At 51.7% G+C, this 61,532-nt stretch overlaps 2 protein-coding genes and 1 long non-coding RNA gene across 13 annotated transcripts; 1 reads left to right on the top strand and 2 right to left on the bottom strand.

Moving 5' to 3' along the window:
• Window positions 1-9,236: 9,236 nt before the first annotated feature.
• Window positions 9,237-37,251, bottom strand: CRYBG2 (crystallin beta-gamma domain containing 2). Of its 11 annotated transcripts, none has more exons than XM_060140969.1 (22): window positions 32,621-33,304; window positions 26,708-26,769; window positions 26,080-26,179; window positions 23,590-23,689; window positions 23,130-23,177; window positions 22,930-23,042; window positions 22,630-22,759; window positions 20,605-20,744; window positions 19,654-19,780; window positions 19,378-19,413; window positions 18,888-19,024; window positions 18,601-18,727; window positions 18,182-18,321; window positions 17,962-18,088; window positions 17,682-17,714; window positions 17,442-17,554; window positions 14,258-14,387; window positions 12,847-12,986; window positions 12,359-12,482; window positions 10,670-10,828; window positions 9,511-9,670; window positions 9,237-9,416 (listed from the first exon to the last, which is right to left on the bottom strand). In XM_060140969.1, the coding sequence occupies exons 1-22, from the start codon at window positions 32,641-32,643 to the stop codon at window positions 9,328-9,330; spliced, it is 2,358 nt and encodes a 785-aa protein (XP_059996952.1). In that variant the 5' UTR covers window positions 32,644-33,304; the 3' UTR covers window positions 9,237-9,327. The 11 variants fall into 11 exon arrangements, with proteins under 11 accessions (XP_059996952.1, XP_059996954.1, XP_059996948.1 ...); XM_060140971.1 differs by having other exon boundaries at window positions 26,708-26,847; window positions 32,621-33,301; XM_060140965.1 differs by lacking the exon at window positions 26,708-26,769 and adding an exon at window positions 37,118-37,251 and having other exon boundaries at window positions 23,590-26,424; window positions 32,621-33,345.
• Window positions 37,252-38,829: 1,578 nt separating this feature from the next.
• ZNF683 (zinc finger protein 683) lies at window positions 38,830-45,353 on the bottom strand. The gene is given in 8 exon segments (XM_060140978.1): window positions 38,830-38,906; window positions 38,909-39,165; window positions 39,167-39,201; window positions 40,218-40,346; window positions 41,453-42,147; window positions 43,536-43,740; window positions 44,381-44,508; window positions 45,280-45,353. Coding segments are annotated over 7 exon segments (1,512 nt in total). The 5' UTR covers window positions 44,495-44,508; window positions 45,280-45,353.
• Window positions 40,913-46,609, top strand: LOC132515078 (uncharacterized). Its single transcript, XR_009539033.1, has 3 exons — window positions 40,913-41,028; window positions 44,728-44,843; window positions 46,361-46,609. It is a non-coding gene; the product is annotated as an uncharacterized LOC132515078 (long non-coding RNA).
• Window positions 46,610-61,532: the final 14,923 nt, after the last annotated feature.

Below are 61,532 nucleotides of genomic sequence, written 5' to 3'. Positions count from 1 at the left end.
CTTCGGCAGTTGCAGCACGCAGGCTCAGTAGTTGCGGCACACGGATCCCAGAGCACACGGGCTTTGTTAGTTGCGGCACGTGGGCTCAATAGTTGTGGCGCATGGGCTTAGTTGCTCCACGGCATGTGGGATCTTCCCGGACCAGGGATCGAACCTGTGTCCCCTGCATTGGCAGGCACATTCTTAACCACTGCACTACCAGGGAAGTCCCCAGTTTATTATTTTTTAAAAAACATTTATTGGGGGAAGTCAGGGCCTTATTATAAAAGTATACATTTTCATCATAGAAACTTGGAAAATAGTGATGGCCATCATTTATTGAGGAAATATTATGGGCCACCAATACTTAACAAGTCTGTGGGGCTGGTCTCTGTCACTTACTAGCTGGCTGTTTCTGCTCCAGCTACTCCACTGAGCCTCAGTTTCCATATCTGGAAAATAGAGATTCTAATAGAACCCACCTTGCATGATAACCCTTATCATGCAAATTAAATTTCTCATAATATTGTCATATTGTCCCATCTTAGATGGTTCTGGAAATCTTTCCAAGGTCTCCAGACTTACATAAGATTTGAGTGTTAGGGACTTCCCTGGCCGTCCAGTGGTTAAGACTGCGCTTGTACTAGAGGGGGCAAAGGTTTGATCCCTGGTCAGGGAACTAAGATCCCACGTGCTGCCCAGTGCAGCCAAAAAAAAAAAAAACATTTAAGTGTTAGAAGGACATTGGAGGAAAATTTGTCCAGCTTCCAAGCTCACCCAGGACTCCCTCTGGACTTCTGGGGTGGGGGCCACTTGGCCTCTTCTTGATTCCATCCTGGGGTGGATGCTTATTGCCTGACAATGGTGCAAAGGCCCTGGAATGGGAGGAGGGAGGCTCTTTCTGGGTCTGCTCCTCACCTGTGGGATGAGGAAGTAGAGGGTTACAGGGTTAGAGTGTTAGAGGGTTTTGGAGGCCTCTGTTCTTGAGAATAGAGTCCACTTTGCTTCTAGATCATTTCCTGAAAAACCCTTATCAGTTATGACCCCTTTGGGGCTAAAGAGTTTATCAACTCCTAGCAGCTCAGGAGGGAGAGGTAAATAATAATGGAGAAAGAGGTCCTCTCAGTCCAAGCATTCCTTCAGAATAAAAACCTGGCTATCTCTCCCACCTTCCCCCTCTTCTCCACCCACATCACAGGCGCCTTGGGTCAAGCCCTCCCTATATCCTGTTGACATTTAGGACCTTCATATTATGTGTCCTGCCCTTCACCCTTCTCAGTGTTCCAGAAACTATCATGTTCTCTCCTATGTTGAGGCCTCTCCTTCCAATGGGAACATCCTCCTTTGCCTTTTCCCCCTGGGAAAATCCCCCTCCATCCTTCAAGAACTAGTTCAAATGTCCCCTCCTCCATGAATACCCCCACTCCCCCCAAATGGAATTACACTCTACATTCTAGTAGGCCTGCTGCCATTATAACATTCCTTATCCTTTTTGTGATTTTTTTCTGTATGTGTCTCCTTCTTGGACTATGAACTCCTCAAGGGAATTCATCTTACCTGATACACAGTAGGTGTCAATAAATTGTCTGAAATGAATGGATGGATGGCTGGATGGATGAACAAACAGATGAAGATTTCCCTTGGAATGTTCTGTGGCGCTGTTGGATCACAGCCCTCTCTCAGTGGGGGTGAAAGCTGCAGGGCAGATCATACTGTAATATGTGCTGCAACCCCCTTCCTTTCTTCCCATCCTTGCTGTGTTCCGTTCTGTCACTGAGCTCAAGTACATATTGAGCACTTGCCCAGTGTGAGACTGTGCAAGGCCCTGGGAACAGTCATTAAAGAACACTGTGAAACTGGGACAGGGAGTGGCCTGAGGTGTTTTGCTCACCCAGGTCCCTCTCGTTCTGCACAAACATTCCCTTTGAGTGGTCTTCCCTGAACACTAACCTATGATATGTCCTCTTCCCATTTCTCTTTTCTCACACCACCCTTTTGACTTCCTCACAGCATTTACTGAAATCTTAAATTACCATAATTTTTAATGTTTTCCCCCATTCAAATGTCAGTTCCATAATAACAGGGACTATGTCCTTTTTTTTCACTTCTGTAGCCCCAGTGTGTGCAGTACCTGGCACACAGCAGATACTTAACAACTATATTATGCTGTAATATTTTAGTATCATTTTCTACTTCTCTAATTCTCTCTTCATTTGTGTCTAATCTGATGTTAAAACTATCCACTGAGTTCTTAATTTCTATTATTGTATCTTTTAAAATTTATTAATTTATTTTTGGCTGTGTTGGGTCTTCGTTTCTGTGCGAGGGCTTTCTCTAGTTGTGGCAAGCGGGGGCCACTCTTCATCGCGGTGCGCAGGCCTCTCACTATCGCAGCCTCTCTTGTTGCGGAGCACAGGCTCCAGATGCGCAGGCTCAGTAGTTGTGGCTCACGGGCCCAGCCGCTCCGTGGCATGTGGGATCCTCTCAGACTAGGGCTCGAACCCGTTTCCCCTGCATTAGCAGGCAGATTCTCAACCACTGCGCCACCAGGGAAGCCCTCTATTATTGTATTTTTAAGTTCTAGAATTCCCATTTGGTTCTTTTTTTTTTTAATAAATTTATTTTATTTATTTTTGGCTGTATTGGGTCTTCATTGCTGCGTGTGGGCTTTCTCTAGTTGCGGTGAGTGGGGGCTACTCTTCGTTGCAGTGCACAGGCTTCTCATTGCTGTGGCTTCTCATTGTGGAGCACGGGGTCTAGGTGTGTGGGCTTCAGTAGTTGTGGCACGCGGGCTCAGTAGTTGTGGCTCACGGGCTCTAGAGCACAGGCTCAATAGTTGAGGCGCACGGGCTTAGTTGCTCCGTGGCATGTGGGATCTTCCCAGACCAGGGATTGAACCTGTGTCCCCTGCATTGGCAGGCGGATTCTCAACCACTGCGCCACCAGGGAAGCCCCTCCATTTGGTTCTTTTCTATAATTTCTAGTTTGTGGTCTTGTCTTATATGTCTTTGAATACACTAAGCATTGTTATTTAAAAGTTTGGTTGATAATGCCATTATCTGGATCTTCTGTGTAATTGTTTCTATTATCTGTTGTTCCTCTTTGTTTTTTTCGGGGTGTTTTTTGTTTTTTGATCACGTTGTCTTCAGTTTCTATGACGGGCTGGGCTGTTGTTTCCTGTTTACTCTTACTCCTCAGGTGTAACCTTTCATGGTCCCAACCCAAAGCCTAGTGGAGGGTGGGGGAGTTTACCAGCGCCCCCATTTCTTAGTAGGTCTTGAACTACAGTTTTTCTCCCCCAGCCCCATAAATCTGTAGAAAGCTCTGCTCAGTTTCTCAGCTGTCTCTTCTGGAAGTGGCAAATACTTTTAGGGGAAAAGCAGCCCCAAAGGGCTCACCTCTTTGTTCCCCTTAATTCTTTTCTTCGTTGGTAACTCCCCAGTACTTAGTCTGCTATTGGCCCATAATAAGCATTTATTGCATGAATACAGGTATGCACGGCTTGGAGGTGGGAGTGATCACCTTATATTCACCCATTCATTCAGCTAGCCTAACTGCCATATTCTGTTTTTTTGTTTTGTTTTATTCATTTATTTATCTATTTTTGGCTGTGTTGGACTTTCTTTAGTTGCAGTGAGTGGGGGCTACTCTTCGTTGAGGTGCGTGGGCTTCTCATTGTGGTGGCTTCTCTTTCTTGCCAAGCATGGGCTCTAGCCGCACGGGCTTCAGTAGCTGTGCCATGCGGGTTCAGTAGTTGTGGCTTGTGGGCTCTAGAGTGCAGGCTCAGTAGTTGTGGCGCACGGGCTTAGTCGCTCGGCGGCATGTGGGATCTTCCCAGACCAGGGCTCGAACCCGTGTTCCCTGCGTTGGCAGGCGGTTCCTTAACCACCGCGCCACCAGGGAAGTCCCATATTCTGTTTTCTGCTGAGTTAAAGAGGTGATGAGACCTAGAGGGACCTGGTGTTGGGTCAAACTACCAGACCATATTCTTAGCAGGCACAACCTTTAGTGCAGTGACCAAGAGAAGGAGCTCTTGGAACACTGAGGAACTCCCTCTCTTTGAAGGCGTTGTAGGGGGTGTGGATTGAGATTTCCCATCAAGTCAGGTTTGGAGAAGGTGTACAGTAGGACAGGGAAGTCAAGAAATAGACTAAGTTCTATCTCCAGCTCTGCCATTAACCTGCCCTTCTTGGGCCCTCAACTTTCCCATCTGTAAAATGGGGGTCTCTCTAAGCTCTTTAAGCTTTGCGACCAGGGTTCTGTCTATCCAGATGGTGTCAAGACAGAATCAAACTGCTCAGAGGGCAGGAGAGGAAAAGGTTTGAAGCCCCACTTCTCTCAGGTACTGACAGACTCCAGATATCCCTTCATGCCCCAAGTCCTTATGACCCTAAAAACCCTTCCAGCACCCAGATCCCCCCACCACTAGCAGCTCAAGCTCAAATGACAGCAGAGACCCAGGACGTGGAAAAGAAATTTCTCAGGTTTCTAAGAATATTTTTGCAAATATGAGCTTGGCATTTAAGTATCCTCACAAGAATCCACAGCATGGAGAAAGGGCATCCTGGCTGGCCCCAGGGTTTAGCCCACCTTAGCTGCCTCTTTGTCAGAAGGCAGAAGACTGCCCAGTATGATGGCGTCAATTTTCAGCAGAGCAATCTTGGACTTTAACATGGGCCTCTTGTCTCCTGGGCCAGTGCCCTTCTGGTATCCCTGCCTCACAGACTCTCATGAACCCCCAGAATCACCCACCCCAACAGGTGCACCAAAGGCAGCTGAGACTTGAACAGAGGGTCAGGAAAGGCATCTGGTGAAGGAGCTGATGGGGGTGGGCAGTGACAGGTAGTTGAGGGCTCCACCCACTTCCTTCCCTACCCACCTCCCCGGGGGCGAGATTCCTACCCCTCTCTCGCCACTTCCTGGCTTTCTCTCTCCAGCCTTGACTTTCAGTTCTTTTCTGTTTCTTTTCAGCCAGGGCTGGAGGCCCTAAAGGCCCACTCAGGTTTTTCTGAGGCTTGATACATGAGACACAAAAGCATAGAAGGGAAGTGAAAGGTTTTATTTTTTTCCACTATCTGGCATGCAAATGAGACATAGAATAGACTTAGGAAGGGAGAGTAAGTGGGGCTGGAGCTGGGCTGTAGAGCCAATCCCTGGGTCCTCCAGGAGGGAGCCAGTCAGGAAACCAAGATTTAATTGGTGACTTCTAGGAAAGCCCCAGAGGTTACATACATGACTGCAGCTTCAGACATACCTGGATTCAATTACACATGAAACTGGCTCCACCTTTTATTACCTTGGACAAGTCACTTAATATCCAAGCCTCAGTTTCTTCATCAGGAGAATGGGGATAATTATGAAACCTACTGCAGAACCCCACTGAGAGAATAAAATGTATAAAGAATGGAGCACTGTCCAGGCACCTTTGTGATTCACCTCATCCCCCACCCCTGGCTAGAACTTCACAGCCACCCCACCCCAAACCCCTTCCCCAGCAGTTTATTAACTTCTCGACCCTCCACTAGCCCTCCTCCTATCCATCTGAGATTGACATACACAATCTGTTATTTTCTTCATCCAAATCACAAGATGCTAGGTCTTAATAAACTTCAGAAATAATCCGCTTCAGTCTTCTCACTTGAAATGAGAAACCTGAGGCCCAGGGGGAATGGGCTTACCTAGAAGCTAGGTTTCTGGATTCCTAACACAGTGCTCCTTTGTTTTCACAGGAATCTCCTCCCCCACCACCCCAAATTTTCATGCTCCCCAAGCCTTCATTCTGAACCTGTGGAACAGTCTACAACCTTATCCTGAAACCTAAATTTATCCCAGCCTTTTCTCTTTCAGCGCCTATCCCCGGCCCCAATCTCCTTTTAATTATACTGTATTTAATTCTCTGGCAGCTCTTTCGTTAAAGGCTCAGAGACGGACAGTTTCTGGCCCAGGGTCTCGGAGTTGATATGTGATTAAACTAAGATTCAATCCCCGCTATGCATGACTCCAAGCCCAGGGCTCTATTTACTGCCGCACAGGTGCCTCGTGGATGCCTACCTCCCATCCCCTGGGATGTGCCTCAGTCCCTCTCCAGAACCCACCATCTGCCAGGGCTGTAGAACCTAGGGCCTGGCACGCTCCACCCCAAGGTCTGTAGAAAAGCAGTAGCACCCCACCCCACCCTGTAGGCCCTCCTTCCTCTCCCTCCACCCCGCCTCCCTGCCTCCTTCTCGTTCAAAAGCAGCCAAGCCAGAAGAGGCCTGCAGACAGCCCTGCGTTCATCTCCAAAAGCTGCTACAAAGAGGGCCATTGAGAGACTCCCAAGATGAAAGGCTTCCTCTTCCTCCTATTCACCGTCAGCCTCTTGATTATGATTCAGGTAAGAGCAGCACCCCAGAGCCCCCGGCACCATCACCCAGGACTCCCCAGATCTGCCCGGCATGGGGGAGAAGGCATGCAGGCTCCTGGGCACCCAGCCTTCTTCCACGGGAGCAGAGGCTCCAGCAGGGGAACCATGGGCTCAGGGGGCCTGACTCCCAGCCTTCCAGTCCTTCTGGTTGGGAGCAGCCCGTTTGAGGGCTGCCCCTGAGCAGGACTGTCTTCTGTACCCGAGGCTGGGGAGCACTTACAGGGTGCCAGGCATACTGAGGCACCCAAGGGGTGCTATGGAATAACAGGGGATTAAGAGGCTTGGCCCTGAGAGAGGATGGCATCAACCCACAGGGAACCTGGGGAAATGGTCCTATGGGAGGGGGCCGGGAAATGTTCAAATGGAGCCTGATCCGGTTCTGGAGGTGGCAGGAAACCCCCCGGGAGAGGAGCCCGCGCGTTCGGCAATGCTAAGATAGAAATCTCCCACTCTGGAAACAGGTAGAGGCTCGAGACCAACTGCTATTCCAAGAGGCAGCTTGGCGGCATCTCACACGTTAGTCGGTGCGGGGCATGGGAACCATCCAGTTTTCGATCAGGAACAGCCTGATCAAGCGTCGAGAACAGCTTAATCTCCATGAGGGGCAGTTCTGGTTGCAGCCTGATCAAGCATTGAGAACAGCTTGATCACCATCTGCTACCTCCTCAGGGGAGAAGCCACACCCTCCCCACCCACCTACACTTTGCCAGGTGCCTTCTCGCCAGCCCTGTCTCATGTGACCCCCATGACTGTGACGGGCTCTTCTCCCCATTCACAAGATGAAGAAACTGAGGTTCAGGGAGGCTCAGGCCCTGGACGGTCAAGCGCTGGGGGCACAGGCTCCCCTATCTCCTACATGCTGGAGGAGCTGGTGGTCTGGTGGACGTGAAAGGAAGGTTCTGTGGGACGTGGACCAGTAACCGCCTCTGACCCTGCCTGTGTTGAGGCAGGAAGCAGCCAACCATCCTCACAGGACCTTGTGGTAGAAGTTGTGGTCACTGGGGCAGGGAACTGAGAACTACTTGGGGTGGGGGCACTGTCTCTAAACAACGAACACGAACTTCAACCCCCCATGAGCTTGCCACACTTCTCTTGCAGATACAAACTGGAGTCTTGGGAAACCAGACCACCACCCAGAAACCCAGTAATGGGGCCCCAGCCCTCGGCAGCCTGGGCGGCGGCAGCACCCTTGTCTTCTTGACTAACATCGTCATCCAGCTCTTCCACCTCAGATGAGGTGACACGCCCCAGCCCAGCCCTAGCCCCGTGCCCCCAGGACAGCTGCCACCATCACTAGCAAGAGAAGCCCCTCCCTGCCCCATCCTTGGGAGGCACTGATGCTAGAGATGAGCAGGTTGTGGGAACTGACACGTAGAGCCTGGGGGGCCATGGCCGACACAGCGAGATACTGACATGGAGGGGCAAGCACCACCCAGCCGGGGCTCAATAAAGTTGTCATGTACTTGGAGTGGGGTCCCGTGTGTGGTCACTGGACGTCACCAGGCCCAAAGATCCAGGTCTGCAGCAGCACCAAGGGGCCACCTATAGCCCCATCAGCAGGCGAGGTGGCACCAGCGAGCTCGCACCTCACCTGCCTTGCGCCAAAGTCCAAATGCGGAGGCCCTTCCCCTTCGAATCCCCTTGCAGGGACACGACGCAGAACCTGCCATCTTCACCCTCCCTTTAGTTGCATTTGCTTACCTGTCCCTGCGAGTTTGGGAATGATGGTCCCAGAGGACCCCACCCCCACCCCTTCCCAGACCCTGGACATCCCCAGTTGCGGAGGCTCAGAGAGCCCCCCACTCCACTGCCTCAGTGTCCTCAGAATGACAGATTCAGAGAGAAGCCCCCCCACCACCAGCCTATAGGGGTTCCCAGCCTCACAGCCATCCTCCTGTCTTCAAGTCCCCAACCACTGGGGACTGAAAAAGACGAAGAGGCCACTGTCCATTTCTTCCCTGCCTACCCATGGGCTGGGAAGGCAGGAAGGACAACCCTCCTGGGTGCGGGCTGGTGGAACTGGGAGCTGAAAAGTAGGAAGGGAACTCTGGAGAAGCCCCCAAGGGCCTCGACCATCTGCCTCTTCCTGGAGGGCGTTGGCCAAGGGGACAAGTGTCTACCAGATTGAAAGACTATGTCCTGCCCTCTCTGAGCTGGGTTAGGGACCAAGACCCCCTGTTCTAGCTTCTTGGGGGCCAAACCTTTAGGACTTGAGACCAGAGTTGGGGGAAATTGAGAGGAGCCCGGGTGGGCAAAGCCATTTGAGGTGTGGCTCCCACTTGCCTTTCCCACCCCGCCCACTGAGTCCCCACCGCACTGCACTTCCCAGTTTCCGCCGCTGGACTTGTCTGCATCCCTCTGCCACCCTCTAGCCTGGCTGACTCCTTCTCATCCTCCACATCTTAGCTGAGGGTTCCCTCCTTTGAGCAGTGTTCCCTGCCCTGTGCCCCTAAAAGGTTTAGGTTCCTCCCCTGTGCATCCCTCCACTTCCATTCTCACCCAGTCACTGAGTGTATCACCATTCCCATCGGGATCCTCCACTGGACTCTGAGTGGCTTGAGGGTGGGGACCAAGGGGCTTGGTTCATATTTGTGTCCCCACAGCCCAGTGCCAAACCTGGCTCAGAGCAGGACCTGAGAACACATCATTTGGGGTGACTGCATACAAGACCACACTCAGCGGTTAGCCTGGTCCCACTGTTCCCTCTGTGGCAGACGGGGGCCTTACCTGGGCCCCAGAACTGGAGCTGGGAGGGAAGAAGCCCACCTGAGTGCAGGCAAGTAAGAAGGCAGGTGAACAAATCCTCACTCCCACCCCCAAATACCAAGGCGCACAGAGATGAGGGTACCTGGGAGCATATTATAAAAGTTTATGTTACAACAAAAAACCCTATAAAAACATTCCATCCCAGGGAGCGCCTCCAGGGCTGGGGGGTGGGGGGAGGTTCAAAGCACACGGACAGTCCAGATCTGGGATGCCCTGTCCTTGGCCAGCTCCCACAGCACTGCGTGGTCCCGGTCGTAGCCCTGGCCACCTGGGGGAGGGGGTAAGAGATGGGGAGAGGGTCAGAGAGAGCTGGGGACTCTGCTGCCTGCAGGGGCCTTCTCCCACACACATGCTCAACTTACCCTTCACATCTAGGATCCGGCCTTCAAACATCTGGCTGCAGATATGGCCTGATTCACTGATGCTCCACGTCTGGCGGGGAAGGCGGCTCTCAGCCCACAGCACTACCTTGGAGCCGGTGCTGGGGGTGCCAATCACCTGCAGGCTCATAGTGGGGGCCACCTGAGGCCCCAGGAGGTCGTCAGGCACTGGCCTTCCCCACAGAGACTCCACCAAACCCAAGACACCATTGACACACCCAGCTTTGAACCCTGGCTTGTATGGACTGTGACTCTGGGCAAATCTCCTAATCCTTCTGAGCTCTGGTTTCCTTGGGGACGGCTGTTGTGAGGGTTTAATGTGAGAAACCATAAAAGGGCTGGAAAAATATGAGCTCCTCCAGGAAGCCTTCCATGACTGACTCCTGAAGCACAGGCTTTAGCAGCAGACAAGCTTCCACATACTTACTGGCTATGTGACTTTCAGCCAGTTACTTAACTTCTCTGTGCTCGTTTCCTCACCTATAAAATGGGAAGTATAATAGAACTTGCTCCCTAGTGCCCTCTAGGGATTACATGAGGCATTCACATGAAGAAACCTGCAAGGTGCCTCCCTCCAATGCCACCTTCTCGGGAAGGGCTTCCCTTGTCAGAGCTACTGATACTTCCTATTTTCCTTTCTTATTGTATTTTTCCTCTATTGCATTTTTTAACACCTAAGGTACTAAGATATTTTACTCATTTGTTTCTTTCTCTCCCCACTAGGATGCAAGCTGCAGGAGGGCAGGAGTTGTTTCTGTCTTCTCACTGTTATATTCCCAGCACCTAGAACAGGGCCTGGCACGTAGCAGGTGCTCAGGAAATGTTTGTGGAGTAGATCTATCATTATTAATAGGATCCAAATCTGTCACAGGATATCAGAGCTGAGTGGTCCCTTAGAAGCATCTGGTTCAACGCTCTTGTTTTGCAGACGGGAGACAGGCCCAGAGAAGAGCCCAAAGTGCCCAGGGGTACACAGCCTGCATTCTCCACCTCCACCAGGGTCCTGGTGTTTGTGTATCTCTCTGTCTCTCTGGCCAAAGGCCGGGTCCTGTTCCTGACTGGGAACAGGCTGGGAGTCCCAAAGGTAGGCTTGTGAGGGTCTGGGGCCCTGGTGACCCTGTCCCAGTCCCTAAACTGGTACCTGGTTCTTCAGCAGCCCATCCTCGTAGTACCAGATACAGCTGCCTCCAGCTTGGGGCTCAGAGACCACCACGCGGCCCGCCTTCATGTCCTCCACGTGGTCCGGCACTGCCAGGAATCCCCCCAGGGCCGCATTCCAGAGGTGGAAATAAGCCCGGCGCTGGTGAGTGGGGGGAGCTGAGAGTCAGGGGTCTCTGGGCAGGGATGCTCCCGCTTGGGCCCCCAATGCCCTCAACTCTGGACCCTCCAGTATCCCAAGCTCCCAAGCTCTCCCTCCTGCCCCAAACCATCCTCGACCCTGCTTCTAAGTCACCCCTTCTTTCTCACACATATGCCGGGGGCACATACACAGTGCACACGCACACAGTTCCACATCTGTAGAGATACACACAGAAACACTGGCAGATACACCCAAGATCCACATGGTTGTACAGGAGTGCCGCAGATACAAACACATGGATACACATCGAAATGTACGCTCACACTATTTGCTCCCCCAGCCAACTCCGCGCCAGGTGCTTATGTTTGCCAAAAGTTTGGATGTGTATAGGAATACAGATGTGCACACACACTTACAGAGAGAAATGCACGCACTACCCATGCTGAAGAGGTACCACAGCAGGGCGGACACTGGGCTGTCAGACATCAGACCTGGCTCGGCCCCAAATCACCTGGGGGTCTCGGATGGTGGTGACAGTAATAATAGTAATAATAATAATCACGGCTAACGTTTGTTGAGTGCCTAACCATTCAAGCACTGTTCTAAGGGCTTTACATCATTATTATCTTCAATCCTCTAAACACCTCTATCATACACAGCACCCGCATTTTAAAGATGAGGAAACTGAGGCCCATGGAGGTAAAATACTTGTGAAGATTGCAGAGCAAATTCTTGTCCACTTCTCTGGGCCTTTATTTCCCCATCTGTAAAATGTGAAGGTTGGAGATAATCTCCAAGATTCCTTCTAGCAATGATGTTATAAGAGTCTGAAATAGGGACCACACAAGTTTCCTCACACAAAGACACACACTTTCAACGGTGTCACAAGTACAGGCCCGTGCAGTCATAAATATACTCTCACAGATGTACAGGGTGAGGGGATGACAAACATCCCCCCACAGATCACCTCCAGAGGACACACGCATACAAGTGATACCACAGACACAGAAACGCCCTCAGATGGGCACGCGTGTGCGCGCGCACACACACACACACCTCTCTGTGGCCATGCCTCCACATAAATGCACATGCACATAAATGAGACACATGTCCAGACATGCACTCACAGACATACGGAAACACAAGTACAGACACCGTGTTTCAAAGTGAAGTGTGCTTACCACTGGTGGGTGGTACAGGAGATAATTTTCAGGCTTATGTGGATAAGCCTTATTGTTAAAAATTTAATGGTAATGAATTTATCACAATGTCTATTAAGGAAAAATCATACATACACATCAAACCCATGATCTTATAGACATGACTCCTTAGGGTAGGATAAAGTAAAAAAAAAAGGGAGTTGGTTTAGAGGAAAATATTAAGGAGACAATGGTTCAAAAGGAATGATGGTGTGACAAAAATTGTGACCAAAGTACACAAAGGCCGAGTCTGGGAAACATGGGAAACGCACAGACAGACAAACAGCCAGACAGACTGGCCCAGACGTGCTCAACCCGACATGCTACCTACCTGCTTGATGGGGTAGAGGGAGCCCACCCTCTGGGTCCCACTGTACGTCAGCCAGTTGGTGATCTCGCAGCTGCCCACCAGCCACTGGCGGCCCCGGAAGTCGCTGTGCTGACACAGCACCCAGCTGGGCCCCGTAAGTGCCGCAGACACAGCGAGGAAGACAGACAGACAGACGGGCAGGCAGAAGAGGAGGAGCAGCCGTCAGAACATTCTCCACCTCCTCCTCTCTCATGCCCGGACTCCTCTGCCTGGGGTTCAGGTCCCGGAAGCGGGTAGAGAGGGAGGCTGGGAGGGAGCTCTGGGGTTTGCAGGGCAGAGGAGGGTCCTGGAGAGCACCTCGGGCTGGGGTCCAAGCCCTGAGGGCCAGTGACCCTTCCCCCCTCTCCCTCCTGGCGTGGAGGGGAGTACAGTAGAAGTGGGGGGAAGACCTGGAGGCCCCCGACCTCCCTCCCTCCCTCGCAGCCCCCGCATCCCCGCGGCACACTCACAAGCCCCCCTTGATCCGTACAGACAGCACGTGGTTGTTGAAGCCCTCGGCTTGCAGGCTCCGCAGCTCCCCACTGAGCTCGATCTCCTTCCCCTCGAAGCACTCCAGGCCATACAGGAAAATGGATGGCTCTGAAAAGTGCTGCGGCCGGGGGCACAGAGAAGGGGTGAGGCCACGAGAGTCCCCAACTCAGTCCCTCTAGTTCCAGACACCCCGACTCCCAGAATGGTCTTTCAGGTTCTCTTCCCTCCTGAGCTCCACCCCACAGGGCCCCTGACTCCTGGACGCCGCCAGCTGGGTGGCCCCCGGGTTCTCAGATGTAGCAGGTGCCAGATAGAACCCCCATTGCCCCTCAAACCTCCTCCCCAGCAAATGGCGCTTCTAAGATGAGTGACAAGAATAACACTGGTCATTATAGCAGTTCTCATGTATTCAGGGTTTACTACACGCCAGGTTCTGTGCCAAGTGCTTTACCTGATCTTATTATAACTTCTCAACTGCCCTATAAACAGGTGCTATTATTATCCCCACTTAGAGGGAAACTGAGGCTAGAGAAGGCAAATCACTTGCTCAAGGCCCTAAGGCCAGGCTTCAGAACCAGGTCTGTTTGTCTTCAGAGCCCAGCATGTAGTTGTACAGAACCTGGCTCTGTCTATTATCAGCTGCGTGACCTGAAGCAGGTCACGTGACCTCTCTGTGCCTCAGTTTCACGTCAGAAAAAGGGAGAAGATAATAGTTATATGGCTCATAGGGCTGTGGTGAGGATTAAATGCCTTAGTGCATGGGAAGCCTTTTACACACTGCCCGGAGCATGGTACAGTGAACACCAGCTGTTCTGCTTGTGCCACTCCCACTGGCCACCCAGTCCATAACCAAGTCCTACAGACTCCAGGTCCTTCATCAGCCCATGTCACTTCTCTCCACATCTTCCTAGTCCAGGACATCATCATTTGTCCTGGATCACTGTAGCAGCAGCCCCACTGCCTTCCTCTCGCCCACCGTTCCCCCCACGCAGCAAAGCCACCTTGCTGTTCCACTCCTCCCTGCCCAGAATCACCACCTCAGCGGTCGCCCCTGCTCCCAGCCCACCCCTGAGTGCTAGTCCCTCCTGGCCCTGTCCCACCTCAGTTTCAGGACACAGCACTCTGAGCTGTAATCTTTCTGGGTTCCTTGAAGGCAGGGCTATGTTTGATATATTGCAGGGCTCCAGGACCTATCTCAGCAGGGGCTCAATAAATCCCTAGTAAGCTGACCTGGCTTTGAAGCCCTGGGGTCAAGGGGACCTGGGGTGGTTCTGAAGACTGGGTTTAAGCCCCAAAGCCCACTCAGCAGGGAGAAGAGGCTCTGTGTGTGGGCTCCCCCAGCAGCAACCCCTGCCTCAGGGGTGCCTGGAACTGGAGCAGGGCACTTACCAGGGGCACCTTCTGGAGAGAGCCCAGGACCGTGGAGGCCAGGCAGCCCATGGCTGTGAGAGTGGGGAACTCGCCCTCAGAGAGAATGTGCTGCTCACCCTCAAAGTTCTTCTCATCAAACAGGATCCAGCTGGGGAAGGAAGGGGAAGAGTGGGGGGATGTGAGTAGATATTTGAGCCCACCCTCTCCTTGGCCTGCCCAGGCCCCCCTGAGATACAGCAGAGTGGATGCAGACTTGACGGGGATCCCCCGGTCCAGGGGAGGCCAAGGATAAATGGGCATTGCAGCAGCAGGGACTAAGGTCAGACTTAAGAAAGGACTGAATGAAATCATACCGCCCTTCGGGGGAAATTTGGCAACATCAAGCAAAACTCCATGCACAATTACTCAGCAATCCCATTTCTCAGAATCTATCCCAAGGACACCCTTCAAAAACATGAAATGACACATACATAAGGCTATTGATTACACACTGTCTGCAGTGGCAGAGTGGGAGCAGCCACATGTCCATCAATTGGGGATTAGTTGAATAAACTAAGAATCTGGAGTGTAACATAGCAGTCAAAAAGAATGAGGAAGAGTTCTTAAAGGGATATAAAGTGATATCCAAACTGTTAAGTAAAAAAATCAAGGTGGGGCTTCCCTGGTGGTGCAGTGGGTGAGGGTCCGCCTGCCAGTGTGGGGGACGCGGGTTCATGCCCCGGTCCGGGAGGATCCCACGTGCCGCGGAGCGGCTGGGCCTGTGGGTCGTGGCCGCTGAGCTTGCGCATCCGGAGCCTGTGCTCCGCAGCGGGAGGGGCCACAGTGGTGAGAGGCCCGCATACCGCAAAAAAAAAAAAAAAACCAAGGTGCATAACAGTGTTTACAGTATGCTTCCTTTTAAAAAAATTGAGATATAATTCACAAACCATAAAATTCACTCTTTTAAAGTGTACAATTCAGTGGTCTTTAGTATATTTACCAGGTTGTAGTATGCTTTTTTGTGTAAGAAAATGGAGGAGGAGGAAAACCAAACATATTTGGTTTCTATAATTATATGTAAATTTATGAGTGCATATTTGCTCATATCTTCAAAAAGAAACAATGGATGAATAAACTAAACACACACACACACACACACACACACGCACAAAAGATTACCTATAGGGGGAGGGAGTGGAAAAGGTAGCAGGGACAGAGATGAAAGCTATTGTTTTTTTAAGTCTTGACTTTGGAAATATTATGGACTGAATGTTTGTATCTCCCCAGAATTCCAATGTTGAAGTCCTAACCTCCAATGTGATGGTCTTTGGGAGGTAATTAGGTTTAGATGAGATCAAAAGGTTAGAGACCCCATGATGGGATTAGTGTCCTTATAGGAAGAGGAAGAGATAGGAGCTCTCTTTCTCAGCCATGTGAGGACACAGCAAGGAGGCAGCCATCTGCCAGCCAGGAAGAGAGCCCTCACCAGGGAACCAAATCAACCAACACCTTGATCTTGGACTTCCAGCCTCCAGATCTGTGAGAAAATAAATTCCTGTTGTTTAAGCCACCCAATGTATGGTATTTTGTTACAGTAGCTCAAGCTGACTAAGACAGGAACACTACAAATATTTTATGTAATTAGAAAACAGAATTAAGTAAAAATGAGAAGTATTCATAAAAATTAAAATAAACAAAATAAATGAACCTAACTGTGTATCAGGTTGGTGGCATAACTGCACAGAAAAAAGTATTATTTCAAATGTCTTAAAAACACAATAGTTTGAACTGTACATACCTAATGGGATGTAGGTGAATGTTCTGAGGACAAAAAGAACAACAGAGAGACCTCAAACAGCATTCACTGGTTTTTACTGTTAGTAGTAATATCAGTATGATAATTTTGAAACACCTAGCGTGCAGATTTTGGTCTCCAAAGAGCATTATGCATTAAAAGCAACCAGGATTCTTTGGGAAATGATTCCCGGTTTGAGGCAAAAAATGTACAAAATGATCCTGGAACATCTTACTGTACCAGAAAAACAAGGAAGTTATAAAAAAAACTATTGGGGTCATATAAAAAATACCCAGGAAGCAATTTGGAGGTGCTCCCATTTGCCAAAGATGAAACAATTTGAGTACACAAAAGAACAAGTGACTCCAAGGGCCTGGAGCATTTCATATACATAAAAAACCCGTGAGTTCATAACAATACTTTAAAAAATCTTCATTGGTCAGCTCTGGAGGTTGCTAGGGCACCAATTCAGAAATTATTCTGAAAATCGATAGAAAGGAGCAAACACTGATTCTTGGGAAAAGATCAAACTGCCTTTTTTGTATAAACTATTTCAGGTAAACAAATAGTTGAAAAGGGAAAGTTCTTCTTTATATTCCAGCCAATATATGTATAGGGAATAACAAAACTTAGAAAATAATTTTGTAACCTCTAAAGAAATAATGGGTCTAGGCAATTATCATCAATGGATGCTAAAAATCTTTAGGTGAAAGGTCAGAGAGGAATCTTATAATGTAGGGATCTTCATATCATTAAAAATGGGACAGCTAGACATGCGCCTCCTGATGTGATGCAGTGGGAAGTATACATACCACCTCTAATAGTCTTCTTGCCAGCAAAACAAAACAAAAAACCCTGGATCTCATCAAGCCTCTAGATCTAACTAGCAGTTTACAGGAAGTATGGGGCACAGAGGAACAAAATTAAAACACCACCAGGAAGCAATCGGGTAAATACAGAAGATGGGAAACTTACAGGGCAAATTATTGGGTTCTTTAAACGAGTAAATGGTATAAAATAAAAAGAAGGGAAAGGTACTGTTATACATTATAGATCAAATGGACCACATGCAATGTGTGGACCTTGTCTGGATCCTGAGAAAAACAAACCAATTTCACAAAGGCATTTTTTGAGATAACGGGAGGAATTCGAACATGGACTGGGTATTAAGTAATAATAAATTATTGTTAATTTACACTATACTGTCTACAGTTTTTACATTTTCTACTAAAACTTTATTTTGCTTTGTTTGCTTTAAGATTGAATGATTTGGGATAGAATAGCTAATCTTAAGGAAGCCAAAGGAAAGAAATCATTTGCAACAAAGACCTCTAATTACAGCCTCGATTTCCAAGCTGAGCTAAGTGCTTCTGTGCAGGTGCCCCCCGCCCCCCTCCCGCCCCCGTCTCCCCTTCCCCACTTCCTCACCTGCCGCCGTGGACCCGGCAAGATTGGGGCTGGAAGGAAGGGGGAAGAGAGGTCTGGTCATCCTCAAAGGAGATGTGGTCGCCCAGGAAGTCCGGACCGGAGAAAAGCTGAATCTGGCGGCAGACACGGGAAGAGATGAGAGTGAAGGAGGGTGATGGAGTGGGACAGAGAGAATGGGGAAGTGGGGGAGAGATTTGAAATGAAGGAAGAGGAGACATAGGCCCCCCACCAGCTCCTTACCTTTGAGACAAAGTGCAGATTGTGCTCCCCGACCTGAAGGGAGGGACCGAAGTTTCGAGATTTAAGGGGTGTGCTAGCCCCCAGCCTCAATTCCTCTGGTTTCAGTATTCCGACCCTTTCCGCAGGTCCCTCACCCTCCAGGTCCGTATTAGCCCCGCCCCTTCCAGGAGGCCCCGCCCCCAGGAGCTCCAAGCCCTGTTGTTCCAGTCCCGCCCACCACTGCTGGGGGACGCCAAGCCCTTCCCCTCTAAGAGGCCCCGCTCCTGCGGCGGGCACACACCTGCAGGACCGGCTGCAGAGAGGCGAGGGCGCTGTTGCTCGCGCCCCAGTCGTCGCAGTTGCGGTACACGCCCTTCTCCAGCACGTACTGCTCCCCGGAGAAACCCACTTCCTCATAGGCCACCCACCTGCAGGAAGGGCGGGGCGCGGGTCAGGAGGAGCCAGTACCTCTGCTGGAACCGCCCCCGGCCGGCCCAGCTCCCGGAGCTTCCGTCACTCACACGCCGCTGAGCACGTGGATGGCCTGCGTTCTGGGGCCGTGTCCCGCCAGCTCCACATCCGGCAATGCCTCGCTCACCTCCACGCCATGCCCCTCAAAGTCCATGGCCTCAAACAGCACCACCTCCGGGTCCCCGAAGTCCTGGGCCCCAGGGACAGTCAGGTTTCTCCCGCCCACCGACGGAAACCCCTGGGAGTGCCCAGACCCCAAGGACGCAGTCCACCAAGGGACTTTGCGGTGAGGTGATCAGTGTGGGCTGGGGAAAGGCATTAGGAGGGAGAGAGGCTAGACCTCAGGGAACACTTCCAGGTGCTCTAGAGAACAGGGAGAGGAGGCGCAAATTCTTCCCTCAACAGATTGTGCTGGGGTAAGTATGGCTGCGGCCAGAGGCAGAGGGATGTCCCAGTTGCTCTTGCTTACCGTCCGGATGACTCGCAGGGAGGTCAGCGCCTTGTTATAGCCTCCCCAATGTGACCAATCAGCGTATTTTCCCTCCTCCAGCAGATACTGGTGACCCCGGAAACCCTCCTTCTCGTAGCCCACCCAGCTGGGGGAAGGGGGAGGCAGACAAACAGACCCAGTCACAGGAAGCCCATGGATGTGTAAGAGAGCTGCCCCCACCCCTAGGCAGACCAGGTCACTTCCCATCCCGGAGGGTAGAGGCTAGTGGGGAGGATGAGGTAGAAGGAAGGGTCCTGAGTCCTCACCAGCCCCCAAGAACTTGCAGGGACCCCACAGAGGCCAAGCTGGGGCTCTGGCCGTCCTCTGGCTGCTGCAGGTTGTAGATGTCTCGGCTCACTTCCCAGCTCTGGCCCTGAAAGCCTGGGGCCTCATACACTACAGCCTGCGGGGGAGAGGGGCTGTGTGAGGTTGGTGGGGAGCGATCTGGACCCAGACCCACCCAGCCACCCCAGGATGACTCTGCCCAGCATCAACCCAGAGCTAAGCCCTCCCACTCCCTCACTGAGCCCCAAGCCCTTACCTAACTCCTGTCTCTTCTCTGACCTCTGACCTGGTCCTTACACATCAAAAGCCAGTTCCCAATTAGCCCATCAGATTTCCACCCCGCCCCTCCCCAGCCCAGCCTCTAGCCCCCAGCTCCCACCTCTCCCACCTTCTAGTCCAGGCCGTGATAGCCACACACATACAAACACCCCACCCAAAGGTCCTCTTTGACCCTGAGGCCCAGATGCCTACCTTGGGCTCCCCTGGCTTCTCCACACTTGGGCATCCCTGCAGAGGAGACAGAGCTGAGACACCAGCCCAGAGGTGCGGGAAGACAGATGGGGCTGGTGACCTAGGGTTTACTTGTTCCTGGAGCCCCTAAAAATGGCCAACCCCATGTCCTCCCTCTCCCCCAACCCTTGGACTAATCCTCCCTCTCCTCCAATCCCATTCCCAATAGGAGCTCCCAGGCCGAGCCTCTTCACCCAGACTACAGGACAAGCCTGTTTGGGACCACCTGCTCCTTACCAATCTCATGGGCTTCAGGGAGCCCACACTGGGATCTGATGCACCCCAGGCCTCTGGGGTGGGGTACTCTCCAGGCTCCAGGATGCAGGGAGTGTCTTCAAAGAAGGGCTTGGGGTATAGAAGCCACCTGAGGGGAGGCAGAGAGGCAGCTGCACCCCAGACTCCTGGGAACACAGATTAGTGGATGGGGTGGAAGGGGTAGAGGGGGGAAAGAAGTTTTGGGGGAGAGGCCCCCATCAAGGGGACTCTGGAGGACATTTCAGGCCCCCATAATTTCCTGCAGCAGCCACTCCATTGATCTCCCCTCCTCCGACCTGGCCCTCTCTAATTGCACACAACGGCTGAGAGTTCTTTCCAGCAGCCGGACCTGCTTAAAAACTCCTGATAATTCCCCATTAGCCTCACAATACAGTCCAGCTGCACAAAGAGGCCTTTTGTCCTGTCCCCCTGCCTTCCTCCTGGACCTCATGTCTCCCCACTTGCTGCTTTCTTTGGCCAGAGTGAACTTTCAAAGTCAGTCTCTCACTTCTGGGCCTTTGCAAGTGCTAGTATACTCTTTTCCCCATTCATTCAATTAACAAATATTTAGGGGCATCTACCCCATGCCAGGCCCTGTTTCAGGCATCAGAGATACAGTAGTGAACAAAACATACAAAGTCCCTGCCCTCATGGAGCTTAGATTCTTCTGGGGCTGACTCGTCCCAGCTGAGGAGTCTCCTCCTCCAGGAAGGCTTCTCTGACCTCAGGCCGGTTTGGTGCTGTTCTGTACTCCCACAGCCCCGTGTCTCTCCATCCTGGAACTCTGGATTGCCACTGTCTGCTTGCTTGCCTGGCCCCACCAGTAGACTGAGCACTTCTTGAGGGCAGGAACCATGTCCTGTCACCTCTGTGTCCCCACCACCCAGCACAGTGAATGTTAAATGTAGGGTTCCCAGAACAGCCCAGCCTCACAGTCCTGCGGAGACAGTGGCAGATGCCACCTGCAGAGGCCTCTCCAGGCCCTGGGGGTCCTCCAAGGCCTTGGTTAGCTTCACTTGCTCCCCCTTGAGGCCCTCCTCAGAGTACAGGCTGATCTCTGGGGTAATGTAGTCCTACGGAAGGAAAGGGGTGGAAAAGTGAATTATAAAACAACAGCCCTCAGAGACCAGCCACACCCACACCTTCTTCCCCAAGTCTGTCCAGCTGGGGACTTCTCCCCAGAAGCCAGAAATGACTAGAGTGTTCTCTGAAGGTCAGCCAGACAAGCCTGGGACCAAAGCCCTCACTGGTCCTGCACTGGCCCTTTGGGACCTGAGGCCAAAATTCCCAGTAGGAGCCTGCCAAGTGCCATGCCCTTTGCCTTGAAAGGCAATGGTGGTGGGAGGGGCGGGATAGACAGCCACTTCCTGAGGTCTCACTTTGACCCTTCTTTTGTATACAATTCCAGACTGCATACAAATCTCTATGCCTGTCCAGACTGGCCTCCTTAACCCAGGAAGCTGCACCTCATCCCAGGAAGCTGCAGGTCCTCTCTGCAGTCTGGGTGTTTCTTCCTCACTAGGGCCGTTTTCATTCACTCACTCCATAAAATGTTTATGAAGCACCTACTGGGTGCAAGGCATATATATAAGGGCCTGTCCTACCCCTTCTCATTTGGTCTTCCCAACGAGAGTTATTATGCGCCATTCGCAGGCTAGGAAAGTGAGGCTCAGTGAAGTTAAGTGGGCCGCCCCAGGGCACACAGCCTGTAAGTAGCAAGACCAAGAACAGAGCACTGCAGTTTTTCTTCACCGTTGCAACCCAGCACGTCCCAGGTGCCTGATACACCCTAGGCACCCAATCAGTGCTGAATGAATCAAAGGAACCCAGGTCCACTGGACTTCAAAGCCCTTGTTTTTCTCTTGTACCTCATTACCTCCCACGTGAAGATGACTTTATTGTGAGGAGCCCACAGTAAATTGTCCACAAATATTTGTGTGTTTCTGGCGAGGCTTTGAAAATTCTTGTCCCCTCCTTTGCGTGGCTGGGCCACTGCCCTAGTTAAGATTCTCATCCTCTCTTACCGGGAGGATTTCAACAGCTCTGAACTCAGGGTTATTTGTCCTTCCATTAAAAACAACAACAACAACAACAAAATTTAAAAAAAAAAACCCAAAACGTCGGCTAGGCCCTGCTTTTAGATCTTTGCGTTCTCATCTGGGTCTCCCTAGTGGCCAAGACGGCTTTGTCAAGCTTAATTTTAGCAGTTTGTAAATTTGTGTTATGAAAACAATATTATTTTTCCCCACTTTACAGATGTGTAACTATAATAAGACTATGTCTTTTCAAACCACATACCCCTCCCTCAAAATTCAGAGGCTCCCCTTGGCTGGAAATCACAGCCCTTCCTGGTCTTCCTGTCTCCAGAATCCCTGTCTTTTCTCCTCCTGGCAACCAGAGGGATGTTTCTAAATCTCTAATCTGTTTATATGGCTTTTCTGCTTCCAACCCAGCCCTCATACCCTAGCTTGACCGTGAGTCCTACAGGGCAGAGAGCAGATCTCCCAACCTACTCATTGCCTGGCGCGGTGCCCGGCACACAGCTGACATGAAAGAGCATCTGTGAGCACATGAATCAACATACATCCATGGCACCTTGGTTCTGGCCGTGGGCTTGAAAGCTTGGGCCCGGGGTGGGGAGGTGAGTGCTCACCCCTACCCATTTCTGTTGCTCTAACTGAATCCTTCTCCAGCACTAGCTGGAGCTACTGGAGCTTGGCCTCTGCCTGGCCCCTGCCTCCCCAAGCCAGGCTGAGCACACCCAGAATCCTTTTCTTCCCCACTGGCTCCGAGGTCGGGACTTTACAGGGGAGAACATGATAAACCCTGTCCAGGCACCGATCCCATATGATCTCTCCCAGAAATTCCAACTCTAGATACCTGAGGCTGTCTCCCTCCTCAGGGCCTGGGGCTTAGGGTAGATGGGCAAAACCTGGTCCCCCACACCCAGCCACTCACCCGGACAACCCTCCTCAGGGAGCCGATGGCTTGGGTACTCCATGCTGGCCCCAGAGCTCCAAGTTCCACATCTCCTTCAGGCAGGACCAGCTTCTGGCCCCGGAACGCCGGCTCTTCGTATAGCACCCAGCTGCGGGCACAAAGACCTAGGGTCACTGAGTGGGGAGACGATGTACCCACGAGACAGGGTCTCTGGGTAGCTGAGGGGGTTTCTGCCAGGCACTTCTCACTGGGCACTTCCCACTGCCCTCACATCCCCCAGGTTCACACGCAGGACCCCGCCAGGAACTCCGGACTCACCAGCCTCGTACCACCCGTATGGAAGCCACGCGGGCCCAGCCGGAAGCATCAGCAGTGTCTTCCCAAACCTCCCTGCTGCTGCCTTGGCAGCCAGGCTCCGAGAAGAGCGTCATCTGGAGAAGGCACAGAGGGGGTCCTCGGGCCCTGTCCACAGATCCCCCACCTCCTGCTGCCCCACCCATTTGCCCCCCACTCCCTACCTTTCCAGGCCTGGTGTTCAGTTTGCCCTGGGTCTTCAATGCTGAGCTCTGGAATGGAGAGCGGTGATAGATCTTATGGGGTTGCCTCCTTACTGTCTCCCCCAACCTGCCATTCCAGGAACCCCACATCCTCCCTATGGCCCTCCACCCCCAAAGAGCTGGCCCACAAAGGATGCTACACTTGCTCCCAACCCCCAGGTACCTTCATCACTCTGTCCCTGGAAGCTGTCCCCTTCCCCAGCTTCCAAGATATCAAGCCCTTTGGAATCTACAGTGCAAATGTGTTGTTTGGATAGGGAGACGGAGGCCCAGAGAAATGTGGTCACACTGAACTAGACCTCAGACCCATGCCCCTGGCCCCTGGAGACTCTGCCCCCCAGTATCATGGTCTTCACACCATCCAAACCCTGGCCCAGATGAGGCCAGGCCCCCTCCATTGCCCACCCAAGGCCTCACTTACCCACCCCTCCGGGGACTGGGCACATGCGGGCTTCTCTGGAGGTGGCCTTTCCCTGTAGAGCAGGGGCAGCTGTCCTGGCACCTTCTTGAGCCCTGGTGCCCTGTGGGACGGTAGAGCGGGTGGTTTTGTGTCCAGTGGTTCCAAAGTGGGGGCCTCCTTAAGGGCAGGCACCAGGCCCCCAAAGAGAAGGCTGCCTCCAAGACGGGAAGTGGGCCGGCTGCCTGCCTGCCACTCTGGCCCGACTTCTGGGTGGGCGTCCTTGGCACTTGCTGTGTGCTTCTTCATCATCTCCAGAAGAGAGTAAGAGACCTGGGGGGGTCGGGCAGGGTGGGAGTCCCAGGAGGGGCCGGGCCTGGCTTTCTCCTGCCTGCGCTGGAGATTTTCACTGTCGCTCAGGTAGGGGTTCTGTGGTTCCTCCTCCTCCTCCTCTCCCTTTTCCTCTTCATTTGCTTCCAGTGCGGGCACCCCCTGGGGGCTGGGTCCCAGCACCCATGGTCCAGGCTGGTCCTCCTCGATGGCAGGCAGCGTGGCGTATATGGCCAGGGAGGAGGAGCGGGGGGATCGTGGCAGCCGGTGAGTGCGGAGGATCTCGGGGGGCTCCATACTCCGCAGGGTGTCCAGGAAAATCTCCAGGTCAGCGGTCAGGGCCACCTCCTCCTCCTCCCTTGATGGCTCCGGGAACGTCTTGCCCTCGGTGGAGTCAGGGACAAGCTGGGACTCCAGGCTGGCCCCTGCTCCTATCAGCCTTGGGGCAGGGGGGCCTCCTGGGCTGAGGGAGACCTTGCCCCCTGAGGAGGAGGGGGCAATGAAAGCAGTAGGGCCCTGGACAACTACTTTCTGGGTGGAATATGGGACAGTAGAAGCACCAGGGCCCTGGACAACCTCTTTTTGGGTAGGAGATGAGATGGGGCTCTCCTCAGATTCCTGAACCTCCCCTTCCTGTTTGGGGGGTGGGACAGCAGGAGCTGTCAGGCCTTGACCAGCCTCCTCCTTGGTGAGAGGAAGGGCAAACCTGCCTTCACTACTCTGGACAACCTCTTTTTGGGTGCTAGGGCTGCCTTCTGGGGCGTGGGCAACCTTGGTTGCTTTAGGGGATGAGTCAGCAGGAACCCCAGGGCTCTGCACTACCTCTTTCTGGGTAAGGGAGAAGATAGGGACATTTTCAGAGTCCTGAACAACATTATTCCTTGGGGAGGATGGAGCAGAAAGACCTCCTGGGCTGGTGACAGCCTTCCTTCTTGTAGAGGATGGAGCAAGAGATTGTCCAGGGACTATAAGAACCTCAGGCTTCACCGTGGGCTGGCTGGTGGCAGCAGGGGGATCTGGATGCCCTTCCCTTTCGACGGAGGGCCAGGCCTGGCGTCCCCTGGGCTCGAGAGTCAGCTGGGCCCTAGCATGAGCAGGTACTTCCGGCTCCTCTGGCTGGTGACCTAGGCCCAGGGAGGGGGTTTGGGTCTGGAGTCTGGGAGAGGAGGGTACTGGTGTGTGACCCTGAGAGGTCTGGAGAGGGAGCTGGGTGGGGCTGGACGCTCTCTGCACGCTTGGGACCTCATGGACCCTGGCATCTGGGGCTTTGTCCTGGTCTCGGTCCGGGTGGGTTGCAGGGACATCCTGGTTCTGAGGCGGGTGGGCGTAGTCCGGGAAGCCTGCGGGAGCCAGGACAGATCCGTCCTCTGGCTCTGCTGTCCCCGTCTCAGGCGGCTGCCCCGGGGCTGCACCCTCTGTGCTGCCCAGACCTGGACTCCTTGTCACAGCAGCCAGGGGCCTGGGAAGCCGGCTGGCAGGTGGGCTCCACCCAGCAGGCACAAGGCTACTCAGCAGCTCCAGGGCCTGGCTGCGGCTGGGTGAGTCCTCGGCTCGGGGGCTCACCACCACTGCCTGCACCACGCGGGCAGCATTGCGGCCCCTGGGCGGGGCCTTGCTCGGGAGCGTTAGCCCCACAGAGTTCGTCACAGAGCTGTTCACCTGTCGGTGCACGTGTCCTCCCACCACCATGGTAGCCCGCACAGTGCGTGTCACCTGCCGTTCCTCGAGGCTCCGGGAGCTCCCGCCGGTGAGACTCACACCCGAGCTGGGCCTGGGCTCATGGGGCCCATGCACCGGCGCCAAAAACTCAGTCTTGGCCGTGGCTCCTGGGCTCAGTGGCTCAGTCCTGGGGTCCTGGGGACTGCCATCACCCTGGTCCACAGCCTCCTTTGGCCTTCCCACTGGCCTTTTCTCCTTGGGGGGCAGCGTGTACTTTTTGGAAAAGATGGGCCCATGGCTCTGGAGGCTTTTGGAGCCAGCCCCGTCCCCGGGACCCTGGTGATTCATAGTCTCTTCTTCCAGCGCAGCAAAGCCATTGACTTCCTCCCGACGGTGGCCATACTCAGACATCTCCTCCTGGCGGACTTCCAGCTGGGCCCCTGATACCAGGGACACCTTGTGAAAACGGTGTTTGCTCTCTTCCTGGGCAGGGGGCCGCTGCCGCCATGTCAGTGTGGTACTCACCACTCGGGCCTTGGCCCGAGCTGGGGGCCCACTGGCCTCCTTCTTGTTGGGCCCCAGCAACGGATCCTGAGGTGTCCTTGGCTCACTGTGGTCCAGCTCACTGCAGAGGGTGCCGGGAAGAGGAGAGACAGGGTCGGGCGTGGTCAGGGTGGCTGTCTGCAGTGCAGAATCACTCCCTCTGCCAAGGTCAGGCTGAGTAACCGCAGGCAAATCATGTGAGCTTTGGAGCCTTTGTTTCTTCATCTGTAAACCGGGCACGATACTCTCAGATCTCCCACCCCTCTCCCTACTTTCAGGTGTTCTCCTTTGCCAGGGTCCTTCAAGGGGTGAAGCTAAGGGCTAAGCCTAGAAGGAGAGAGAAGGGAGAGAGCAGAAAGGCATATGGGCCTGACCCACTGGTCTGTGGATGGGGCTGGGACTCTGCCCAAGGAGCCCTGGGGCTAGTCCTCCAGGAGCTGAAAACTAGAAAACCGAAAAACTGAGAATTAGGCAAGTGACGTTCTGACCGTGTTTCTGATCACTATAAAAGAAGGTAGGTAAGGAAAGGTAAGGAAGGAAAGGAAGGAAGGTGAGGAAAGACAGCTTTGGCCTCCAGCAAAGTTGGGTTCCCCCTGGCCCTGTCACTCACTAGCAGGATGACCTTGGGCAGCCACTTCTCTCCGGCAAGCTTCAGGGCCCCCAGCCACAAAACTGGAATAACAAGAGTATGTGCTGGGTTCACAGGGTTATTGTCAGCATCCAGTAAGAGAGAAAGAATAAAAACTCACTCTATGAGAAAAACAGATATCGTATATTAACGCATATATGTGGAATCTAGAAAAATGGTACAGATGAACCTATTTGCAGGGCAAGACTAGAGACACAGACGTAGAGAACGGACGTGTGGACACGGTGGAGGGGGGAAGGGGAAGTGGGATGAATTGGGAGATTGGGATTGACATATATACACTGCCGAGTGTAAAATAGATAGCTAGTGGGAAACTGCCATATAGCACAGGGAGCTCAGCTCAGTGCTCTGTGGTGACCTAGATGGGTGGGATGGCGGGGACGGAGGTCTAAGAAGGAGGGGATATATGTATACATATAGCTGATTCACTTTGTTGTACAGCAGAAACTGTCACAACATTGTAAAGCAACTATACCCCAATTAAAATTTTAAAAAAAGAAATGGATGTTAAAAGAAAAAACTCACTTTATAAACTAAAACACTGGCTCATAAGCTTCCTCATAAAGAACAAATTATTCACTATGGAAAACAGTATGGAGGTTTCTTAAAAAACTAAAAATAGAGCTACCATATGATCCAGCAATCCCACTCCCGGGTATATATTCAGAAAAGACGAAAACTCTAATTCAAAAAGATACATGCATCCCAATGTTCATAGCAGCACTCTTAACAATAGCCAAGACATGGAAGCAACCCAATTGCCTAGCAACAGATGACTGGCTTAAGAAGATGTGGTATGTAAATACAATGGAATATTACTCAACCATAAAAAAAGAATGAAATATTGCCATTTGCAGCAACATGGAGTATTATACTTAGTGAAGTAAGTCAGACAGAGAAAGACAAACATTATATGAAAGCACTTGAATATGAAATCTAAAAAATAATACAGGGGCTTCCCTGGTGGCACAGGGGTTAAGAATCCGCCTGCCAATGCAGGGGACACAGGTTCAAGCCCTGGCCGGGGAAGATCCCATATGCCGTGGAGCAACTAAGCCCGTGTGCCACAACTACTGAGCCCATGAGCCACAACTACGGAAGCCCACGCGCCTAGAGCCTGTGCTCCGCAACAAGAGAAGCCACTGCAATGAGAAGCCCACACACCGCAATGGAGAGTAGCCCCTGCTCGCCACAACTAGAGAAAGCCCGTGCACAGCAACGAAGGTCCAATGCATCCATAAATAAATAAATAAATAATACAAATGAATCTATATGCAAAACAGAAACAGACTCACATACATCGAAAACAAACTTATGGTTACCAAAGGGGAAGGGGAGGGGATAAATTAGGAGTATGGTATTAACAGATACAAACTACTATATATAAAATAGATAAGCAAAAAAAAAAAAAATAGATAAGCAACAAAGATTTACTGTATAGCAAAGGGAACTATATTCAATACCTTGTAATAACCTATAGTGGAAAATAATCTGAAGATACATATAACTGAATCACTTTGCTGTACACCTGAAACTAACAATTATAAATTGTTATTAATTAACTACACTTCAATTTTAAAAAATAGAATAAATTATTTATAAATTATAAACAAGGGACTTCCCTGGTGGTCTGGTGGTTAAGACTCTGTGCTCCCAATTCCAGGGGCCTGGATTTGATCCCTGGTCAGGGAACAAGATCCCATGTGCATGCTCCAACTAAAAGATCCCACGTGCCACAACCAAGACCCAGCACAGCCAAATAAATAAATAATTTAAAAAGTTATAAACAAATATTCCCACTTTGCACATGAGGGGGGGAAGGCTCAGAGAGGTTAGGAAACTTGCCCAGAGTCACACAGTAGCAGAGGCAAGAGTTAAACCCAATCCTAAGTGCTTAACCACCAAATCAAATTCCCTGATGTATCTGGTAAACTTAGACTCTGTGGTTTGGGGGTTTACTTTTATTTCACCTCTTTTTTTTTTCTTTTTTGCAGTACGCAGGCCTCTCACTGTTGTGGCCTCTCCCGTTGCGGAGCATAGGCTCCGGATGCGCAGGCTCAGCGACCATGACCCACGGGCCCAGCTGCTCCGTGGCATGTGGGATCCTCCCGGACCGGGGCACGAACCCGTGTCCCCTGCATCGGCAGGCGGACTCTCAACCACTGCGCCACCAGGGAAGCCCCTGGGGGTTTACTTTTAAAGGAGGCCATACAGTCCTGGAGGGGCCAGTCAGCTACTACGACTTCCAGGCTGCACTGAGCAGGGCAATCCTATTCTCAGGCCTCAAGGACCCAAAAGGTCAACTTGTTCCACATCAGCCTCAGTACCAGCCTGTCTTCAGCTCCTCCTTTCTGTGAGGCAGCCCCCAGACCATTATAAGGGCAGTTAAGGCCGGAAATGGACCCATGCCCCCAACTTCCCTCCTCCCTCTCTATTTTCCTCCCTCCTGAGAGGCTGGTAGAACCCAGAACTTTGGCCCTGTCTTGTGGCCCCAGCAGTGACTCAGGTTTTATGATGGGCAGAGATGAATGGGGACGAGGCCCAGGGAAGCCTGACCTGACTTGGGGACCACTGGTGGCCGTGACAACGTGTGGCCTGGCCCAGGACGGGGTCTGAGTGGCCCCAGAAAAGCCTTGTGTATGGGGGAGGTGAGGGGCTGAGATGGATGCCCAATCCTTTCCCCGGGCCAGAATTCCTGAGAGCGACACATTCAGACACCTGAGGCCCTGGATTGCAGCCCTTCCCTGAGGCCTGACCCTCTCCCCTGTCCTCCTTGCTGAGACTCCCCCGCACATGGAGCTTCACCCCTTGATGAGCCCCTGTCCCAAGTCTAATCTCCATTTCTGAAGAACAATAACAACTACCATTCGCTGAGATTCCCTGTCCGTGACGGCAGATAGTAAGGGTCAAAGCCTGGGTTCTAAGTCATTTATTCATTCATTCATTCAGCACTAATCGTGTCACGTGATGCGCTAGGCCCTGGTTAGGTTCATCCAAAGCCAATTTTCTCTTGGAGGTGGTATCCTAGGAGTCCAGAAGTCAAAGAATTAGACATAAAAACAGGAACCACATTTGGAAAGCCTCCATAGGCTTTGGCAAAGCAACAGGAGAGCAGCTTCAGAGGAAGCCATTGGTAATCAGATTAGATATATGATTCTATGCTTCTCTCAACCCAGCCCCTGGACAACACCCCCAATAGTCATTCATTCCACAAGCATGTGATCATTTGTTTCTGCTTGCATACCTCTAGCCAGCGACAGGGAGGTCGCAATTTGACAGCTGAGCTGTCCCATCCCTGAATAGTTGTGATGGCTAGAATGTTCTTCAAACTATGCAGGAATCTGCCTGCCTATAGCCCTCCCCCATATTGTCCTTCCTCTGAAGACACACCCCAATGACCCAGGATGCCTCTCCCAGGCCAGCAGAGATGCCATTTCCAGAGCCCTCTCTTCTTCAGGGCCCAGGACCATAGGTGGATTTGTCACAGGTTAACCTGTGCCTTCCAAATCAGGTGTGTGGGGCTGGGAAAGGGAGAGGCTGAGGAGGGGGCGAGGGGAGTGTGGGAAAGAGCCTCATCTAACCCGACACGTCCTGGATTCTCCCCGCTTACCTGTGAGTCACCCACAAACTAGGTCAAACCAGCCCACAGGCGTACAAGCTCGTGCTGCGTCACACACAGGCACACAGAGTCACACAGGCACAAAAACGCACATAGATGCTTACCCCAACGTACGCAGTCAGACACACAAACACAGAGTCAGTCACAGACACTCGGGGATACACACACAGGGACACAGCAGACACACAAGACATACACAGAAACACACAAACACAGTGACACATGCACACACATTAACAGTATACACACACACACACACACACACACACACACACACAGAGTCAATTCACAGCCCCCAGCCCTCCTCCCCTTGAAATTCACCCTTATCTGAACAGATGCACACACTTGGATGCATACACATCTTACATTTCCAGACCCAGTTGCGTTGTGCCTCCCCACCCCCCACATTTGCCAATCCTGGCCCAGAGAACCCTCCCCCAGAAAGGGAACAGAGAAGGATGACACCCCTGGAGGTCCTCTTCCTTCCTTTCTAAGTGAGCGCTTGCCTCCTGCGAGTCTGTCATTATCCACCTGTGCCCAAAATAGTCAGAGTAGAAGATGGAGCCCGAGTCCCCCAGATGAACCGCCTGCTCCTTCCTTTCCCCTCTCCAAGGACTGCCCCTCCCACTCACCCTCCCTCTCTCTGCAGCCCTTCTCCCCCAGCTGGAGCACAACCTCCCCCGGCAGCAGGTCTCTGAGCCAGCCTGGGTCGCACATGTCCCTCTTCCTTGTCACAGAATCATTACCCTGACTCCTGCCCAGAGGCCTGGTCATCCCTGATGCTGCCTCTGCTGACACAGTACTACCAAATCTGCTCCACGATGTTACAGAAAGCTCTGCAGTCCACACTCAACACTCCACTGCTTGCACAGGGCCACCGAGGCCTCCGTTAGAGGCAGGAGAGAGAAGTAGTTAGAACACAGGTACCCGGGTTCAAATTCTGGCCCCTTCACTTTCTAGTTGACTTTGAGCAGGTGATGAAACCTCTCTGAGCCTTAGTTTCCCTATTGTAATTGGGGTGGAAAGGTGGAGAGCAGGATTAGTCCAACTTCATGCGGCTGTTGTGAGGATTAAATAGAATTATGCTTAGAAAACGAACCATAAGTGACAGCCACCACCATCATCGTTAGGAAATTTTCAGAGCCCTGTTTGAGGCCCAGTGCCCTTCCTGGTGGTTCTAGAGAGATCCCATGTTCATCCCCTCTTCAGTGAGTTTTAGGGGACACATCCTTCCACCTCTGAGCCCACCAGGCAGATTCAGGAGAGTAATTTCAACACAAATTAAAAACGGAGGCTTGGGAAACTCAGTGCCTGTTTCCGTGGCTGCCAACACAGAACCATGTGGGGTAATTATTGCTGCGACTGAAGCTTTATTAATAAGCATCCCTGAGCTTCCCTGGTGGCGCAGTGGTTAAGAATCTGCCTGCCAATGCAAGGGACACGGGTTCGAGCCCTGGCCCGGGAAGATCCCACATGCCGCGGAGCAAATAAGCCCGTGCGCCACAACTACTGAGCCTGAGCTCTAGAGCCTGCAAGCCACAACTACTGAGCCCACATGCCACAATTACTGAAGCCTGCGCTCCTAGAGCCCGTGCTCCGCAACAAGAGAAGCCACGACAATGAGAAGCCCGCGCACCGCAACGAAGAGTAGCCCCCACTCGCCGCAACTAGAGAAAGTCCGCGTGCAGCAACAAAGACCCAAAGCAACCAAAAATAAATAAATAAATAAATTTATTTAAAAAATCATCCGTGCTATTTCAGCAGCCCAACTCTCTAGAGTTCAAAGTATTTTCCTGTAACCACCTCCTCCTTCCTCATCTCCAGCTACCAAGTCTACCTGACAACTCAAGGCCCAGAGAAGTTAAGCAACTTGCCCCAGGACATACAGCACTTTGGCTGAGAGCCTCTTCTCAGGCCGGGAATGTGGTCTCCGGAACAGAACGAGGGAATGAGGGTGTGTTGCTGAGGATAAGGTGATCCCTCCCCCATCCTCTCCATGACAGGATATCCCCCTCCTCAGTCGGACAAAGGAATACGGGAGCACTGGGCCCCAGGATGTAGCCTTTGGATGAGGGGAGGGAAAGGAGGGCAGAATTGGGAAGGGGAGGGGATGGCAGAGTCAGCTCACCCCCAGGGAACTGAATGAATGGGCCTTGAGTTGGAGAAGCCCGGAGACAAGATAGAGACCCAAGAGGGGGCAGCCAGGCCAGTTTCCCCTCCCCGCGTTGCCTCACGTGGGGCGAAGTCGGACTCACCATCTATGCGGAGACCCAGGCATCTGGCCAGCCTGGAGCTCCTGCCGCTGGGCCGTGCTCCCCTGATGTGGTGGGGCTCTCAGCCGGGGCTCCTGAGGCAGGTCCACCAGGCACCCTGTGATGGGGCGGGGGCCCTGGGGAGGCTCCTGCCAGCCCCTGGATTGCTCAGGGCTGCAGGCGTGGGGAGCTGGTTGGGCCAGTTTGGGCTCCTGAGTCTCCTCCCCAGGTGCTTGCCCACGCCCCTGCAGGGTGCTGGTGATGTGGTAGCAGAGGGACACTCACGTAGAGTCGGGGCTGGCTCGGGCAGGGCTGGCCCTGCGCTGGTAGGCTCACCCTTTTGCCCCCTCTGCCCTGGGGGAGGATGCTGGGCGGGGCCGCACGTCTTCCGGGTTGCTGGGTGGCTCAGGCCTCAGAGGAATCTCCTGGGCTGTGTACGGGGGTTGCAGGCAGGTGCAGCCTGGAGATCCTTGTTCCAAACATCCAGGAGCTGGTGGTGGGCATGAGGGACACCTGGTCCCAGCAGGCTCTGCTGAGGTCACCGCCAGTGCCAGGCTCTCTGGCCCCACAGAGGCAGAGTTGGCCAGGTCAGAGGCGCTGCCCACTGCTGGCCTCTGTAGGAGCCCCGGTGGCTCAGCAGACCGCCCTGAGCTGTGTCGTCGCTTCCAAAGCCAGGAGCCACGGCTCCCTGCCCAAAGGTCCAACTCTGAGAGGCTCTGGGCTTGGGCCTGAGGGAAAGCAGAGGCAGAGACGGGGTGACAGCATCACTCCCCTGCCTTCTGGGTACCCCTGACACCCCGGCTGCCCTCCTGGTCACAGAAGAAGCTGAGCAGAGCTCTGACACCAAGCAGAGCTGCCTTAAGGAGAGACTGCCTCTTAAGCCACAAGATCTGGACCAAGAGGCAGAGCTCTGGAAAGGCCCTTCAGCATTTAACTCACCCCTTCCCATTCTACACACGAGGAAGGTGAGGCCCAGAGCGGACACTGACATGACTTAAGTCACACAGTGAGGGCTCCTGATTCTCAGGCCAACTGCTGATTTCCCAGGAATCCTCTGGCCTCCAGCCCTTTGGCACCAGCTGCCCTGGGCCTTAGGGGCTTTGTGGGCATGCCTGCCACAAATGCCTGTGGCCTCTGCCCGCTCCTGGCTTCCAGAGAGCCTGCAGCCAACTCCCAAGTACCCTCCCAGCCCAAGATTCCCAAACACACGTGGGAGGAGGTACTTGGGCATAGAGATGTTCTTGGGACAAGAGCGAGCCTGGAAAGAGGTTTTGCCTAAGTGGGGCAACACTGACTTCTGTCCACTGTCTTCCCCTGGGGCCCAGCCTAGCTGTGTGTGTGAGGGGAGAGGGTTCAGGACCACAGACCCAAATGGACACTGCCATCCAAAACACCAGTTTTCAGGGATGGGTTTGTGTCCCTGGCAACAGAGGAGCCAAGTCTGGGGTCAAATTCCTCCTAGCAGGGGCCCTTGATCCCATATGCCTTCATTTACTCATCTATGAAATAGACGCAGCCTCTCACTCCCCAGAGGCTGAACATCTCAAGAAACAGGAGGGTTGGATGATTCATCTGGGGGCCCGGAGCAAGGCAAGCTGGGCTTGATTCTCAGCTCTGTTACTTTCTAGCTGCAATACCTCTTGCATCTTAGTTTCCCCATGTGTAAATGGGCGTGATAATAAAACTATTGCTTCCTGGGAGTGCTGTGAAGATTGTATGAGATAATCCATGCAGAGTACCAGCAGTGCTCAGTTAAATGCTAGTAACGATTGATAGCATTCAGGATCACAGAGAGACACATGGCTGCTGTGAGCCACCTCCAGAGGAAGCCGTCTGCTCCTCCAGGGGGTGGGGAGTGGGGGACCTTGTCTCTGTCCAATCCATGGCTCAGGTCCCCACTGATGATGGGGAAACTGCAGGCAGAAGGTTAAGGCACTGGCCCAGCGTCACCCCTGGGGGCAATGCCAGGAAGTGGGGAAAAGGGGTCAAAGATGGGGAAGGTCAAGCTAAAGGAGGGAGTGTGGAAAGGGGTCCTGAGAACAGGTACTGCCCCTACATGCCTCCCCCAGGGGCCCCGACATTAGGAAGCTGTTTTCTGAGCATCTAGGCCCTGCACTGGAGGTTCTACGTCTGTTACGTTATTTCTCACAACAGCCCTAAGAGGCATTACTGTTCCCATTTTGCAGATGGGGAAGCTGAGGTTCAGAAGTGGGAAGTGATCTGCTCAGGGTCACACAGTGAATCCGTGGCAGAGGAGGGATGAGAGAACTCCAGTTGCCTAACTTGTAAGTCAGGGTTCTCAGGGCCGGCCCAGCCCCTCCCAGAGCTTCTGCTCCCCTACACTCCCCCACCCTTGTATTCTCTCCTACCTTGAGGCTGACTCTGCTGGTGCTGCCCTGGCCCTGGGCCAGGTCAGGACAGCTCTGGCCACCCCAGGGTCTGGGAAGGAAGCACAGGGAAAGGAATGAAGTAGCCTCCTCCTCTCCCACCCCCGGACTGGACCTGGTGGCTCTCCCCCCTCTTCTCTCAGGGCCCACACAGGCAGGATGAGCACCTGAAATCTTGGGGGGCGGGGGGGGGCGGGGCAGGGGAGGTCTATGCAGCAGCCTCCTCTCTGCTCCCTCCCCCAGCTGTCCACTCCACCTCCAGAGACAGAGAGACAGGGATGGGATGGGCCTGGGACCAAAATGGGGACTAGGCCTGTATCAGGGCCAGAATACAGAAAAAGGACAGTACCCTAATAATTCAAAAGCTTGCCATTTGCTGAGGCCCACCCTATGCCAGGTTTAGCACTAGGTACCAGGCCTACATAATCTCCTTTAAGCCTCACAAATAATCCTAAAAGGTAGATATTATTGTCCTCATTTTTCAGGTAAGGAACTGAGGTCCAGAGTGGTAAAGTGACTTGCCTGGAGTCACACAGCTAGTGAGCCTTGGAGTTAAGGCACTAGGATGGTATCACTCCAAAGGTTGGTTGGGCATCACCACGCTAATGGGGGCAAGATGAGGAAGTGCCTTGGCTGCCCTCTCTGTACACTCTGCCCCCCACCCAGGCAATCAGCAGGGAGCGGAGGCCTGTGCCTCAGGGCCAGAGTCCCATTCCCACAGCCAGTGAGAACCAAGTCCAAGTGCACACATGGGATGTATCATCACGCTGGCCCAGGAGCATGTGAAGTCCCTACCCTGCCCTTCCTGTCCCTGACTCACCCGCAGCCCTGCCTCCTCTCAAGTGGGGAAAGAAAGGGAGGAGCAGTTCCATCTGGGCCTATAGGGCAGGTTCCTGCCAGACAGGGTAAAGGGAGGGGATGTGACTTCCAGAGAGGGCACTGGCAGGGTGTGGGCACCCCCGGCGGCCACCCAGGCTTCCAGGTATAGGGTGGCTAGGCCCTCCCCTCCCTTCTCTCTTTGGTGTGAGAGAGCAGCACAAACTCCTCCCCTCACTCTGGCCCCACCACGACTGCCTCCACTCCTCCCAGGTTAGGCTGGAGACAGCCCTGTCATGATAAGATCAGAACAAAGTGCCCAGTCACTGCACAGAGACAAAAACACCCAGTGCCTGAGAGCACACGCCATGTTCTTTGCAGATACAGGGCCTGTGAGCTACTGGGGTCCTCTTCGCTATGCCCGTCCCAGCCATTCAGCCTGGCCACCCACAGAGCCTTTTCCCTTTCTCTCAGACATCAGGTAAGAGTGAACCAGCTGGGAGAGATGTAGCAATTTGTTCAGGGTCACGTGGCCAGTGGCATCTAGGGTTAGGACAGAGCTCCGGCCCCCTGGCTTGCAGTCCCGAAATCTCTCCAGCAACAGAGCAGCCCAGTGCTTCAGGACGCGGGCCCTGGAGTCAGACTGCTTAAGCCTGTGTCCCAGCCCCACCACTTCCCAGCTGTGTGACTGGGGCGGTGACTTCACCTCTCTGGACCTCCATTTCCTTATCTGACTCACACAAAATACCCACCTTGTCTGGCTGCTGTGAGGATTAGATGAGATAATCCAGGTACAGCACCAAGCAAGTGACAAATAAAAGTTTAATGTTATTACAATCTGAGATGACGGGGGGGGGGGGGGGAACCTCTCCATGGCATTTAAGGGCGAATGCAGTGCAGTCTAAGCTGACTCAGGAACCTGTCATACTCATGACAAAGGGATGTGAAGACCAGAGCTAAACTGTCCTGTGATGAGAGAATCAAAGTCCACAGGGGCAGGAGGACTGCCTATCCCCATATTTGCCTTTCAACTATCTCTGGAGAGAAAAATCAGGAGATCCCTGGCATGCCACCTGCCAGACTTAGGAAATTGCAAATTTGTTGTAAAGTTTTATAAAAGCACAGGAACTTTATAATATAAAGTCCACATAACCAAAATCGTGGTACACCGACAGGTATATTTTTATGCTCCCAGACACTCATACAGGCTTATTTGAACATCAGGTACACTCCAAGACGCACACCCACACCCTTGGGCCCAGGGGTGCCCCAAGCGGCCCTCCTCCAAACCCCTCACCTATCCCGGGATCTGGCCTCCTCCGGGATCGGCTTCCCCTTGCACTCCCTCCGGACCCCTAGCCCGGCCAGGCGGCGAGCCAGGCGGGCCCCCAGGACCCCGCGCCGCTCGGCGATGGCAAGGGCAAGGTTCCAGGCTCGGGGCGTCCGGACACCTGACCGGTCCCGGGCCGCGGGGACCTCCCGGATCCAGCTCATTTGCAGAGAAACGCCTCCTCCGGCCCGCCCCCCTGAGCAAACAGCGCCCGGCCCGCAGTGCGGGCGCGGGGTGAGGACCGATCCAGATGCTGCCCAAGCCCCAGGGCAGGGGGTGCGCTCTGCAGGGGTCGTCCCCACCCGGGCCACCACCCCCCCGCTTCCCCCACCCCACCCCCGCCCCGCTCCAGCTCTCGGCCCTGTCTGCGCTACTTCTTTAGGCCCCCGGAAGCGCCAGGGGCCCACCGGGTCCCGGTGCTGGAAGCCTTCAAGCTGGGCCTGCACAAAGTAGGGCGGAGAGGAGGGTCCTGGGGCTAGAAGTGGCCAGGAGGCCGGACTGAGCCAAGCGTCTTTCCCGCCCCCCCGGAGAAGGAGGGGCTAGAACGCAGGGGCGGAGCCAGGGGCGGGAATGGGCGTGATTGGGGGGGCTAGCCTGATTGGTTGGCATGTTGGGCGGAGCCAAAAGGATGACAGGGTGGGCTTGGAACCTAGACCTCGGTACTGGTGGGGACCGACGCCGACCCTGCCCTTACCCTGCCATGGTGGGCCCTTATGAGAGTTCTCTCTCTCGGTCCTGGAAACCCTATGACACAGCGGGAATCTCGCCTGTGGGGGAATCTTCCCCTGGTGGGGAAGCCTATCCGAAACCCACAGGGATGGGAACGGCGACCCCTGCTGGAAGTTGGCCAACTATTATGATTTACTAATACTACTACTGTTGTGACTATAACCTGGGCCTCCTGTACCCCCAAAGGGCAGTACCCTTTCCCACCTGATGCTACCTCTCTTAACTCTCGGGGGGGGGTAACTTGCACATTGGGGGATCCTCTGGGACTGCAGGAAGAAAGACCATCAGGAGGGTCCCAGTTCCCCAGGCTCTCTGCCAGTTCTTCCCTGCCGGCAGTCCTTGTAGGACCTCCACCCCTTCACCGAGCTTGGTGCCTCCTTAGCCATTTGTCCTCTGTGATGACTGGTCCTGACACACAGGGGGACATCTTGCTTGTGGGTCATGAGTGGACACTGATATCCTTGTGTTCCTGCCTCTCCCACAGGGAGCTCAGATCCTGACATGTACAGAGCGAGGAGTATGCCGCACCTGACCACGGCAGGGAGTACCAGCTGAGGGAACACGTAGGAACTGTGAGACAAGAATGTTGCGGCAAGCAGCAGACAGGCATCTGTGCAGGTGCTGGAACATCTGTTCAGAAAAGAGGGCAGTGTGTCCTGTGCTTGGCAACACGGTCTGCACCTTGCAGCGACCTGGAAGGCTGGACTGTCCATCGGCGAGCTGAGATGGTGGGGCTGGTCCCAGATAGGTCCCAAACAGAGTGGAACTCAAACCCAGCCAGAGTAGATGGCCGCAGGCACCCACCCCACGCGGTGGGCAGCATAGTCTCTTCCTGGCTGTGTTCCCTGAACTGCCAGGTGGAGTGGGGTGTGAAGTCTGGCAAATACATGGTGACCTCCCCCTCCACTATTGAAGCTCAGGAGGCCTCAACTCATCATAGAGAAAATCCTTTAATTGCTCTGCCCCTGCCCCCTCCCCAGGGCAGTCCTGGCACCACTGCTCAGGCTGGCTGCCCTTGCTTTCCCCAGGATGCTGAGGACACCTTGACCTTGTCCACGTCCCAGTCTATCTGCCTCTCTGATGGGGCCACCACAAGATCTAGTGCCCCCTGGAGCCATCGGGCAAGGCAGGCAAGAGACGCCAGGGGCAGGTGGGTGTGAGCAAGGCTGCAGGGCCGTGGTGCGTGCAGCCGATGGTGCAGCTTCAGGTGAACGTGCTGCGTGAAGCGACTTGGGCAGACACTGCACTGGAAGGGCCAGGCCCCTGAGTGCAGGCGCAGGTGAGTCGAGGTTGCTGGAGCTGCTGAAGCGTTTGTGGCACATCTGATGGGAATGGGCACTGGCGTCAGTTCTGCCCACCTGGTTGACCCAGGATCTCTGCTCCCTCTCCCCATCTTGAAAATACCCCCTACCACCTCCCTGTAATGCAAGCCTGGAAGCTTTCCCCCCATGATTCCTCCCTGGGACCCACAGTGTCTGGCAGATTGTAGCCAGTCAGACTGGGTTGGTATCTTGGTTCTTTTACTCCCTGCATGACCTTGTATAGGTGACTTCCCCTCTCTGATCCTTGCTCTCCTTATTGGTAACATGAGAGTATTAATACCTAACCTCATAGGTATGGTGGACTGAATGAGATAATCACATAGAATCCTTATGCGTGGGGCTGCAGCTTCAGTGGGCGTAATTAACATTTACTGGGAGCTGCTACATGCCAGGAACTGGTCTCGTGTACTAGTCTTCTCCAGGACTCTGGAGAAGCAGGACTAAGTACTACTCCTATATTATAGTGAAAACGCAGAGGCTCAGAGAAGTGAAGCCACTAGCCAAAGCTCACATAGCAAGTTGGAGGCAGAGCTAGGATTTGAACCCAGGTAGCCCGGACTATAACCACTATGCTGCTTTTATTTCTGCCTCTTTAAAACAGGGAAAGAGTCTGGGCCCTTCTGACCTCCCAAGGGACATGGTGAGGCTCAAAGAGGGAGGGAGCTAACATTGAGCTGATGTTATAAGTAGTGTTTATATACTTTGCACACACGATAGCATTAACTCCTCCAACTATGCTGGGAAGTAGGCAATGGGTATCCCCAGGACTCCTAACTTCATTCTTCTCCCCCCACAGACATACATCTCTTTTCTCCCCTCCAGGCCCAGGGGGTGGCCGCCAATATCACGTCCTGGCCCTTCCCTTCCACCTCCCTCTTTCCCCCAACCCTTGCCTCCTGTCCTGTCTCCACTTGCTCAGGATGGTTGGGGGATGGAGGCCACGGGTGCCATCCCCCAGGGGCCTAGAATTCTTCCGCAGCCTGCAGGAGTACAGGGGAGGGGGAGGATGGTCTCACCGGGCACTTGTGGGGCCGCTTCCCAGTATGCACCAGGTGGTGCTTCTGCAGGTGGGCGAGCTGGGTGAAGCTCTTCTGGCACAGGGCACACTGGAACGGGCGCTCCCCGCTGTGCACACGCAGATGGACCTGAGCCAGGTGTGGGAGAAATGCTGCCAACTGCCCAGAGCCCTCCAGCAGAGCCGGGGATCCTCTTCAAATCTCTACCCACATCCCCATAGGGCCCCCTTTTGGCATCAAGGCCTCTCAATCCCCCTGCATCTGTATCACCTCCCTGAAGGCCAATCTACCATTCCCCAGGATCCCCTCTCTCTCTCTGCTGCCCTGCAAGAGGGGAGATGGCTGTGGTTAGCTGGCCAGGTGAGGGGTACCCCGTGTGTGTGTGTGTGTGTGTGTGTGTGTGTGTGTGTGTGTTGTGTGTATCTTGTGCAGTGCTTCTCGAAGTATTGTCCCGCAGCATCAGCATCACCTGGGAGGGTGTTAGAAATGCAGATTCTCAGGCCCCACCCCAGACCAGCTGAATTAAAATCTCTGGGGCTGAGCCTAGGAATATGCATGTTTACTAGCTCTCCAGGTGGTTTGAGGCTCGTTAAAGTTTAAGAATTCATGCCCTAGAGGATGCAGAAGGGCTGTTCTCCAATAACCGTAACTTTTCCTCAACTTCAGCAGGTGCCAACTGGCGCCTAGCTTCCGGTCTTTGCTGATACACAGAGATGTGCCCATGGTTGCCCCCTGCTGGACGATGCCTATAATGATGCTTACAGCACGGCGCTGATGTGCAGGATCCCACATGAAAAAAGCTGGTTGTCAGGTCTGTGGTCTAGACTCACTAAAATCTACCTGTTCCCCCACCTGAACTTCAAGTAAGTAAACAAGAGGAGGCTTAACTGGGAATCAGAGAGGATGGTTGTTCAAGAAAGGGCTTGCCCTAGATGTTGAGAGACTGAGATCAAGACCTGACTGCACCATGAAATCAAGGCAACCTTGGGCAAATCTTTTCTCAGTTTCCCTATTTTTAACTTAAATGAGACGATCTCATAGACAGTCTTTTAGTGTGGAGAGGACTCCTCTCTACGGATGTGAAACTGAGGGGCCCAATGAACCAGCCAAGGTCATAGGCCCTAGAGGTTGCCCAGGAGTTCCTTCTGGCTGTAAGGTCCTTGATTCTAGAAGCAGGATGGGAGGGGGGTCATTGAAGGATGCCGAGGGGAGCCACGGAGCCCAGAGGCAGATACCTTGAGGTTGGAGAGCTGCCCAAAGCTCTTGCTGCACACGTTGCACTCGTACAGGATTTTGCCATTCTTTTTCTTCAGCGGATAAGGCAGTGCCGAAGAGCCCGCCTGGGAGCCCGGCGGGGCCGACTTTGCTGGAACCACCCGGCCAGCATGCTCCAGCCCTGTGGAGTCGGTCCTGGCAGCTGCAGAGCCTGGATTCCGGGCCTGGGAGGGTTGGGTTTGGCCAGAGGCTTGAGAGGCCCCTGCGTAGGGGTGCAGGGTCTCCCCCTGGGTGCTGGAGTGCCCGGCCTCATAGACATTCATCAGCAAGGTGGGCACAGCCATGGTAGTGTAGGAGGTGTTCTGGGGCAGCATGAAGAGGGGGGGACACTGCACAGAAGGTAGGCCCCCACAGGTGACCAGGTAAGGTGAGGGCAGGAGAAGTGGGTACACAGGATAGAACGGGCAGAGGTGGGATGGGAGTTCTTTGGAAATGGGGGTGGGTGGGGGCCAGGAGCAGAAAGCCAAGGGGCTGGGGCTCTTTTTATCTTGCCACGGGTTTGGGAAAGAGCTGTTGTGAGGAGAGAAGGATGGGCCGGGGGACCCCTCGCCAGCTCTTTCCCGCTGGCTTCCCATCTTGTCCCTGCTCAGAGGGTACTTGGCTGTGAGTTTCTCGCCATTGGAGGAGCCGGCAGGCCGCCTTGGTGGCTGGTGCCCTGAGCAGGAAAGGGAAGACGGTCAGGGCCGCACAGACTTGGGTAAAGTTCTGCTCTTCATCAACCTGCCTGGCTCAGAGCTGAGAGAGGGCTCTAGCCTGCGCGGCACCTCCCCTCTCTGGGCTTTCCTCGTCTGCAATTGCGTTTGCCAATAAAAGAGGCTAGAATTTGTGCAGCGCATAATAATTTCAGAGAGTGAAAGCGATTCAAGAAACCTATTAGACGTACAGGTGGAAAAATCAAGTGGGCAGTTGGGTGAATTGGTTTGGAGATTAACAGAGCAGCCTGAGCTGGAGACATAAATCTGGGTGCCATGGGCCCAAATGAGATCCCATAAAAGGTGGTCCTAGATCTGCTGTGTCCAAAATGGTAGCCACCAGACACATTTAAATTGATTAAAATAAGTACAGTAAAAACTTCAGTTCCTCACTTGCACTAGCCACACTTAAAAGGCTCAGTAGGTATGGTATCAGACAGCACAAGTACAGAGCATTTCCATTACTGCAGGAAGTTCTATCAAACTGCTACTCTAGATAAAGAGAACAGGAGAGAAGCGGGGAAAGAAGAGAGAGGAGAGGAGAAGAGAGGAGATGGGAACATGGGAGGAGAGGGGAGGGGAGGGATGAGGCGGCGGCTCTGGACTGAGTTCCTGGCAGGGGGAGACTTAGGAGGTACGTAGTGGAGAGCAAGCAAGGGAGACTGAGGTGTAACAGCCAGTGAGGTAGGAGTTAAACTGGGAGTGATAGAAAGTAAAATATTAAATATGTATAAAGATTAAAAAGTAGATTGTCTGCTTGGATCCTCATTTATTCACTCAACCAGCTTTACTGAGCTGCTTTACTCTGTGCTGGGGAAATAAAGGACACAGCAGCATGGTCCCTGCCCTCCAGGTCGAGTTGCGTAAGGAAATGGGGTCTCGTAAGCAATAAACATAGAACATAGGTTAGTGAGATCGTACTTTTGTGGAAGAAGAAACTGGCCTCCATGATGTCATAGAGCCAGAAAGGGCAGAACCAGGACTCCACCCACGACTCCCTGACTCCCAGTCAGGGCTCCTGTCTTATAAAATAGGCCCCTCTAGCTCAAACACTCTAGGCAGACAAAGCGCCACTCTCAACCGCCGGGAATAGCTACGCCTACACCAGATCCCATACCCACGCCTGAGAGAACCACTGGCTACTTCCTCTGCTCACCTCTGCTCACGTGTCACCACCTGAGAGCCCCTCGCACCCCCAGGCAGAGCTCCAGCTCAGAATGTGGCAGTAACACGTGCTTAAGGCACTGTCCTCACGAGTGACACTGGGTCCGCAATGTCTCTCATCCCCAAACCTAACAGTGCTTCCCACCTCCAGCCTCCACCAAGGTGCAGCCCCGTGCCCTGGGCTTACTTGTGCTCGAGGCGTCCTCTCTGAGACCCTGCGGGGCTGTGCCCGGGGGCGCCGACTTCAGGGTGCACAGGTATACGTCCGGGCCCTGAGGGCGGGCCAGCAGGGAAGACCTGGCCAGGGGCAGTGGCAAGGGGTACAGCCGGCTGGCACAGGACGGGCCATGGGCATCCACTGTGCCTGGAAGTGGCCTGGAGCCTGGCAAGACCTGGAAGGCAGGGGGAAGGGGCTTGGGGGCCAGGGACTGGGAGCCCCCTGGGGTAGTCCCTTGGGATGGTTCCACCCCTAGTTTGGGTTCCAAAGGGGGAGGAGAAGCTAAGACCAACCCCCAACCTACACCTGCCTCCACCCTGTCTGTCACTCAAATGGCTTCCCCTTCCCTCATCCGCGTTCCCAAGGGACTCACACGTCCACCCCCAGGGTTACCCTCCCCCTGCCCCAGAACCCCTCACTCAGCCCTGCTCTTCCTCTTCCCCTTCCTTCCTGACCACCCTCAGACTAACTACCTGGATGGAGCCAAGGTGAACTTAGAGAAAATCCTCATCAAAGACTGTGTACCCCGCAGGAGGGCCCTGAGCTTCCTCCCTCTAAGGCCCAGGCCACGGTCACACAGCCAAGCTTCCTGCATGGCCCTGTCCCTTCTCATGCCTCACAGGAGAGTTGGGCCCCTGGGGCACGGGAGAGGGTCTCTGGCGCTTCCAAAGGCACATTCCCATGATGTGCCGGGGTGCGGGTGCTCAGGACCAGGGGAATCTAGGTCCCTTCAGATTTTCCCCCTACTTCTTCCTAACATCCCCTCCTTCCAGAAGCAGCCTGGCCTCAAAATTGGGGATGGGACCGCATCTTACCTGATCGCCTTGGCAGAGCTGGGAGTCCGAGTGGGGGGACAGGGAGTCTCCTGTGCTCCCCAGGGGCTTAGTCTTGTGGCAACAACCCAACTCTGGAGCGGGTTCCCCCTTCATGCCCCCACTACCTGCTGGGAAGACAGGTCAGTCACAGGTGAGCGGTGAAGGTCCTCCAAATAAGAGCCTGTCTTCGAGGACTGGCTCTCCCAGGAAACCACTGTGTGACCTTGAGTCAGTCACTGCCCCTCCTGGCCTCAGTTTCCCCATCTGCAAACTGGGAGGGTTGGACTGGCTGATGTGAAAGGACTGTCTCAGCGATGACATGAAAGCCAATGATGCTTTCCTGGTAGGGGCAAGAAGAGGATTGAATGGAGACTGGCCAATCAGAGGCAAAGAGCACAGCTGGCCTGAATCCCATCCCTGGGGAAGAGAGGAGAGAGGAAGGTCCTCATGGAGGTACTTCCAGGTAAGCTCAGAGATCTGAGGAAACATTCCAGACCTCCTCAGGGCCACAGGGAATTGAGAAGCTATTCCAAGACTCTACCAAACACAGGCTCCTCACTGAGGGGCGCCCCTGTCCCCCAGCTCATCCACACAACTTTTCTGGGCCTCTGAGGAAGCCCCAATGTCCTGCCACTCGGCTAGCGCCTCACTTCTCTGCTGCTTTCACTGAGGCCCGCGCAGCCCAGGGACCATGCAGCTCGGCAAGTGTCCCGAGGCCCTTCCCTCCCCCCCCCCGTAACCCTCCTTAACCCCCAGTGCCCCTCGGAGCCTGGCACCCTCACGCGGGTGTCTCATTCCTCCAAAACCCGGTCTCCTCTCCCTCTTCCCTGACTCCTCCCAACCTGCCCCGGGTCTCAGAACACCTTAGAAGGAGAGGCGGCCTGGGTGAGGCTGTTCACCTGGCTCGGCAGAAGTCCCCTCTGGCTGGGGAAGGAAGCAGGTGGGCAGGTGGGCCGCCAGCCTCTGTCTGTGTTTGCGGCCCCCGTGGGTGTGAGAGGTGACAGGAAGGCGCTACATTTGAAGTTGCCACAAATAGGAAGGGGGGGCAGGCAGGCAGGCGGGGGCCCTATGGGACCTGACAAGGGCGAGCCGCCCACCTGCCTTTACCTACCTGAGACAACACTGCCAGAGCTTGGGGCCACAGTAAACTGGAGCTACTGGGATTTCAGTGTGCGGGCTGGGATGGAGTGGGGTGTGGTTAACTCTGGTTCTCAGAGAACTCAGATGGCTGAGCAGGAGGGGGACAGAGCAGGGCTCAGAGGCTGGAGCTGGGGTCCTTCCAGGGATGCAGGCCCAACGGGGACAGAGACGGGCAATGATGTTGAGAGGGAAGACAGAGACGGTGGTGGCAGGGACAGAAACAGGCAGAGACAAGAGCAGGCAACGTAGGGTGAGGCAGGGGAGAAAGCAGGAATCCGATCTCACACAGCAGGCGCCTAGGAGGCAACGAGTACATCTTCCTCCTCTTTGTCCCATCTCTGATTTCTCGGTTCTGGGGAATCCTTTCTCTAATTTAGATAGAATGCTGAGGGCCGGCAAGAGATAATTCAAAGACACAGCAAAATGCTTGTAAGGCATGACTAGATATCAAAGGGGAGACCCTTTAGGCCAGAAACAGCTTTAGACTGAGCAATTTCATCGTTCCTGTGAGCAGAAGGTGCATCACCCCCCGGCCTCACACAAATTCTGCCCGGTTGGTGTGTCCGCAGTGTCTGGCCCAGTGTGGCAGCCCCATCCAGGCCTCAAACTCCACCTGGCCATGCCACCCAGGTGGCATGGAATGCACAGGGACATCTCGAACTCTCCATTGTAGGCAAGGGACATATTACTCTGCCAGCTCAGCCCCTGGTCAGTACTCACTTCCACTCTGGCCCCCGTCGCTTCCTGTCATAATCATTTGCCCATAAAACTGACCCCTACGTGTCTGTGTGTATCTCAAGGTCAGGGACCACTCTTTACTCATTCTTGTTTCCCATGTAGATATTTGCCAGGTTTTTTGGATGCCCAGCATCTGGAACTTTCTCCCACATGAGTCTGGAGGGAGGCAGAAGGCACATTCCACTATAAAAGCCAAAATGGCCGCATGCTGAATTCCCACCTCCTTGCTCCAGCGCATGGTGCGGGCACATGGCATGGACCAGACCGACCAGATGTGCCCATCCAGACTGTGATCAGAAGCCAGTGGCCCTGGGGCTTCCCTGCTGGTGCAGTGGTTAAGAATCCGCCTGCCAATGCAGGGGACATGAGTTCGAGCCCTGGTCAGAGAAGATCCCACATGCCGTGGAGCAACTAAGCCCGAGCACCACAACTACTGAGCCTACGCTCTAGAGCCTGCAAGCCACGACTACTGAGCCTGTGTGCCACAACTACTGAAGCCCGCCCGCCTAGAGCCCGTGCTCTGCAACAAGAGAAGCCACTGCAATGGGAAGCCCGCGCACCGCAACGAAGAGTAGCCCCCACTCGCCGCAACTAGAGAAAGCCCGCGCACAGCAACAAAGACCCAGTGCAGCCAAAAATAAACTAAATAAATAAAAAAATTTGTTTTAATTAAAGAAAAAGGAAAAGAAGCCAGTGGCCTTGAGGTGGCAGGTCGGTGGAGCCCACTCTGTACGTAGATGGTGATGCCCCAGCCTCCAGGACAGCAGAGGGAAGAAAGGGGTTCAGAGGGTGTCACCAGTCCTCTCAGGGCTGGTACTGGGGGTGTGGTCCTGGCCCTGCTTTCCAAGCCTGGCTCTGCAGCCTTCCCAAACCTTCTCTGAGCTTCCCCAGCATCTTTTTTTCTTTTGCGGTACGCGGGCCTCTCACTGCTGTGGCCTCTCCCGTTGCGGAGCACAGGCTCCGCACGCGCAGGCTCAGCGGCCATGGCTCATGGGCCCAGCCGCTCCGCGGCATGTGGGATCTTCCCATACCGGGGCACGAACCCGTGTCCCCTGCATCGACAGGCGGACTCTCAACCACTGCACCACCAGGGAAGCCCCCCCAGCATCTTTTAAGTGAATTCTTCCTTTCACTCTCTCTTCTTCTTTTTTTTTTCCTTTGCCCACACTGTGTGGTTTGTGTTCCTTGACCAGGGATTGAACCTGGGCTCTCAGCAGTGAGAGCACAGAATCCTAACTACTGGACCAACAGGGATTCCCTCCTTCTCTCCTTAAATCCTCCTGAAATGGTTTCTGTAGGTTACAACCAAGAATCCTGCACTATACATGTCCAGAATAGATGAAGCACCAGGCTCAGGTTGGAATACTCCGAGGGTTAGAGTAGATAGCTACCTTTACGGTTACTATGTGCCTGGCACTGTGCTAGGGGCTTCGTAAACATTATCTTATTTAATCTTCACAATAAGCCTGTGCAGTTGGTTTTATTATCCCCATGATGACGGAACAGAAGCTCAGAGAGAGTAAGCAACTCACTCAGAGTCACACAGCAAATAGCCAAGAGCTCTCTAGTGCCAACCCTCAGATTCCACTGTCTCTTGGCAATGTCAGCCCACCCCCAGTGCCACCCCCACTGCTTCATTTGTGCCCCCCATACTCTCTTCCGAAGTGCCATTCCCAAGGCCCAGACCACCCTCCCCATCCTCTCCCCCAACCAACCCTGCACATACCAGTTGCCCTCTCAGCATCCTTCAGATTAGCGGGCAGCCCTTCCCATGGCACTCCTTGCCATCTTGGTCAACCAGAACTCCACTCCCCAAAGCTGGAGCCCTCCCAGCCTCCCAGGACACAGCCTGCCTCCCCTCCAGCCTTGCCTGGAATCTAAGAGTGCAAGAGCCTCACTGGGTACCTGTGGAAGGCCCCACCCACATCTCGAAGGCGGATTCACACACACCTTTGGCTTCCATCTGCCAACTCCGCCCCCTCCTGGCATCACACTCTGCTTCCAGCTCACAGAAAAGTGTACAACCTCTTGGTTAGGAACAAAAAGGAAAATGGCCTTGGAGATTTCCAAATCTCCAATCCCTGAAAGACCTGGTTAGGAGTGTCCCAGGAGGAGGGCTGGGGACACAATCCCTCAAGTTCCCACTGGAAACAGCCTCTACCTGCCAATCCCTTCCTTGCTCCTTTCTCTTGGGCCTTGCCAGGTCCTCTGTCTTGTCAGCCTCCAGGTCCACTGTGATGTCACCAGCTTAACTGTGATGTCACCATGTCCCACATCCCCCTGAGGGGTAGCACAAGGGGTAGGACCATGGTCTCCTGGGAAACCTGGACCAATGCCTGGATCCAGATGAGAGACTCAGGCCAAGGCAAGTCCTTGGAGACCAGAGGGGGCTTGAGAAATGATCGTGGAGGGGAAGCAGGGTTGAGGAGCCTTCAGTGCTGAGCGGAAAACACCAGGGAGGCCTCAGAAAAGAATCAGCGTCTGGAGCAGAAAGGCGGGAGGGGTGGACAGGGGTCTTCAGGCTCCTGGCTCACTGTGCAGTTGCTTTCTTCTTCTTTCTGTTAATTACAAAATAATACAGATGAGTGGTCAACGATTCAAGCAACATAGAATATAAAGACAAAAAATGGAAGCTCCCCTCCTTCATGGTTTCCCAGTGGTGAGTGTGAATTGTTTGGTGTTCATCCTTCCAGACATTTATCCATGAACCTACAAACAAGTAAATGGACTTTAAAATTTTGTTTTTATACACAAATGAATTATGTGATAGTACTGTTCTGAAGCTCTTTCTATCAACAACCTACTGTGGCCATCATTTCATGCCAGAATGTACGCATCATTTGCCTCCTGTTTTTTTCCTGACCGTATAGTGTTCCATTGCAGAGGACCACCTATACGTCCTCTGATGGACATAATATGTAGCATTTCTCTGTTGGTGCACTCCAATTTTTCCCTGTTCCACACAAGGCTGGAAAGGATCTCCATGCAGAGGTAATATGCAGAGTGTTTAAGAATATTAGCTCTCAGACACAGGAAAACAAATATTATATGTTATCACTTATATGTGGAATCTAAAAATAATACAAACGAACTTATTTACAAAACAGAAACAGACTCACAGACATAGAAAACAAACTTACGGTTAGGAAACGTGAAAGAGGAGGGGGAGGGATAAATTAGGAGCATAGGATTAAAAGATACACACCACTATATATAAAATAGATAAACAAGGATTTACCATATAGCACAGGGAACTGTATTCAATATCTTGTAATAACCTATAATGGAAAAGAATTGGAATAAATATATATATATATATATATATTTTTTTTTTTAAAGAATGTTAACTCTGCTGGATTTAATCCCAGCTCTGTGACGTTAGGGCAAGTCACTTAACCTCTGTCCCTCTTTCCTCATCTGTCAAATGGGGATAATAATAGCACTTGCCTCACAGCGTTCTTTCAATGATTCCTCAAGATAATTTATGTAAAGTCCTGAGGACAGTGCCGGGCCCAATGCAAGCACTTGACAAATGTGGGTTACTGTTAATATTGTATATCAATCTTTGCCTAGTTAGGCAAGTATCTGCAAGTCAGCTTCCTAAAAGCTGATGATGAATGTTCCTGGCTCACTTCGGAAGACCAGAATTTGGGCAGCACACTTGGAGACATGAACTACATTCAGTTTTATTGCTTTATTCATTAAGCCCTGGTTGGAGACCATTGCCCTCCTCCAATGCAGTCTTGCCCTCACACCAGTCCACATACCACAGCAACAGTAGCTCCTGGCATTCGAGCCCTCCCCATGTGCCAGGAACCCTGCAAAGCACTTTGGCCAGCTTTATCTAACTCCATCAACACAATGGTAAGATGCATGCTATTATTTCTGTTTTACAGACAAGAAAACTGAAACTCAGAGAAGGAAAGTGACTGGCCCAAGATCACGTGACCCAAGTTGGGGCTGCGATGTCCCAGAAGAGAAGGAGACCTCAGGGAAGAATTCCTGGGGCAATTCAGGGGCACCTGTGAACAGACAAAAAGGGCCACAAATGTGGTGCAGTAGAGTCTGGATTCCCTCCAGAGGCCAAAGGACCCTCGGAAAAGTAAAGATAGATGGAGACCCAAGTAAAGGACTGGGGAAATGTGCTGCAGAATTAGCATCTGGCACTGTGCAAGTTCCCCAAGAACCTGTCATTCATTCATTCACTCACATATTCATTCACATATTTATTAATTGTGAACTGTGTATCAGGCATTGGACTAGTTGCTGGGAATAAAGCCCATAGGAACATGACACAGACCTTGCAATTTACAGCCCACTTATCAGAAAGCTTGCAGGATGTTGCTGAAATAAAAAGTTGTATGCAACTGTCAAAGCTTATTATCATTAAACAGTTTGGGAAGCAAAGTAGAGCCAGGAGTGTTGGGCTAGCTTGTGCAGTACAAAGAGAAACACAGTGGAACCACAAGCAAAAGCCCCACTTCCTCTTCAAAATCCTCAAAAACTTCTTCAGTCCATAACCACTGCCACCTCCCACCTTGAGGTCAGTCAGCTGAGCTCCTGGCTGGCTCAGTGCCAGGGTCCTGGAACTCTGTTGCATGCATAATTTTGAGGGGGCACCAGATCAGCCAGGTCAGGAGGGGGGTCTGGGACCATCATTGCTTCAGAGTGTTAAGCAGCTCTGTGACTCTGACAGGGTTGAGGGTGGAGAGCTCAGCCCAGTCCACAGTGCACTCACCTGCCCCCGCTCTGTTGTTGACACCTCCCTCCCTCTGCCTGACACCCACTTATCTCATCTCCCGAGACAGCCCAGCTGTCAGTCAGATGCAAGAGTTGGCCTTTGGCTTCACACCCCAGGGCGGGGAGATCCTGAGATAGGGCTCGTCAGCTCTCACATTTGCAGAAAGGGCCTCGAGATTCTTGCATCTTCCCCTGCACCCACCCGTAAACTTCCAGTCCTTCTGTGGACAAAACTGTAGATATATCTTCAAATGACATCTGAGATCATCCCACCCATCCCCTTATCTCAACCATTTCAAGAGGATAGGAGACAAAAAGAGGTCACACAGCTGAGATTCAAATCCAGTAGCGCTAATATACTCTTAACCACCATATAGCACTGCCTACCATATACACGGATGTCCTATCCAGCCTTGTGTGAAACAGAGAAAAATTGAAGTCTACCTATATGCCCACCATTAGAAGAATTGTACCTATTATGTACATACATGCAATGGAATACTATGCAGCCAGCAAAAAGTGAAGGGTAAATCTACTAAGTGCCTCCTGTGTGGTAAACCTCTTTATAGTCATCTCATTTAATCCTCCTTGAAATCTTCCAAGGTAAGAACTCTAATGTCTCCATTTTATAGACAAGCAAACAAAGATTCAACAAGGGTAAACCAGGTAGCATCCACTCAAATACCTACAGTGGCCATGCAGTTAACAAAGAGTGGTCCAGGAATAAGTATGATGCAAATGGTACCTGACACACAGCCTTGGTGTCAGGATTAACAAGGAAAGGTGGAGACTGAGGTAAACCAGAGAGCTTAGGCCATTCATCATGACTCAGCATATTAGAGGCCAGTGCTGCCAAAGGCTCTGACTTTTCTAGAGAATCTGAAAATCAGGATTCTTATGTGAAATCTCTAGATTTTTTTTTAAATTTGGTTCAAGTGTTTTAAAATAATGGGCCCACCAATCAGAACAGATCTGTGTGTCAGATTCAGCTGCCTCTGTCCAAGGTCCCAAGATCCCAGAGCCCTAGCTCTTTCCTGTCTCCAAAGGATATGACCCACATTCCATCAAACATTCAAAGAATATCAATTCTTGACAAAATCTCCTAAAAAATAGAAAAGGAGGGAACACTTCCCAACTCGTTGTATGAGGCTAATATTACCCTGATACCAAAACCAAAGACATCGCAACTACAGAGAAATCTCTCTTATGGATATATATGCAAACATCCACAACAAAATATAAGCAAACAGAATCCAGCACCACAAGAGAATGATTATACACCATGACCAAGTAAGATTTATACCAGAAGTGGTTTGACATCCAAAAATTGATTAATGTAACACACTATATCGATAAAATAAAGGATAAAAACCACACAATCATCTCAGTAGACGCAAAGAAAGCACTTGACAAAATCCAACACTCTTTCATGATAAAAACACTCACTCAACTAGGAATAAGGGACTTCCCCATCCCAACAAAGAACGTCTACAAAAAGCAAGTGACCGACATTACACTTAATGGTGAAAGTCTTGTTGCTTTCCCTCTCAGATCAGGAACAAGACAAGGATGTCTACTCTCACGACTTCTATTCAACATTGTCCTGGAGGCCCTAGCCAGGGCAATTTTAGGCAAGAAAAAGAAGTAAAAGTCATCCAGATTAGAAAGAAAAAGTAAAACTATTTCTATACACACATGACATGATCTTATATATAGAAAATCCTAAGGAATCCACAAAAACGTATTGGAATTAGTAAATGAGTTCAGCAAGGTTGCAGAACACAAGATCAACCAATGGTGCTGAGAAAACTGGATATCTGTGTGCACACAAAATTCTCACACTGTGTACAAAACTGACTCAGAATGAGTTATAGACCTAAAGATAAGAGCTAAAACCATAAAATTCTTGGAAGAAAATCTAGGAACAAATCTTCGCGACCTTGGTTAGTCAAAGCCTTCTTAGATACAACATCAAAAACATAGGCCAAAAAATGGGAAAGAAAGGTAAATTAGACTTTAAAACTTGTGTGCTTTAAAGGATTCCATCAAGAAATGAAAAGGCTAGGATGGCTGTAATTTAAAAAAAGAAGTGTTGGCAAAGTTGTAGAGAAATTGGAACACTCATTCATTGTTGATAGGGATACAAAATGGTTCAGCTGCTGTGGAAAACAGTTTCGTGATTCCTCAAAAAGTTACAGAATTACCATATGAGCCGGGAATCCCACTCCTAGCCATATACCAAAAGAATTGAAAACAGGTATTCAAGCAAGTACATGTACACGCATGTTCATAGTAGCACTGTTAACGGTAGCTAAAAGGTAGAAATAGTCCAAATGTCCATCAACAGATGAATGGATAAATAAATTATATATATATATTATATATATATATACAATGGAATATTATACAATGTGGATGAACCTCCAAACCACTATGCTAAGTGAAAGAAATCAGACACAAAAGGTCACATATTATATGATTCCATTTATATGAATGTCTAGAATAGATAAATTCATAGAGATAGCAGATTGGTCATTGCCAGGGGCTGAGGGGAAGAGGGAATGAAGAGAAATTGCTTAAAGGGTAAGGGATTTTACTTGGGAGTTATGGAAGTCTTTTGGAACTAGATACAGGTGGTGGTTATACAGCGGTCTGATGACAGTGAATTGTTCACTTTAAAATGGTTAATTTTGGGCTTCCCTGGTGGTGCAGTGGTTGAGAGTCTGCCTGCTGATGCAGGGGACACGGGTTCGTGCCCCGGTCCGGGAACATCCCACATGCCGCGGAGCGGCTAAGCCTGTGAGCCATGGCCGCTGGGCCTGCGCGTCTGGAGCCTGTGCTCCACAACGGGAGAGGCCACAGCAGTGAGAGGCCCACATACGGCAAAAAAAAAAAAAAAAGGTTAATTTTATGTTACGTGAATTTTACCTTAATAAATTATTTTTTAAAGAAGAAAGTGAAAAAACAACTCGCAGAATGGGAGAAAATATTTTCAAAGCATTTATCTGATAAGGAACTTGTATCCAGAATATATAAACAACTCTTACAACTCAATAATAAAGAACAAATAACCAAATCAAAAAATTGGCAAAGGGTATGAACAGACATTTCTCCAAAGAAGACATATAAATGGACAATAAACATATAAAAATTCTCAACAACAGCAAAAAAATCTCAACATTAAAAGTCATTAGAGAAATGCAAATCAAAACCACAATGAATTACTATTTCACACCCACTAGGATGGTTATAATTTTTTTAAAAATATGATAAAAGACAAGTGTTGGTAACAATATGGAGAAATTGGAACCCTTATACGTTGTGGGCAGGAAAGCAAAATGCTGCAGCCACTGTGGAAAATAATTTGGTGGTTCTTCAAAACTTTGAACAGTTACCGTATGACTCAGCAATTCTATTCTTAGATAATATATACTCCAGAGAATTGAAAACATATGCTCATATAAAAACTTTTATATGAATGTTCATAACAGCTTTAGTTGCGATAGCTGAAAAGTGGAAACAACACATAAATCTAATATACTTCAATTAAAAAAAAAAAGAAACAACCCAAATGTCCATCAGTTGATGAATGGATAAACAAAATGTGGTATATTCATACAATGGAGATAGTCTTCATCTATAAAAATGAAGTACTAATACACGCTACAATGTAAACATTAAAAACATGATGTTAAATGAAAGAAGCCAGTCACAAAGATGATATATTGTATGATTCCATTTATATGAAATGTCCAGAATAGGCAAATATACGGAGACAGAAATTTGATTAGTGGTTGCCTAGAGCTGGGGGTTGGGTGGGGGAAATTGGGAGTGTCTGCTTTTAGTGTGATGAAGATATTCTAAAACAGGTCATGGTTGGCCTTCCCTGGTGGCACAGTGGTTAAGAATCCGCCTGCCAATGCAGGGGGCATGGGTTCGATCCCTGGTGCTGGAAGATCCTACATGCTGTGGAGCAACCAAGCCCATGCACCACGACTGTTGAGTCTGTGCTCTAGAGCCCATGAGCCACAACTACTGAGCCTACATGCTGCAACTACTGAAGCCCACCTGCCTAGAGCCGGTGCTCCGCAACAAAAGAAGCCACCACAATGAGAGGCCTGTGCACCGCAACGAAGAGTAGCCCCGCTCGCCGCAACTGGAGAAGGCCCGCACGCAGCAATGAAGATCCAACACAGTCAAAAATAAATAAATAAAATAAATAAATTTAGAAAAATTTAAAAATAAAATAGGACATGGTTAAAAAATAATATGATCATGGTGGTTGCACAACTCTGAATATACTAAAAACCACTGAATTGCCCACTTTAAATGGATGAATAGTACAGTATACACTGTATTATATATTAAAGCTCTTAAAAAGAGAGAGATAAGTATATTCTTGCCACCTTCTCTTTTTTTTTGTTTTGCGGTATGCGGGCCTCTCACTGTTGTGGCTTCTCCTGTTGTGGAGCACAGGCTCCGGACGCGCAGGCTCAGCGGCCATGGCTCACGGGCCCAGCCGCTCAGCGGCATGTGGGATCTTCCTGGACCGGGGCACGAACCCGTGTCCCCTGCATGAGCAGGCAGACTCTCAACCACTGCGCCACCAGGGAAGCCCCTATTCTTGCTTTCTTAACACTAGAATGCCTTCCTGGGGTTTCCATAAATGCCTCCTGCTAGAATGGGAGCTCCATGAAATGAGGGCTCTAGTGAAGTATCCATCAAAACCTACATGTCATTTCTCCAGAGAAGACATACAGATGGCCAACAAACACATGAAAAGATGCTCAACACCACTAATTATTAGAGAAATGCAAATCAAAACTACAATGACAGGGCTTCCCTGGTGGCGCAGTGGTTGAGAGTCCGCCTGCTGATGCAGGGGACACGGGTTCGTGCCCCGGTCCGGGGAGATCCCACATGCCGCCGAGCGGCTGGGCCTGTGATCCATGGCTGCTGAGCCTGCGCGTCCGGAGCCTGTGCTCCGCAACGGGATAGGCCACAGCAGTGAGAGGCCCGTGTACCGCAAAAAAAAGAAAGAAATAAATAAAAATCTACAAACAGTAAATGCTGGAGAGGGTGTGGATAAAAGGGAACCCTCCTACACTGTTGGTGGGAATGTAAATTGATACAGCCACTATGGAGAACAGTATGGAGGTTCCTTAAAAAACTAAAAAAAAATAGAACTACCATATGACCCAACAATCACACTACTGGGCATATACCCAGAGGAAACCATAATTCAAAAAAACACATGCACCCCAATGTCCATAGCAGCACTATTTACAATAGCCAGGACATGGAAGCAATGTCCGTCAACAGATGAATGGATAAAGAAGATGTGGTACATATATACAATGGAATATTACTCAGCCATAAAAAGGAATGAAATTGGGTCATTTGTAGAGACCTGGATGGACCTAGAGAGTGTCATACAGAGTGAAGTAAGTCAGAAAAAGAAAAGCAAATATCATATAGTAACGTATATATGTGGAATCTAGGGACTTGCCTGGTGGCGCAGTGGTTAAGAATCTGCCTGCCTATTACTCAGCCATAAAAAGAAACGAAATTGAGCTATTTGTAATGAGGTGGATAGACCTAGAGTCTGTCATACAGAGTGAAGTAAGTCAGAAAGAAAAAGACAAATACCGTATGCTAACACATATATATGGAATTTAAGAAAAAAAATGTCATGAAGAACCTAGGGGTAAGGCAAGAATAAAGACGCAGACCTACTAGAGAACGGACTTGAGGTTATGGGGAGGGGGAAGGGTGAGCTGTGACAGGGCGAGAGAGAGTCATGGACATATACACACTAACAAACGTAGTAAGGTAGATAGCTAGTGGGAAGCAGCCGCATGGCACAGGGATATTGGCTTGGTGCTTTGTGACAGCCTGGAGGGGTGGGATAGGGAGGGTGGGAGGGAGGGAGACGCAAGAGGGAAGACATATGGGAACATATGTATATGTATAACTGATTCACTTTGTTATAAAGCAGAAACTAACACACCATTGTAAAGCAATTATAGCCCAATAAAGATGTTAAAAAAAAAAAAAAGAATCTGCCTGCCAATGCAGGGGACATGGGTTCAAGCCCTGGTCCTGGAATATCCCACATGCCACAGAGGAAATAAGCCCGTGCGCCACAACTACTGAGCTTGCGCTCTAGAGCCCGCGAGCCACAACTACTGAAGCCCGTGCACCTAGAGCCTGTGATCTACAAGAGAAGCCACCTCAAGTGAGAAGCCCGCACACCGCAATGAAGAGTAGCCCCCGCTCGCCGCAACTAGAGAAAGCCCACGCGCAGCAACGAAGACCCCACACAGCCAAAAATAAATAGATAAATATTTTAAAAAAATAGCATATATGCGGAATCTAGAAAAATGGTATAGTGATATTATATGCAAAGCAGAAATAGAGACACAGACGTAGAGAACAAATGTATGGATACGAAGGGGGAAAGGGATGGGGTGAGAGGAACTGGGAGACTGGGATTGATATTTTTGATACTATGTATAAAATAGACAACTGATGGGAACGTACTGTATAGCACAGGAAACTCTACCGAATGCACTACGGTAGCCTAAATGGGAGGGAAGTCCAAAAGGGAAGGGTTATCTGTATGTGTATGGCTGATTCATTTTGTTGTGCAGTGGAGGCTAACACAACATTGTAAAGCAACCATACTTCAATAAAAATTCAAAAAAAAACCCAACAGACCCTGTATGTCAGGCTCCCCACACCTTCAACTTAATGGTATGTGAACAGGAGCAGGCCCAGAGCAGAGTATTTCCACACACAAGCTCTGCTTTGGCAGAAATGGTGATGGACATGGCGGCTTGGCACTCAACATCCCTTGCTCCCTCCTAGCATGCCTTCCTGTACTGCACAGGAGGAACGTGAAAAAACTACATTTCCCTAACTCCCTTGCAGCTGGGACACTGATTATGAATATGGTTGTGCTAATCCAGACACATTTGGATGAGATTTGGAAGGTGAAAGTGAAGAGATCAAAGGCTCTAGGTCAGCCTTTTTTACAACAGTATCAGCAGCAGGACCAGAGTCAAAGTTTGGAGCATCTTTTGTTTTCTTTTTCCTTGTGGATCTGGCATAGGTCTGGAGACAGCCCTTACAGAGTCTCCACCTTTCTGAGTGAAGCAAAGGGAGCAGCTCCCCAGCCTGGTCAGTTCCGTAAAGTTGTTCTGGAATTACTCCTGGAGGCCTAGTCTAGAACCAGCTCCCAGTCCTTTCTTGTTATTTTGGAAGATTTAATGCCCTGTATGACACCCCTTTCCAATTGGCAATAGCAGTTTATTTATTTATTTATTTAAACCATCATATGCTTTTTTTAAAAAATAAATTTATTTATTTTTGGCTTCTTTGCTTCTTCGTTGCTGCGCGTGGGCTTTCTCTAGTTGCGGCGAGCGGGGGCTACTCTTTATTGTGGTGTGCAGGCTTCTCATTCCAGTGGCTTCTCTTGTTGCAGAGCACAGGCTCTAGGTGCACGGGCTTCAGTAGTTCTGGCATGCGGGCTCAGTAGTTGTGGCTTGTGGGCTCTAGAGGGCAGGCTCAGTAGTTGAGGTGCATGGGCTTAGTTGTTCCGTGGCATGTGGGATCTTCCTGGACCAGGGATCGAACCTGTGTCCCCTGCATTGGCAGGAGGATTCTTAACCATTGCACCGCCAGGAAAGTCCCAATAGCAGTTTATTTATTTGCAGCTTAGCCTTAAGGAATACCCCGGCTTCACCCATGTTGTCTTGCATGAAGACATGTAATCATTCTGAGCCTCTGTATCCTCATCTTTAGAATGGAAGTAAGAATACCCCACTGAGGATTAAATATGAAGTATTTTAAGCTAGCATACTACTTGACAACAGTTTCATGAACTGAAGCTCTCTGGTTCGGTTCAGGGGTCCTCGTAGCTTGGACTCCTGTGAGGTAACAAACAGACTCAGGCTACACCCTCCTTCCTCCCAGAAGTTCCTATCTCTGCAGCCTTAAAACTCAGAGCCAAGTGGTGCAGGTCCCGTCGTGTCAGGTATGAGAGAGTAGGGCAGGGGAGAGACCACCAGATTGGGGCTTGGACCGTCTAGGTGCCAGTAGCCTTCTTTTACAGATGAGAAGACTGACATTTAGGGAAGATAAAGGACTTGCTTAAGATCAACAAGCCACAGAGGCAGAGAATGGATCTGAAGGCACTTTTGTCCGACTGCAGAGTGAGGCCTTTGTGCAGCACACTACACAGACCTGTTACTTTTGGCACGTGATCCACTCTCCACTCTGTTTGAGGAAAGGAGGTGGCAACCTCATTTCAATGAGAAATTACCTCGAGAGACAGCCCCCTGTGGGCAAGGACACGACTCCAGGAAACTGGGGCAGTTTGGGTACCACGAAGAGCATTCAGGAGGCAGCAGGTCCTTTGCTAGGATCTAGTTGAGTTGACAACTCTGAGTGCTCACCCAAGGAGTCAGGAGAGAAAGATCTAGTCACTCGGCTGACGTCGACCTAAAACGTGCTATGCGTGAGGTGCCACGGTGGCTGTGGGAGCGTGTGCTGTAGCAGGGAGCCCAGGCAGGGTCTGTTAGTTGCCTGCCCATCAGCAGGCCTCAGACCTTCCCAAGGACACCGTTCCCAGGGCCCCAGGACTTTCACACCTTCAGAGAGGGCCCCCAACCCCCATCCCGCCAACTGCCCACCTTTAAGGTTCAGTGGGCAACTTCCTCCTCTAAGACCGGACCCCAGTTCAGCAACCTATCCCACCTCTGAGGGTCTGCAGCCCTCACTTCAGGCAGACCGCTCCTCAGGGACACAACAAATCCTGCCTTGTGTCATGGTTACAGTGGGAAGAATGGGGGTCTGGGCTGACCTCAAACCTACATCAGTCCCACTGTACTTGTGTGGCCTTGGCCTGTTACTGAGCTTCTATGAACCTCTTTCTTCACCTGTAAAACAAGGTTACTAATACCTACTTTGCTGGAGAGGTAAAGAGAGGTAAGCATGTACTGGGGCTCCTATTCAGTAGATGGTCGTTCCTTCCTCCTGGCCCCTCTCCTGCTATTTCCTTTCAGATTACACCATCCTTCAGGGCAGAGGCAGGACCTTATTATTTCTTTATCCACAGCCACACCCGCACCCAGATGTTGCCTGACAAAACCTGTTAAATGAGTCAACAACTAGAAGCTTATGGTCTACACCACTCCATTTGTTTCATTCATTCGTTTGTTGAACAAAAGTGTCTTGAGTCTTAACCAGGTGCCAAGCCCTGTGCTTGGTGCCAAGGATATAAAACCCGAGGGGCCCACAGGCTATGATAAAACAGACATGCGTGATATTATAGTCCAGTGTGATCACTGAGCTGGGGGCATCCAGTGGGGAATGTCTAACCTGGGCAGGTGGGGACAAAGTTGTCAGGGGAAGTTTCCTGGAGGAGGTGGGGCCTTGTCTGACTTCATTTAGTATCTGTGTCTCTCCAGCCATTAGAATGGAAGTACCATGGAGGCAGAGATTTTTGTTCTGTTCACTGCTGTTTCCCCAGCACCTGAAAGACTACCTGGTACCTAGCAGGTGCTTGATCAGTACATGTGAATGAATGCATGAAACAGGCAAAGAAGAAGAGTTTTGCTCGGAGGCTCGGAGGCAGGAGACTGCTTGGCTCCTCTGGGCTCCTGCATCACTTGCTCTTTTTTCAAGGGACACCATAACCCCATACAGGGCTCTGCTCCTCTCAAAGGCTCTCATATCCCTGTGTCCATTTCACAATAGCCCAGTGAGGTGAGCAGGGCAGATTCAACTCTCCCTACTCACCGATGGGGAAACTGATCTTTGGAGAGAAAGTGATTGGCTCATGGTCCCATGGCAAATTGGTGGCCTTGCTGAGAGGAGAACTCAGGTCTCCTGGCTCTGAAACCTGGCTCTAACCTGCTTCCCCGAGGGCAGGACTCAGTGCAAGCTGCAGTGCTCAGCTGAGCTCGGTGTCTCAACCTTCAAACCCAGAGAGGGGACCTCAGCAGGCAGTAGAGGAAGATCATGGTCCTGAGAATGGAGACGGTATAATAATAGTAATGATGAAGAGGAGGAGGAGAAGTAGAACTTTTCTATTGTTATGATACATTTTTTTTTAGTAAGTTCAGTGCTAGACAACTATTCTTTCATTTATTCCTCACCACAACCCTGTGAAGTGGGTATTCTTCCCCCTATTTAACAGATAAAAAACTGAGCTCAGAAAGGTTAATTAACTTGCTTGAGGCCATACAGCCAGTAAGTGGTAGAGTTGAATCATAAGCCAAGTCTGTTGAGCTTTTTACCATCTTTGCTTATCTACAAAGGGCAAAGGATATAGGACAGGTGTGATGCTATGATGCTGTATTCATGCTGGGGGCCAGGAGGACCTCAGAGCCCTGGCCAGGAGGCACTGCCAAGGTCAGACAGCTTTCTCCTGGCAGCAGAGTCTAGGGCTTTCGGTACCAGGAAGGCCCACGGTTCTGACACAGAGCTTCTCCTGCTGCCGTAGCTGTCACACAACAGACACTTACAG

This window comes from Lagenorhynchus albirostris, chromosome 2, assembly GCF_949774975.1.
Source record: "Lagenorhynchus albirostris chromosome 2, mLagAlb1.1, whole genome shotgun sequence".
Taxonomy (NCBI): Eukaryota; Metazoa; Chordata; class Mammalia; order Artiodactyla; family Delphinidae; genus Lagenorhynchus; species Lagenorhynchus albirostris.
This window is presented reverse-complemented; position numbering and strand designations above follow the sequence as displayed.

What these genes read in the sequence shown, in the direction of transcription:
- CRYBG2 (XM_060140965.1), bottom strand. Translation starts at nt 26,322, where the DNA reads ATGAAGAAACAAAGGCTCCAAAGCTCACATGATTTGCCTGCGGTTACT. An exon ending in GCCACTGTCTCCGCAGGACT is followed by an intron (nt 19,781 to 20,604) that starts GTGAGGCTGGGC and finishes GCCTCCCCTCAG; the next exon opens with GTGGCTTCTATACCCCAAGC. An exon ending in CCCTGCGAGTCATCCGGACG is followed by an intron (nt 18,322 to 18,600) that starts GTAAGCAAGAGC and finishes CCTGGGGCCCAG; the next exon opens with GACTTCGGGGACCCGGAGGT.